Source organism: Podarcis erhardii (genome assembly GCF_964252035.2).
Source record: "Podarcis erhardii genome assembly, chromosome: 14".
NCBI lineage: Eukaryota > Metazoa > Chordata > Lepidosauria > Squamata > Lacertidae > Podarcis > Podarcis erhardii.
This window is the reverse complement of record NC_138503.1, coordinates 18,552,396-18,624,484: the sequence shown is the minus strand read 5'-3', so window position 1 is coordinate 18,624,484 and position 72,089 is coordinate 18,552,396. Positions and strand designations below refer to the sequence as shown.

The 72,089-nt window shown below is 44.0% G+C and overlaps 1 long non-coding RNA gene across 1 annotated transcript; it reads left to right on the top strand.

Annotated features, from left to right (window-relative positions):
* The first annotated feature begins 27,366 nt into the window (after nucleotides 1-27,366).
* LOC309328969 lies at nucleotides 27,367-71,305 on the top strand. The gene is made up of 2 exons (XR_014150968.1): nucleotides 27,367-27,605; nucleotides 70,279-71,305. It is a non-coding gene; the product is annotated as an uncharacterized lncRNA (long non-coding RNA).
* Nucleotides 71,306-72,089: the final 784 nt, after the last annotated feature.

Sequence of the window (72,089 nt, the reverse complement as noted above, 5' to 3'; positions counted from 1 at the left end):
GCAGCAGGGCTGCAATGTTTAACTGGCTGAAAATATTTTAAATCGATTCAGCACTTCACAAGGTGTCTGCTATTGAGCAGGCAACAGATGTGTGTGTGTGTAGAAAAACTTATAAAAACTGCACTTGGTGAGTATTAACTTAAAGGAGGCATTCTCTTCTGTGTGAGACAGGAGGCAGAATGCCTCTTCTGGAAAGGAAGCTACTGTGATGGGCATCAGAGAAAGTGATGCTTTTCATTGCAGATCTTTGAAGTTCCACAGTCCTAAGCAAACTCACTTAGGGTGTGAAATCCATTCTGGTCCATGGGTCTTCTTTCTGATGGTTAAGGGACAACCTAACTTAAGCCTTAGGTGCCAAAATATTGTGGGCTAACTCAGTTTTCTGCAAAATACATATTCTGTCTAACCCACATTCACACCTCCACATTCCCACCTTGCGCTGCAACTGAGTACATTAAAATGCCCATAACATTTCCCCCATTCAACTACATCACAAAAAGTTCCCCCGCCCCTTCTGCACACAGTCACACTGTTTAAATCCACAGGATCCATGCTTAATTTTAAACTGGTTTTGATACTGTATTTTTACAATGTAACCCAACCTGGGACCTAATGGTAAAGGGCAGGTAAGGAATCTAAAAAATAGCAACATTATCTGTGGGTTAAAAGCTGCCTGGTTTTTGTGCAGTGTGGCAGATACACACACACACACACACACACACACACACACACACACACACACCCCTGGTGCTTATTGAAAAACAGCTAACTGCAAACAGTTCTAGAGCTGAATCAGGCCCAACAAGCAAAATGCAGCTGAAACACATGGGATCTGCCACATTCCTATACATTCCCACTTCTTGGCACACTGAGATGATGTGAGATCTTATCCCCTCTCTCAGAGACAACTATATAATTCATGAATCAGCACAGACAGGAAACAAATTTCCGCACATTCCAAATCTGGCAACATTTCAGAGTTCAAAATCTGAATTTTTAAATTAAAAAATAAATCAATAGGTCAGATTTGGTTTTTGGACACCAGTTGTGAAAGATACTTTTTTCATTCATTCATTCATTTATTCATTCATTCATTCATTCATTCAGTTTAATGTGCTAGCCAAAGGCCATGACATGTCATTCCATTAAAATGTACCTAAATACAAACATGGTAATAATATAATAAACATCAGTAATATAAAATAAGAAAAATCAGAAGCACCATAAACTAGCTTAACTTCAGATTAAACCTCAGAGTCTCCAAAACAATTTACAGCAATTGTTATCTCTCTCTCTTTAGCCAGATAATTTTATAAGATACAATTTGTCAATAAGACATACAATTTCAAGGCGGCAATGTTAAAAGTCACAGCTTGGTAACATTCAATATATTTGCAGTAAGGGTGCGCCTGTATCCATCAGTGGCCCCTTGTTTCGTAAACAACCTCCCACAATCCAACAGCAACAAGAGGCACGAAAATGCAAAAATGCTGGAGGGTGATAAAATTTGGATATTATTCCCGTTTATGGAAACCATCGTGTAATTGCTTTACAGGGGAAACATACACGCATAATATTCAGACAATTCTTTTTTAAAAAATGATTTTCATTGATTTTTTATAGTCAACAAACAGCATAAATCAACAAGAAATGCAAGAGGACTCAGGAGGGACTCAAAGTGGACGAAGAATAGAAACAGAAACTATTCGTCAGATTGGAGTCTGCTAATATAATATGATGGAGACTGCAGAATGCAATGTAAAGTGACTCAGTGGAGGTTGCAGCAAATGCTCATCTTTGAGACTTGAGAAAATTGTGTACCTTGAGGAACAGCTAAGAAAGTTTGATGTAATAGGATAGCTCTTTCACACCTTGCAAATTATGCAGGGCAGACTCTGGAATTTACCTGCATGCAACACTCAGTCCCTCCATGCACACCGCAGCTTACTAATGTGCAGGACTCGGCTTTACTTGAAAATCCACCTTTAATCCACTCTAGTGATGTTTCCACGTGATGAGATTAAAAATTAAAACAATATCCTCAAGAAATTATTAATATCTCCTCCCACCCGTGCTCCACTGTTTGCAAAACACTGGAGGCAATGAATGGGCTTTGTTCCTTTCTTTTATCATTTTAGTTGCCACACCAAGCCATGATCTGGAGGCAATGATGCAGGAGTGTTGCTGAAGCAACAGAGGCTGGTCCTTTGGGGCAAATGGCCCACCAACCTCACTCTTGATTCCTCCAAGCTCACCTGCTTGTCTTCCAGCACATAACTGCCCATCAGCTGCCTCCTCCGTAAGTCTCAGTTTTGCCCTTGTAGATCTTAGAGGGGAGAAGAATGGGGACACAAGTAGAATTTATTGGCTCCACCTGCCATTGGCTCAGGCTTAACCTACTGTTGACCTCCCTGCCTTCTAACCTAATAAGCACCAGCCGCCATTGCCCAGGAACCCAGGAGAGCCTGTGTGGTGTAGTGGTTAAGAGCAGTAGACTCGTAATCTGGTGAACCGGGTTCGCTTCCCCGCTCCTCCACCTGCAGCTGCTGGGTGACCTTGGGCTAGTCACACTTCTTTGAAATCTCTCAGCCCCACTCACCTCACAGAGTGTTTGTTGTGGGGGAGGAAGGGAAAGGAGAATGTTAGCCACTTTGAGACTCCTTCGGGTAGTGATAAAGTGGGATATCAAATCCAAACTACTACTACTACTACTACTATTCTTCTTCTTCCTCTTCTTCCTCTTCTTCTTCTTCTTCTTCTTCTTTTTCTTCTTCGAAGCTCACTGGCAATGCCACGTTCCACAAACCCCTGTTTCTATCCCTGGCACCCCTGGTTAGAGCTGGGAGAATGCCCTCTCTGAAATCCCTGTGTTCCGTGGCCATCCAGTTGCTAAGCATGTCATTGTATGGCCGCCCCATCATATGGAAAGGCTAAGTTCAGTGTCTTGCATGCAGAAGGTCACAGCTTCAATCCCCCAGCATCTTCCAGGTAGTAATAATAATAAATAATAAATTTTATTTATATCCCGCCCTCCCCAGCCGAAGCTGGGCTCAGGGCGGCTAACAACAATCAAAATAATCCAACATTCTAAAAACATTCATTATAAAATTAATTAAAATCAAATTGATGGCAACCATTAAACAAAATTCTGTGCAGATTGCCAGAGGAGGGGGTCAGGCTGTGCCCTGACCAAAGGCCTGGTGGAACAGCTCTGTCTTGCAGGCCCTGCGGAAAGATGTCAGGTCCCGCAGGGCCCTAGTCTCTTGTGACAGAGCGTTCCACCAGATTGGAGCTGCAGCCGAGAAAGCCCTGGCTCTAGTTGAGGCCAGCCTAACCTCTCTGTGGCCTGGGATCTTCAGGATGTTTTTATTTGCAGACCGTAAATTTCTCTGTGGGACATACCAGGAGAGGCGGTCCCGTAGGTACGAGGGTACTAGGCCATATAGGGCTTTAAAGGTTAAAACCAGCACCTTAAACCTGATCCTGTACTCCACTGGGAGCCAGTGCAGCTGGTATAGTACCGGCTGAATATGATCTCGCAGCGAAGACCCCATAAGGAGTCTCGCCGCGGCATTGTGCACCCGCTGGAGTTTCTGGGTCAGTCTCAAGGGCAGCCCCACTTACAGCGAGTTACAATAATCCAGTCTGGAGGTGACCGTTGCGTGGATCACAGTGGCTAGGTCAGGGCGAGAGAGATAAGGAGCCAACTGCTTAGCTTGGCGGAGATGAAAAAATGCCGCCTTTGTTATAGCTGTAATCTGCGCCTCCATAGAGAGGGAGGTATCGAAGATTACACCCAAACTCTTAACGGACAATGCTGGCACTAATTGCACCCCCGTAAGAGATGGGAGTTGCCCCCTCAATCCCATATCGCCCCGTCCCAGCCAGAGGACCTCTGTCTTCGAAGGATTTAACTTCAACTGGCTCCCACGTAAACATCCAGCCACAGCTTCCAGACATCTGGTCAGTGTGTCTGGGGCTGAGTCAGGATGGCCATCCATCAACAGATAGAGTTGGGTGTCATCGGCATACTGATGGCAACCCAGCCCAAAACTCCGGACAAGCTGGGCGAGGGGGTGCATAAAGATGTTAAATAGCATCGGGGAGAGAATCGCACCCTGAGGCACTCCACACACCAAGGAGTGGCGCGATGACAATTCCCCCCCGAGCGCCACCCTCTGTCCCCGACCAGAGAGAAACAAGCGCAGCCATTGAAGGACTGTGCCCTAGATCCCCACGTCGGCAAGGCGGTGGTCCAGGAGTTCGTGATCGACCATGTCAAAGGCTGCTGACAGGTCTAGAAGAATCAGCAGCCCCGACCCGCCTCGATCCAGCTGCCTGCGGAGATCATCTGTTAGGGCGACCAGAGCCGTCTCGGTCCCATGACCAGTGCGGAAGCCGGACTGGAATGGATCCAGAGCCGATGTTTCATCCAGAAACCTACCAAGCTGTTCAGCAACTGCTCTCTCAATCACCTTACCCAGGAATGGAAGATTCGAAACCGGGCGGTAATTGGATAGATCTAAGGGATCTAATGATGTTTTCTTTAAGAGCGGACGCACCACTGCCTCCTTCAGTTCCCCTGGGAATATCCTGGTGCCAAGGGACAAATTGATGATATCACCCAGGGGGGTCCGCACCTCGTCTGGACACGCTCTAATCAGCCAAGAGGGGCACGGGTCAAGAGGACAGGTGGTGGGCTTTCCAGCTTGGAGGAGTCTGTCCACATCGGCTGGGGATATCTGGTCAAAGTGGTCCAATACTGGACCCGAGGACAGTCGAGGGGCCTCCAGTTCCTTTATTGTATCCAAATTGGCAGGGAGGTCATGGCGGAGCAACAGGACCTTCTCTGCAAAAAAGCTCGCAAATGCCTCACAGCTGTGTGTCAAATTGTTATTTAAATTTGGCTGTCCTTCAAGGGACGTTAAAGACCTAATTATACTAAATAATTGCGCCGGGCGAGAGCTAGCGGAGGCAATGGAGGCCGAGAAGTAGGACTTCTTAGTAGCCTTCACTGCCATCTCGTAGGTTTTCATAAAAACCCTATAAGATGTTCTTGAGGCTCCGTCACGGGCACCCCGCCATACTCGCTCTAGCCATCTGAGGTCCTGCTTCATTTTCCGAAGCTCCTCGGTAAACCAGGGAGCCCGGTTTCTGCGGGGTCGCAGAGGGCGCTTAGGTGCGATTTCATCGATGGCTGCTAGGAGCTGGATATTCCAGCCCTCAACAAGCTCAGTCAATGAGTCGCCAGGGGGAACAAGGTCCCGCAAGGCCTGACGGAATCTATCAGGGTCCATCAGCCTCTGCGGGCGAGCCCAAATTGGCTCGCCACCTAAGCAGGGTGGGGGGGGGGAATCAATCCTGGCTTTCAGAGCATAGTGATCAGACTATGGCACCTTCATCAAAGGAGACATGATCACATCTATACCGACGCCAAAGATCAAATCCAGCGTGTGGCCTGCTTGATGTGTGGGGCCCGAAACAAACTGGGAGAGCCCTAGTGTAGGGTTGGGAAAGGTTCTTCTCTGAAATTCTGGAGAGTCACTGCCAGCCAGTGCAGGCAATACTGAGCCAAGCTAAATGGGCCATTGATCTGACTGTGTATAAGGTAGGTTCTGACATTCCTATGCCACCTTCATTGTTTCAGCATGGAGGAAAGGTGGAATAGGAATAAAATAATCGTGAAGTCAATAGTAGAATTCCCATTAAGGGGTCAGAATTGCAGCCTTTGTCCTTTCAAAAAAAGACTCGTTTTTGACCCGTTGAAATTAATGAACATTAATATGGCTACTGTAGGTGGAATTTAGTTGGAGACGACTGTCCAGTTCTAGCCCACTTTACAGTGAACATTTTTTTTTAATAAAGAAAAACCAACAACGGTGCAGATTCCCCTCCAGCCCACCTCCCAGTCCATGTTTCGAAATGATCTCCCCACACATATCTGTTAATGAGCATTTGTGATGTTAGTCAGGAAGGTGAACTACTGAGAAGGAGCCAGCAGGGGGAGCAAAACACACTTCCCTACATTTTCCTTGCAAGATGTCTTCGAAATCGAATCATGTCACTTTGAATTCAAATGTTCAGAGCACTTGAGGTTGCAATATTGTTAAGAAAGATGAACTTCAAGAAAAACAACTTGAGGGTGTTAATTTATCTTTTAACTATTCTGCCCCCACCCCAGCACCTTATTATTAATGGGAAAGGATTGTTATTATTTGCAAAGGGTTGTTGTTAGCTAGGAATAAAAGAAGTAGCTCAGGACCTAGTGGTAGATTACCGGATCCTTAGTAGTAGTAGATCTGCAAAAGTTCCAAGCTCCCTGCTGTAAGTAAGTTGTTAGAATCTCTGATCTATCCTAATTCAGGGCCAAACTAGATGCAATGTTAACATTGCAATCCTGTACATATCCATTTAGAATTAAGCTCCATTCACTTTAAAGGAACTTAAGCATAAATAAGCATATATAGGATTGCAGCCTAAATGCGTATTTGCACTTAGCATACACGTTTAAAAATAATGAAATAGCTCCCATGCGGTCAGGAGGCTGATAATTATTGCGTCAGGCATGGAGAGAGAATTTAATCATTGCAGTCTTGAGGAAAATCTTTCCTCTGAAGCTGGTATTTGCATTGGCAGGAAACCCCCTCATTGGTGATCCAGATAATTATCAGCCTCTGCCCATAACAAACCTATCTGTATTTTAAAAATCATAGGTGTTAAATTCAAAGACATCTGATGTCCTGTTTTAATCTGGCCCTCAAATGCAAATTTATACTTGTATACCAGGTAAGCCAAGCGTAGGGCTTGTGGGTGCAAAAGGTAATTGCAATAATCACCTGAGTCCCTTGTCTGTGTCCCCTCTCTCTGAGAGGTTTAGAAGATGACAACACGAGAACAGGCCTTTTGTGGTAGCTTTCCATCTGTGGAATGCTTTCCCCAGAAAGGCTCACCTAGGGCCATCATTACAGGTCTTTACCTATGCCTTTGGCCCGTAAACCATCTATGGCCTTCTTGTGGGAATGTTGAGGAAGGTCGGAGAGAATATATTGATCAAATATTATCCCTCCTCACTCACGCTAGTGAACAAACAGCAGAGCACATTCCCTTGCAGATTGCTGGAAGAAAGTGGATGGATTCATTAGAATCATTCAAGTTGAGCAATCCAGTCTGGCTTGTCCTGTCTAGATTGTTCCCGCTAGGTTTCCTCTTTTCTTTCCCTCTTAAAAATAATAACACAACAATCTTCTTTAAAAGTAAGAGTACAGTTTACTTACATTCAGTTCACAGTTAGTATTCTGAAGGCAGGCTTTTTTCTTGTGGTTACAGTTACATTTGTAGAGAAAAGAAGTCTGAGCTAGGCCTCAGACTTTCTACCTTGTGGCTTCCATCCTCTGTAAGGATGAGCTATGTGCTGCTGGCTAAGAGCTAGAAATGAGGAAGATGGCAAAAGAGCAAAAAGAGGAAGATGGCTGCTTGGCTAGCCCTTTTGTAGGGTCTGCTAGAGTCACGCCCATCTACCTGGTCACACACAAGGGGGAGGATGTTCCAGGGCAGGTATGACAGGAAATCTTCCTTGTCTGGAGCTACATTCCCCTGTGTGTCCACTCTAGGCAACAGGAAATGTTGTGTTTGACTGCTTCAGTGATGATACATCCCACACTTTTAAATGTGCATGGGCAATTATTAGGATTTTTTTATTATGCTATGTAAATTATGTTTTCAGTGTTGTACACCACCCTGGGATCTTTGGATAAAGGCCAGTATATAAACTGAAATAACAACAACAACAACAACAACAACAACAACAACCCACCAGCTGAACCACCATTTCAATGGCTTTCACTCAAGCTGCCTCTGAATAGCAGTTACTGCAGAACATCAGTTGGTGCCCTTTGGGAGGAATGTAGGGATATAAGTTGAATATTTAAGATAAAGAAACAGTGGTAAAGGGGTTTTGCCCTCGCTTCATGCTTGTTTGTGCTCCAAGGCTGTTCAAGGCTTTTTGGCACCCGAGGCAAACCACAACATGGTGTCTTCCTCTCCACCAGGGAAGAACAACTGAATGAAGATCTACATCAAGATCAGGGGGGTGGGAAATAAAGGTCCACATGGGAATCTGCTGCCCCTGTGGATCTTGCTGCCTGAGGCAGTCATCTCACTTTGTCTCAAGGGTGGGCCAGTCCTGAAGGCTGGGTGTAACACATTGTGCTGCCAAGGACAGGATTCTACCTTCTGAAATCTCCTTGTCCTCCCTCCTCCTATTGTTGCCTTTTCATTCCTCCCTAACTTCTTGGGGCCATCCCTGCCAGTGAAAAATATTTTATCTCCATTGGACTTGCTCCCAGAAAAGCGACATAGGATCAGAGTCTTTCCAAAGTATGTGGCAGAGATACTTTCACTTTTAGAAAAATGAACTGGATTCTATGTATACCAAGTCAAGCACTGTGAAGACATTTATTGGTGTTTGTCTGCCATTTGCAAATTCTATTCCCATGGACATTTTTACCCAATATCCATTATGCTGCTAACCTATCATCATTATTATTATTATTTTAAAAAAACTGCACTGACCATGTAAAACATATTTAGCTAACTGCTGAGCTAAGTGTTTTGCTTAATTCAAGAGGTCTGATTTGTCTAGTGAGTTCAAGCACTCTGGCAGATATTGCCGCTCTTATTCCTACCTCTTTCTACTTGCTTATGCTACTGGAACATAAAGAAGCTGCCTTGTACTGACTCACCCCTTGGTCCATCTGGATCAGTACAGCCTACTCTGACGGGCAGTGACTCTCCAGGATTTCAGGCAGTGTTCTCTCTTGGCCCTACCTAGGGAGGCAGGGGTTCGAACCCAGGGCCCGAAGTGGGTTTAGGGTGGCACGACTGGTGCAATGGCATTGGGTGCTGTGCTGCAGGGGTACCCCATCAATGCTGTAGAATGGAGTGCGAGAGGTGGGAAGCACCAAATTTTAGCATCACACAGGTGCTGCTGAAATTTGCGAAGCCAAAATCTACCATTGCTGGAGCTTTCTGCACACATGGGGCTCTACCTCTAAGCTATTTGTTGTGGATAGTAGGAGAGGATATATTGTTTAAATATTATCCTTCCTCACTCATGCTAGTGAGCTAGTAGTAGAATACATCCCCCAGTATATTGCAGGAAGCCAGTTGGGAGATTTGTTTGAATCTCTTGACTTAAGAAATCCAATCTGGCTTTGTCCAGATTGGGCTTGTTCCTGGTAAATTCCCATTTTCCCCCTCAATTTTTTTTAATTGGTTTTCACAACATTATAAACAAACAAAGAAACAAAGAAACAAACAAAAACACATAAGACAAACAAATATAAATCATAGCCTTATTAAAAATTACACTTATTAACATTGCTAAGTGGCTTCCTCACTTCCCCTTGGTTGAATTTCATTGCATATCCTTTTAACGGTTTTCCAAATCACAGTTCTTATAAAATTTAACTTAAACATTAACATCCTTAGATCTTCACGTTATGAAATTAAACATAAAATCCTAAGCCAATTAAGTATCTGCAAGCTGTTTTCAGTTAATTTAACTTAACATATTTAACTAAGTAATCAAAAAATTTAATCCATTCTTCCTGATACTCCTCCTCCTTCTGGTCGCGGACTCTTCTGGTTAGGTCGGCTAGCTCCGAAAAATCTATCATCTTGGTAAATTCCCATTTTTTATCCCTCTTAAAAAGAATAAAGACACAACAGTCTTCTTTAAAAGTAATGATAAGAAGTTTACTCACATTCAGTTCACAGTAGATTCCCTGAAGGCAGGCTTTAGCTTGTCGTTACAAATAAGAGTTTGAGTTCATCCCATATGGGATTGAGCCCGTGTGTTGCTGGCTGAGAGCCAGCAGACAGCAAAATACATCAGTATCAGAAGAGAGCAGCAAAAGAGGAGGATGGCTGAGTGACTGGCCCTTTTACAGGGTCTCCCAGGGTCACACACAGGGGGAGGATCCTTCAGACCAGGTGGGACAGGAAGTCCTCCCAGCTAGAGTAACATCCCCCTGTGTGTCCACTCTGGGCAAACAGGAAGTGTTGTACTTGACTGCTTATGTTACAACCCACAGTTTTAGGGTGCCACGACTGGTGCAATGCCACTGGGTGCTGTGCTGCAGGGGCGCCCCATGAATACTGTAGAATGGAGTGTGAGAGGCGAGGAGCACCAAATTTTGGCATCCCACAGGGTGCCGCTGAAATTTGCGAACCCAAAGTCTGCTATCGCTGTAGCTTTCTGCATACATGGTTCTATACCACTGCGCTACTTGCCCTTCATTCTGGTAATTGAACTAGTCAACTAGTCATTTCTCTCTATTCTGTCTATGCAAACAGTCCTCTGCCGCACTCAAGTCCCAGGTGCAGTCCCCAGCCTCTCCAGGTAGGACTACAAAAGACTACAAAAGCCTGAGACCTTTGAGAGCCACTGCCAGTTAGTTTATACCAGGGGCTGGGAACATCTTCCAGGCTAAGGGATGCACTCCCTTCATGGACAATGTTCTGGGAGACAGAGGCAAAGGTGAGCATCTCTAGGGCAAAAAGGGGGCAGGGAGAGATGCAGAAGTGAGAGGAACAGCCTAGGTGACACTTGCCTCTATGTAGCAAGTGCATTCCAGCAAGGAAAAAGCCAAAAGTTTTGATGCCCACCCTCCGTGCCCAATCTTGTTGGGATGTGATTTTAGAGGCGAGGAGAGAATATACTGTATTTTCCCATGTATAAGACTAGGTTTAAAATTGAGGCTTGCCTTATACACGGGTAGTGCTGAGGGGTGTTCTCTTAATTTGGAGTCCGCCAAAATAGGGGGTGTCTTATACATGGAGGCGTCTTATAGACGGAAAAAATTATTAGCTATTATCCTTCCTTTCTCACATGTGTCAGTTCAGCAGAATGCCCTCCCTTTGCACCATTTTTGTGTGTATGATTTTTAATTAAATTAAATTTTCTGTTTTACAGTTTTACAGTTTAAAACACTGATTTAAACATCAGTGACTTTCCTTCTTCTCTTTCCATGGTTCATTTTGCATTTCATAAATCCCTGCATATTTTACAAAAACTATAACATTCAGTATTCCATTATTACATCCATCAAAACCTATTTACACTGTTGAATTTATCTTAATGCTGCCAGCGTTTTCAAGTGTACACAATTTCCCCCCATGTATTCAATAAACGTTTCCCACTCTTCTCTAAACGTATGTTCTTCTCTTAGTCTATATGTTAAGTCTGCAAACTACGCACTTTGAAAGGGAAGCTTAGATTAGCTAGTGTTATCCTTTTAGTTTAAGTAATCCAGGATGCTTTTTTTCCTCCTGCTTAAAACAATAACCACACAAACAGGTTTTAAAAAGATAAAAATAACAACTCCCTCCAAATACTCATTGAAGAGTAACAGATACAGTAGCTTTGTTGAGGCAGGTTTAAAATGGTAATTGAGTTACTAAAACATAATAAGCCTGGCTTAAAAATGGATTCTGAGCTTGGAGCATTTTTGTTCTATTGTAGCATTGTTGTGGGGGCCCCTGAAGCATGATGCCCAGTGCACTACCCTAAAATTGCCTCTGAAAGGAAAATTTGAGTCTGAATTTCTAACATTCATAATGCACTTGACTCTTCCAAAGACTCATGCAGACTTGCCTTTCTTGCATGGTAAGTCCAGCAGGGAGGCATCCTTGTGTTAATTATTCACAGATAAAGCTATTGCCACCTAAGAACATAAGAAAAAAGGTAAAGGTAAAGGACTCCTGGACGGTTAAGTCTAGCCAAGGTGACTGTGGAGTTTCATCTTGCTTTCAGGCCGAGAGAGCTAGCATTTGTCCACAGACAGTTTTCCAGGTCATGTGGCCAGCATGACTAAACCACTTCTGGTGCAACAGGACACTGTGACAGAAACCAGAGCACATGGAAATGCTGTTTACCTTCCCGCCCGAGTGGTACCTATTTATCTCTTGCACTGGTGTGCTTTCAAACTGCTAGGTTGGCAGGAGCTGGGACAGAGCAATGGGAGCTCACCCTGTTGCGGGGATTTGAACCGCCGACCTTCTGATCGGAAAGCCCAAGAGGCTCAGTGGTTTAGACCACAGTGCCACCCGCATCTCTTTAGAACATAAGAAGAGCCTGCTGGATCAGGCTAATGGCCCATCTAGCCCAACATCTTGTTCTCACAGTGGCCAATCGTCATCATCATCAAACCTTTTATTGGAATCACATACAAACATCCAAAACAAATCAATACAGAATTACCACTTCCCCAGTGGCACAAAACACTTGCTAAAAGAAAGGAGGCAGAGCAGTCTATCATCACATCTCTTGGTCTCCAGGAAGATCAGACGTCTGCAGTGTATTTTGACGACAAAAAACCAAATAGAGATATTTAGCCACTATAACTTGGTGAGCTCCTGATCATTCCCCAGTAATAGAAAATGTATGTCCTCCAACTCTGGTTTCCATTTGGGGATACAGAGTTGATCTAGAAATTGCTGTCAGAGATCAGCATATAGTTTAAAATTAAGAACCATATGTGTAAGGGTTTCCACCAGGTGGTCTTCACATGGGCAAGTTCTTTCTCCTTCCACCCTGCCTGAGAACCTTCCCCAAAGTAGGTCTGATATGTGAATTACCATATTTTTTGGTCTATAAGACTCACTTTTCCCCTCCTAAAAAGTAAGGGGAAATGTGTGTGCGTCTTATGGAGTGAATGCAGGCTGTGCAGCTATCCCAGAAGCCAGAACAGCAAGAGGGATTGCTGTTTTCACTGTGCAGCGATCCCTCTTGCTGTTCTGGCTTCTGAGATTCAGAATATTTTTTTCTTGTTTTCCTCCTCCAAAAACTAGGTGCGTGTTATAGTCTGGTGCGTCTTACAGAGCAAAAAATACAGTACCTCTTGTTATGAAAAAATGCATTATGGCCTGCATAGACATCTTACTGGCATTCACCGCCATTGCACGGTGCGTGGACCAGAGAAGCCTATGATGGAATGTAATTCCCAGATAGCTGAATTTGAATACCTGCTGAATGGGTTTTCCACCAAATACTCAGCTATAGCTCTTGCTCAGTGGCCAATCAGATGCCTGTGGGAAGTCCCAAAGCAAGACCTTGGCACAAGAGCCCTTCCTCCCCTTCTGTGGTTTCCAGCAACTGGTATTTCAAAGCATTACTGGCTCCAGCAGTGGAGATAGACCATTGATAGCCTTGGAATGTGATGACTTGGGAGCTGTAGGCACTTCAGCCTCAATGGCTGTATCCAGCCCTAGTCCTGGACTCATCAAAATTAATGGACACAGCTCTGTTCATTTCAGTGAGTTGACTCTGAGTGTAACTGAGTTGGACGCTGCCCCATGGGATTTCTTGAGATAACACTTACCAGGCGCGCTGCTTGCTACCAGCCTGGATCCAAACCTTTTATTTCTGCTTAACCTCTCCTTACGAGTAAGGAGCGCATAATCAGAAACAAATATCTCTTCCTGCCTTCCTAGGAACCCTGCACAGCACACAGGCCATCACGATTCACTTAGATGAGTTCATTTCCTTTCTTTCGCGTTTGATGAAAGTCAAGTCCCAAGCTCCAGGTAAAGGCAAAATAGTTATACAGCCCCCATAATTGTCTTTGTAGAGACGGCGAGTAAAAGTCTAATTCCCCATTGTTCCCCGCCTATGAATTATGCATAGCCAGCTAGGCCTTTCTGTATTAATCATTTTATTAAGGAAACCTATTCATTTGCTTTGTATGCTTAAAATATTTACCACTAAAAATGGCTGCTTGGGAAAGAATGATTGGTTGTCAGTAATTTGGGGAACTCATTGCTAAGTGGATATATTTCCTACTGTGAGAAATCCTGTAAGGTAGATAAAAGGCAGGTACTCATCTAAAGCTGGTCAGTGTTCAACAGAAGCCTTATGTACCCTTCTAGGGCTATTTTATCCCCATGGAAAGGTCATAGCTCAGTGGGTATAGCACCTAGTTTGCAAGCTGAAGGTTCCAAGTTCAATTCCTGGCATCTTCAGTTAAAAGGATGTCAAAGGCAGCCAGTGTGTTTAGTGATAATAATAATAATAATAATAATAATAATAATAAATTATTTGTACCCCACCCACCATCTGGCTGGGTTTCCCCAGCCACTCTGGGTGGCTTCCAACAAAGACAAAAAAATACACTAAAATGTCACACATTAAAAACTTCCCTGAACAGGGCTGCCTTCAGATGTCTTCTGAATGTCAGGTAGTTGTTTATCTCTTTGACATCTGATGGGAGGGTGCTCCACAGGGCGGGCACCACTACCAAGAAGGCCCTCTGCCTGGTTCCCTGTAGCTTTGCTTCTTGCATTGAGGGAACTGCCAGAAGGCCCTCAGAGCTGGACCTCATTAGAATGCTGGAATAGGACCTGGGAGACCAGAGATCAAACCTCCACTTAGCCATGATGCTTACTAGGTGACCTTGGGCCAGCCCTAGTCTCTCAGGCTAACCTACACTATGGAGTTGTTGTGAGAAAGAGCAGGAGCAGGAGGAGGAAGGGGTAGAGGAGGACTATATATGTCACTTTGAGCACCTTGGAGAAAAGGGGGGGGGTATAACTTCAATAAATAAATAAAAGTAGCATGCAGGGGATGGAGGAGAAATTCAGTTCAGATGATGATTTACCTACCCTTCACCTAAGGTCCCATTAAAGCTGAAGCTATCAAATTTTGCACTTCCTGAAACAGTATTTAAACCAAAACACTATCCCTTTGAAGTTCATACTTATCTGAATTAGGAAATGCAGTTCTCCAACATATGTTTGCAAAAATGCATGGTAGGGGATAGTGTGCATAAGAATAAATATATTCATGAAAACAATGTACAAACATGCATTATATTAGGGGAAGTTGTCTGCCAACTATGCACACTGGTTGAAACTGCATATACGAATGTGTTTAATTAGGAGAAATCAGCAAGAAATTGTGGATGCAATTTTGTGAGGATTTAAAAAACAACAACTGCAAATGGCTGTGGAAATTTAATTTAAGATTGGAAAAACAGGGGAAACAATATTGGCAAGTCCTTCCTTCTCTAGCAGCAAGATATCTGCCTGAGACCTTGCAAGAGCTGCTGCCAGTCAGAGAAAGCAATACTAGGCCAGGTGGACCAGTGGTCTGACTCGGGTCACATTCACACCATACATTTAAAGTGCAATGATAGCGCTTTAAACAGTCATGATTTCCTCCAAAGAATTATGGGTATTGTAGTTTGTTAAAGGTGCTGTGAGTTGTTGGGAGCCCCCTATTCCTCTCCCAGAGCTGCTGTACCTAGAGTTGTTTGTGGGAATGTTGTGGGTAGTAGGAGAGGATATATTGATTAAATATTATCCTTCCCCTCTCACGCTAGTGAGTTATATATAGCAGAGCTCATTCCCCTTTACACAGCAAGAAGCTAGTTGCAGATTCGTTTGAATATCTTTAATTAAGCAATCCAATCTGGCATGCCCAGTTTAGAGTATATTCCTGGGAAGACCCCTTTGATTCCCTCCAAAAAGAATAAAGACACAAGAGTCTTCCTTATAAGTAATGAAAAGTTTACTCACATTCAGTTCACAGTATGATCCCTGAAGGCAGGCTTTAGCTTGTAGTTACAGATACAGTGTAGCTTACATTGTTGTAAGGATGGGCCCATGTGCTGCTGGCAGAGAGCCAGCAGACAGCATCAGAGGCACCAGGAGCAGTGGCCAAAATGGAAGAGAGGAGCATCAAGAGAGAGATGGCTGCATGACTGGCCCCTTAGTAGGGTCTGCAAGGGTCACGCCCACCTGCCTGGTCACATGGAGGGGGGGGAGGATGCTCCAGACCAGGTGTAACAGGAAATTCTACCTTGGCTGGAGTAACACCCCGATCTGTGTCCACTCTAGGGAAACAAGGAATGTTGTATTAGACCTCTCCAAATGGATTACATCCCACATTGTTTAACCATCAATACTTCTTCACAGGAAACTCTGGGAATTGTAGCTCTGGGAGGGGAAATGGGGAGTCTTTAGTCCAAACGACTCTCAGCACCCTTAACAAACTACAGTCCGATCATAGCATCAGGGAATTGTAGAGTTGGAAGGGACCAGAAGTGTCTAGTCCAATCCCCTGCAATTCAGGAACCCTTTTGCCCAATGTGGGGCTTAAACCCACAACCCTGAGATCACATGCTCTACTGAGCTATCCCAGCTGATGTTGGACGGGAGCCATTCTTTGTGGGAAGCTGTGTACGATGCTGCTTTAGCTGTATAGTGCAGATGGAGCCTGAGGGAAACTGAAATGGAGAGATCCACTCATCCCTGTTCTCAACACGCCACCAAACCTGCTTAAAGAGCACCCCTTTCTTAAAGGATTCTCACCAGTAGTTTTCAGTAATCCTACGTGCAGAGGGGTTTTTGTGCAAGCGTATTAGTGGTGTTTTGTGTTTATTCATGGCTAGCCTTCTACTCCAACCTGCTGCTGTGCAGAAGCTGCCTGTTCAGGACCGATAGTGAGAAGAGCCAGCAGGATGCTCTGCCCCTGCCAAGTGATTGGCATGTTGCACCATGTGGGTGCCTCTTTTGCTCTCTGGCTCCTTCTAAGAGAGATTGCATTTGATCCTCCTTCCTCCTGGGCTTTGTGGGAGGTCCTGCTTGCCTCCCCCCAGAGATATAGACAAGCCATTCAAGCAAGGAGATATCTGGGCTCTGCCTGGCATCTTTCCTGTCCTTCTGAGGACCCATCGAAGCAGAGAAATGTTCCCAGAAGAAAACACAACTTATATCAGGCCTACCATCCCCTTTGACCAAGGAAAGGGCTCAGATTGCTCCTTCCACCCAGGACCAGTCCAAGCGTCACTCTGGCAGAAGTGCGCACTTCAAGTCTGTATCAGCCTTAGATTCATCCTGGGATTCCGTGAGCCCAGGGGTGGCAGCCTCAGGTCTGGGGGCCAAATGTGCCCCTCCAAGCCTCTCTATCTGATACAAGGTCTCTCTTTCTGAATCTGCTACACCTCCTTCTCAACCTTTCTGTGGTCCATACCCCTTGCAGGCTCTACTTTGCATCTTCCTTGAGTGTTTTGGACGGGCTGGGATGTGTCCTTGAATTCTCACAACACTGTTTCCTTGCTTGGATGGAGGACAGAAGTGTGTGTGTGTGTGTGTGTGTGTGTGTGTGTGTGTGAGAGAGAGAGAGAGAGAGAGAGAGAGAGAGAGAGAGAGAGAGAGAGACACTAGAGCAAGCCAGCAGTATATCACACAAAGTAAGTGGAGTTAACTCTTTATTAGAAAAAAAAAACAGGGTTTGCACCAGGGTTTCAGGTTCAATTAGCCCAACAACTCTTCTTTGGTAGGTCTTGCCCCATGAAGCAGTTGCACCTGTGGGATGCCAATTTCTCCTCCACCCTCTTCATGCCTCTCCTGGGGAGACCAAGAAGAGTGAGGAGATTGTCACAGCAGATATAAAACAGGCCGTGAAGCCCTTTTAGCAGAGTAGAAACACTTACGTTCTTTTGCAGCTTACTGAAAGCTAAGAATTAGACAGTTACGCTTTTTATCCCTGATTATTTGTGGTCTGCTGACCTTTCCCCATTCTGTCCCCATTGCTTAGGATGAACCACCCATTTTAGTAAAAACAAAACTGTTTACTTATATTTCAATCCAGGCAGCAAATACATCAACGTAGTATGCAGGTTCCTGCCAACCTAGCAGTTTGAAAGCACGTCAAAGTGCAAGTAGATAAATAGGTACCACTCCGGCGGGAAGGTAAACGGCATTTCCGTGTGCTGCTCTGGTTCGCCAGAAGCGGCTTAGTCATGCTGGCCACATGACCCGGAAGCTGTACGCCGGCTCCCTCGGCCAATAAAGAGAGATGAGTGCCGCAACCCCAGAGTCGGCCAAGACTGGACCTAATGGTCAGGGGGTCCCTTTACCCTTTAGTATGCAGGTGGAAATACTTCTTGGTCATGGAAATACAGAATGAGTATCCAAAATGGAGTCTGGGCTCTGAGGAGAGGCCAGGCATGTATGTCTGCTCACATTGGTGGCTAGAGAGAGAGAGAGAGAGAGAGAGAGCTCAGACAGGAAGGAAATACATGGGATTATCTCTTTTGTTAGAAATTCCCACCAAAACAGTAAAGTTATGCCTTCAGGGTTGATTCAGAAACTATGAGTCTGGCTATCATAGAATCATATAGTAAGAAGGGATCCTTGTGGGGTTTGAACCCATGACCTTGTGTTCAAGAGTCTCCTGCTCTAGTAATTGAACTATTCCATGTGTAGCAGGAAACCCATGCCTTTGTGATTTGGGCTGGAAATCCCACAATTAGATATGGACAGGACAAACTGGCAACACAGACCTTAAGAAATGAAAGGGAAGAGCAGTTAAGGGGACTTAAGGGGGACCACAAAGGTCTTTGTTATTCCCTTCCTGTGTTTTCCATTGCAGACTCTGGTCTCAGGAAGCTTAACATTGCTCTAGCTTCCAAACTCATACAAAGTTGCAGGGGAAGGTGAACATCATATGGTGCTAGCCTTCACTTGTTCCATCTCAAAACAAGGCAGCAAGTCTTCTGCAGTTTTCAGAGGGGAAGCCACCATATTCGCACAGCCCCATCAGTCTTTAGGAAAATGCAAGACACAAGAGAACCATTCTAGACATATTATAAAATGAACATGACTCAAGCCACTGTCTTCATTGGAAGATGAATTGCACGTAATATTTTTTTTATTTATTATTATTATTATTTACTAACAGTGGGAGATGGATTGCACCCAATGTGTAGTATTTTAGCTATACTTATATCCATCAGTGAATCTGCATTATCAGCAGGGGTGAAGGCACTGACAGTATACTTGAAATATGGATTTCAAATTACATTTTATTCAGAACAATGCTCACTGACATTACGGTACACCCAAAGGAACTTACTGATAGGTGTTGTGGCACACACCTATGGCTAGGAGATAATCATTCTTTCCCTTTGAAAATGGTATAACTTATTTATGAGTAAACCTGAATAGGACTGCATGTTATGGCTGTAGTCTTCCCCACTATAAAGCTGGCCATTGCAAACTTTAAGCTAAAGACTACAAAACAACAAACAGCAACAAGAACAAGAACAACTGGAGAGTAATATGAAGGGGAAGGAGAAGGAGTGATGATTAGAGGTTTCAGGAGAATGAAATCAAGATGTGCACTTGTGGCAAAAATAGCTTTGGGATAATTGGCTGATTTACTGGGATTGGAGAATTGTCTAGTCTGGAAGTGCCTAAAGGCGTAATTATGGAAACACTCTTCCCAAAAACCCAATTCATGGCAGCAAAAATATCATAACCGTCATCATTTTATTTGTATGCCACCTTTCCTCAAAAAGAACATTACAAATCTACTCCGCACGAGTTTTTCATTGGTTTTTGTGGATTTCACTTCTAACCAGGCAGAGGGCCTTCTCGGTAGTGGCACCCACCCCGTGGAACGCCCTCCCATCAGACATAAAAGAAATAAACAACTATCTGACTTTTAGAAGACATTTGAAGGCAGCCCTGTTTAGGGAAGTTTTTAATGTTTGATGTTTTACCGTGTTTTTAATATTTTGTTGGGAGCCGCCCAGAGTGGCTGGGGAAACCCAGCCAGATGGACGGGGTATAAAATAATAATAATAATAATAATAATAATAATAATAATAATAATAATATGATAGGATCTTCCAGGAAGCCCCTTCCCCACCTCCAAGTGGAAGCAAGAAACAACAACAACAAGATCTCTGTCTCCTAAACCATCTGTCTGGCTAGTGAGCATCTTTCCAATGAAGCGTTGTGCATTATATTTTCAGACAAAGTGGCAAAGAGGTTTGAAGTAGATGTCTTCTGATGGTTGCTTCTCAGTCTGTGCTTTAAGATTCTCAAGCAGTCCATGTACAAGGGCAGACTTTGCTCATCTTCCGTAATATGACAAGACCAAAACTTGGTGCCCCCAAATGGATCTTCTCAATGATGGGTCTCCTCAGTTTTGCACCCCTTGGCTTGGCACCCTGTGGGGGAGGACTGCCTGTACTGCCCTAAATCTTGCACTGCCATGCATCAGACAAGTTAAAAGGTGGCACCTGACTTCGGTATGGTGGCAATGAGGGATCTTCTACCCATAACAGACAGGATAATGACAGGAGCACTGCCTCTGTTCCACCTTCTCTTCCACCACCACCACCATCAAGGTTTTGCTCAAAGCTTTTTTGCTTTGCTGTCATCTAGGTCTCTGCTGTTTCCAGTGCCAGATTTATGTATAAGCTAAACAAGCTATAGCTTAGGGCCCCACTCTCTTGGGGGCCCCAAAAAATTTAAAGAAAAAAACTGGATGTGCATTTCCAAAATATATGATAAAAAATAAAATAAAACCTACATACTGCAACAGTGTTTTGTGTTGTATAGGCTCCTATAATGTAAGTAATGGGTTCTGCCTGATAGCCGGCTCCCTAAAATATCACTGGTTTGCTCATTTCTATATATAGGGTGCCTACATTCTGCATGTGCAAATGGCTTTAGATACCTATTAGGTCCATAAATTACCACATAGCATATAGGACCTATTCAACACAAAAAACAGCAACAATTTGTTGCTGACAAAGGACAGCTTGACATATAAAGGGCCTCATTACCTTCAGTAGGTTAGGGTCTCATCAAACCTAAATCTGGCCCTGACTGTTCCCATTGGCTAGGGAGCCCATGGATGTGCTCAAATATGTGTTTCCAAATACCTTTGCAAGCAAATGAACAAACCCAGTCTGGAGGAGTCCACAATCTAAACCCCAAGACCGGTGGTAGAATGGGGGTCAAGATGGACCTCTTCACCCAGGCCAAAATTTGCGTGGTTTTTGTGAATCCACCTCTATTGCCTAGTAAACGATCTGTGGTCCATTTTAAATTGTTTAAATATTGCATGCTTTAAATACATAGTGGTAACCTTTGTGGTGAATTTGTCTCATTTGTAAATAAATACGTAAGTGGATTGTTGCATCCTTCGCATTAAGGGCTTAACTGGGCGTTTTGCAGTCCAATCCCTATACCTTCTTATTTGGAAGCCTTGCATTGGATTACAGGCCAGTGCTAGCATTTTTTTGAATACGGAATACAGGCGTGGCAGCTGCTCCGGATTAACTAAAACAGCACAGAAAAATGCAGATCCTTCGTACGCAATTGGCAATGGATATATTTGACTTCCTTCTCCCCGCTCCTCGCCTTTGTCTACAACGGCCACAGTGGTTTTTCGGCCGGGAGTGGGGCGCAATCGGCCGGGAGTGGGGCGCAATCGAGGCCACTCTCACGCACCACCCGCACCCCGCAATGCCCAAAGCCTCGAAATCGCCCTTCCCGTATGCAAGTTGCGCTAGGCCTCGCTTCCTCCAGGGCGGTCCATCTACTGTAAAGAAATCGCCTCTCCCCTCGGCAAAAACGCGCCAGTCTATACAAAGTGCAATGACATATATAAACAAAATGTTAATTCCTATAAAGGCATAGCGAGCCAGCCGGGCGGAAAATTAAAGCTGACATTGAGTTTAATTAAACAAAACAACCAGCTTTGGATATCTGGGGAGCAGAGAGACGAGAGCGGTTGCAGAGGGTGGAAGAATCGGCAAAGCTTGCTAGAAACTGGTCAGGAGAAAAGACGAGTGTAATTATATGTTAAAAGGAGACCCTTCTCCATCCGCCTTGCGGTCTTCTTCCCTCGCTCCTTGGTGGTAGCCACCACCACAAAAACGAGGCCACAACAAAGATTTCCAGTGAGACCTACCAAAAATGACACCAAACCCTTCCAGAGCAAATCTGCACCGTTTGAAACCTTAGCGAGAGCTGCGGGCCTTTTCTTGCTGTTTTTCAACTTAGGCGATTCCCTTCCTGCTTTAAGGCAGACCGTCTGTTGCGATGTGGTGTGAATTCGACCCCTAGCCCGAGAAAACCCCATGGCTGGCTCTCACCTGGTCAGGTGTGTTCCCGAGCCTTCTTGTGTCCGCCTGCAAGGACCGTGGCAGAGTCCCAGAGGGCTCTGCAGAGAGATTTCAAAAAGAAAATGACATTTCCAGAGTGAAACTGGACGAAATGAAATGGACAAGGGCTCTTTGACATTTGCTTCCTCCTCCCTGAGAGACGCGTGTCTGGCGAGATCCAAGGATCGGCCAGGCTATTAATTCAAGGAGAGCCCAATACACAACATAAAGTGTGCGTGTTTTGTCAATTAAGGGCAGGATTCATGCTGTACATGCACCTCTTAGCTATCCCTGCTTGCTATTCCTGCCGTAAATGAAAGGCATTCCAGCGATCATCCTCGGAGGATCTGAAATTACTACAGTTTATGGGGTGGGGTCGCGGGGAGCTCTTGTATAATGCAGGAGGACCACCTAAAGCTGCGCACTGGTCAGTTCCATTGATTTGAGTGGGAAGTAATCAAGCACGTGTCTATTAAAATCAATTGGATTTCCGGGGGTCGGAATGGATCATGTCCCATTGCACCTCGGCTTGCAAGCATAGGACCACAAATCCAAGACTGTGTGTTTCAGGCTTGATACAGACGTGCGTGTATGATTGTAAGGACCTGTGCGTCTGAATGGGACACAGGCGGTCGAACTTGCATATCCCTCCTCTCAAACGCAGTGTTCCAACCCCCAATGTTAGTACACAGTCAAGGGGATATAACTCAATCGATGTCCACGCACGTGTGAACTAACACTTTGCGTTCAAGCGCTTGGCAAACCCAGGAGAATATACAAGTTCGTTTTTAAGTAGACGGGTCATTCGTGACCAAAACCAACAGAAAAGGCAACGTACCCCACGCACCGTTTTCTCAGTGTTTGTGATGCGGCATTTTTGAAGCCTATTTTGCAAATTAATACCAATGTGCAAATTTGCACATGCTTAGATATTTATAATGATAAAAATACCCCATGCATAAATTAAAGAGGGGTAAATGGGATGCTGTATATTTAATTATTCGTTTCGGATATGATTGTAAAATGCGATGCGTAAAAATGGCCCTAACTGGAATAAATGGCTATTTAGTCCTCTATCCTTGCTCCGCCAGAAGTCTGAAGGATGGATGTGGAAGTTTATAGGCAGCAACATTCTGCTTTTGTCTTTCCCCAGGATCTGCTATTCAATTTCCCTATAGGTCTGGACCTGTCTTCAGCAATTTGTCTAATCCTTAAAAAAAAAAAAAATCCACATATGTTGATAGTCATAATCACATCCTGTGCCAGGGAGTTCCATAAGCAACTTACGTTGTGTTCGCCTTTTATACTTGAAAGGACTTCATTGGGTGATTCCAGTCATCTGATACGATAAGAGGAACCATATCCCGCCCCGCAAAAATCACGGCCCGCCCTCCCCCTCTCCAAAAGATTCCTGCATTGCAGGGTTGGACTAGATGACGCTCGTGGTCCCTTCCAACTCTACAATTCTATGGTTTTAGGATACTTCTTAGCCATGTTCAAATATATAAAAGGATGTCACATAGAGGAGGGAGAAAGGTTGTTTTCTGCTGCTCCAGAGAAGCGGACACGGAGCAATGGTTCCAAACTACAAGAAAAAAGATTCCACCTAAACATTAGGAAGAACTTCCTGACAGTAAGAGCTGTTCGACAGTGGAATTTGCTGCCAAGGAGTGTGGTGGAGTCTCCTTCTTTGGAGGTCTTTAAGCAGAGGCTTGACAACCATATGTCAGGAGTGCTCTGATGCTGTTTCCTGCTTGGCAGGGGGTTGGACTCGATGGCCCTTGTGGTCTCTTCCAACTCTATGATTCTATGATTCTATGATTCTGTAAAGCTCCTGTGTCGGACAATGCACTTTAACTGAATCTCTTAGGGGCGCACGCAGGAACGCCTGCTCTTTCCCTCAATAAGTGTTCCTCTTGGTAAATCAGATGAATTGCTACTTGCTCTTTATCTTGATAGGGCTGGTGCCAATGCTGCCTTTATATGGTATATATGTGCTTTTTTGACAGGTCCTTTTGGTGTGTATGGTGGTCAGTTGACTAATAAATCCTGATGGACTGATCACATACGGACGTGTCTTCTGCAGGGTCAGAGTACCGCAGCTGAGCTTGGCTTACATAGGAAACTGCCTTGTATTGAGTCCATTGAGTCCATCGGTTCACCGAGGTCACTATTGTTTAAGTTTGTTTACATTGACTGGCAGTGGTTTTCCAAGTTTCAGACCAGGAACCCATCCCTACGTGGAGATGCCGGGAATTGAACCCAGGATCTTTTGCATGCAAAGCAGATGCTCTACCACTGAGCTATGGTGCTTCCCCGGATATTATCTGTCGCCCACAAGAAGTCCCCGCTCCCACAGTGAAAAACAGCATGGTTTTATATGTATTAGAAAAACGTATATACATACTTCCTACCCAAGGATTACACTTCAGACATAAACAGCAATGTTCGAAGCAAAACCTTACATTGCAAATTATAACCAGCCCTACACATTTCTATATATTTTGGTTGCAGCCAACGTTAGTCCTACTTGGAGTAGACCCACTGAAATTAATGGACATGGCTAACTTAAATCCTTCAATTTCTATAGTTCTACTATGAGCAGGACTCACACATGATAGAAACCTTTGGGATGTCCTGAAAAATCCTTACTTCCAATCATATGAGCGTATTATTCCTCTTTGGGTTCACAAACCATACTTTAAAACAGTGTCAGGAAATCATTTCTAAAAATTTACATGACTAAGGTAAAACATCTCTTGAAGGCAATGGAACCCTCCCAGAAGAATGAGATTACCTGCATGGGTCTGCATTGAATGCAACCCATGGGTTTTGATGGTCTGTGGCATGGGCGTGGCCAGGATTTTTGTTAGGGGCAGGCTTTTGGATTTGTATTGATTCTTGTTGATTTTTAATGATTTTGGGGGGCAGCTGTTCCTGCCCCCCCTCCATGGCTACGCCCATGGTCTGTGGTTGTATTCGAAAATGAGGTGTCCTGGTCGACACCAGTTACTCAAAACGTGTATTGGGAATGCCTCTCACCAATAGATACAGGTATCTATTCTTCTTCTTCTTCTTCTTCTTCTTCTTCTTCTTCTTCTTCTTCTTCTCCCCAACTAAAGTTATATTCTTGAGTAACAAGAGAGGTGCAGAGGTTTGTGTTTCCTCCATGGAGCGCTGTATTTTACACAAGTCTAAAAGGGGCGTCATTTCAACAGAGGTAGCCTGGACGAAACGCTCATAACAGCCCCCGAAAGTTCCCCTCTGTCCTGGGTGGTGCAATGATCCCTTCCCATCTCCCAGAAAAAAAAAAACAAAACAAAAAACAGACAAACAGAAGGCAGGAATGCCAGGTGACAAGCTGAATGGTGATTACATTAATCCAGTTTGTTATTAAGTACTTGAAAACAGTTACTTCCCTGGTATTGGAGGAAAGTAACACAGAAACTGTTCAGAGGCGTTATTAGTTTAGCAAAGGAGAAGGAAGGAGCGCGGATTTTCGGATGAGCTATTTCCCTTCGACAATTACTTAACTGTAGGGCTTGAAGGTTTAATGGGTAGATTAATCAACTCAGTTTTTTAGTTGATTAATGATGTGGGTCCAATTTTAATTGGAGATGGCAAATTTTCATAGAGGGGGTTGAGATTGAAGGGATCACTTTTAAGTTCGACGTCCTGATATACTGAAGCGTGCATGTCTTCTATTGAAATATTACTGTCTTGCAGCAGAGAATTGGGGCGGAGGGGGCACCAATATATAAATATGGCATTTCCTGGGGGGGGGGACCCACGTCTCTTTATGCTTCGGTCAATATCTCAAAACTTTGTCTAGATTTGAATATTTGGCTATATGAAAAATGCATTTCACTTCAGTCAGTCATTAACTGGTGGAAAGGCAGGTGCTTAATCAAGTATAAATTCGTTAATTGGTGGACAGCCATGAAGGAATTTATTCTAAATCACATTCCAACCAGTAATGTTCTCCTCCAGTAATGTAGCTTAGAGCACAATTCTATGCATGTCTACCACTGTAGTTTTATGCTGCAATCCTGTAGCCCATTTAGCTGAGAGTAAGCCCCATTGAACATAACATAGTGGGACTTACTTCAGGATTGCACTGCTCTAATATAGAAAACTGGCAGGCACGGGCGCGCGAGAGAAATTGGAATGTGCTAAAAGTAAAAAACAAAAAATCCCCCACTAATACTTAGACTGATTGAATTTCATCCGCCTATTTCTAAATTCTCCTGTCCTTCCGTTTCTGCATTATTTATAATTACATAATAAATTTTACATGGCGCTTTCATAGAGTAACATACCCGATGATCTTGCAATTAATTACACACGCTAAATTTAGGTCAGGGTGTGGATTATTACGCAGTTATACCGCCTAGTTATACGGAGTTGATTGAGCGGTGTATAAATCAATTCATACATCTACCAATATATATATATATATATATATATAAATTTGTATGTAGCAATACATTCCCGAATTCTGGAGAAATAGTATAATTGATATTGCGATTGTTACCAGAAATGTCGCAATTTTCGTTAGCAGAGAACTGATAAATTAGAGAAACAGATCCCCCCCGCCGCCCATGTTCCCAGAACAATCTGGTTATAAGGCAGGTTCTGTACTCACATCCTGGACTATTCAGTCTATCGCCTCTTTTTAAAAAAGCAAAGTATGTTTCCTTGGTTACCTCCATATTTTACAAAAATCGCTTCTCGGTGGAGACAGCCGCCTCCCCGCTACACACCCACCCCATCCTATGTAATCTCAGAGCAGCAAAGGAATAACTCTCACTTCCCTAAAAGTACGGAAACAAAACGAATTTCCATAGTAAAAATAAACACGGCATTCACATTATGAAAAATCTGAACATCTTCTATAGCGAAAGAAAAGATACTTCATTTAACAAGGATGAAAGACATCGACTTTTATGAATAAGAACATAATGGTCTTTTTTATTAATAAACAAAGAATAAGATCTCTTTAGAACGGTTGAATGACTCAATCAGAAGCTTAAAAAACTAGTACAAACTGTAAATAATTTTGACAGAGTTCTCTTTTTAAAAAAATGCAGTGTAGGGTCAAGAAAGTGGATCTGATTTTTAATTATTATTTTTTTAAAAAAGAGATAAATCTATCAGAAATGAAAAGGTAATGTGTCTGGATTTTTTGCGAAAACGTGAATCTAGTTTATATACTGTACAAGTTAGCGTGTAATCTACTGCAGCTTACTTCCGAGTAGGCAGGTCCGGGAAAATTAAGCACATGCCAAATATATCCCGTAGTGGATACTACTGGACATTTTTAAAGGGCTTAAGATAGGCTTAAACTGACATTTTCCTTTCTGTCCCCAAAAGTGTTTATTCTCTGCATATCTTTAAGCAGACACACCTGGTTTTCAAAATATAATCTTTACATAGTCCACCCCTATCCATCCGTCATATGGCGCTTGAAGAAATGCACTCCCCTCCCTTTACCACCAATTCGACAGGACAACGGAACTACCTTGGGTTGTTTCCCTTTGAAGGTGAAAAGGTCGCTGTCCAGAACCGATGGTGCTGAATGCCGAAATAGCCCAGGACCAGGTTTAGGAAGACAGAGCCCTCCCTTCGACTACAAAGGTAGAATAAAAAGATATTGTTCTGATTTGGGGAACAGAGTTTAATTAATGACACTGTGGACAACTAACCTGCTGAATATTTGGGGTGGGGTGGTGGGATGGGTAAAAGAGAGAGGGTCAGTGAAAGCAATGCCCAGCAGGATCCCATGCAAGTTTACTGGGAAACAAATCCCACAGAGTTCAATGATGCTCTCATCCAGTTTAATCCACATGGAATTGCAGCTCAATCATATTCATACTTACTTGGAAGTAAGCTCCACTGTGTGGAGGTCCCAGGTCACTGTTCTTAGGGACTCAAAGGCAGTAAACAGCTGGGAACAAGTATTATTAGTATCCCATTATATTACAAGTATCCCATTATATACTTGGTAACTACTACACTGTATATTTTAAAGCAGTTGCAGTTCTATTCTAGTAATTAAAGATAAGTGTTATTGTAGTTTTATTCTATTTAGTATCCCCTTTTTCCAGTGTTGGTTGATCTAGATCATTTAAACAACTTTGGGAGTAAAAACCTGCTACACTGCAATAATATTCTGAATCCTTAGAAGTCAATGGTCAGAATAATTTTTAAAAAAAGACGTTAATCTGACCCCATCAGTTGGGACAGAACCACAGCTCAGTGATTACATCTGCTTTGCATGTAGATGGTCCCAGATTCAATCCCATTTTTTCCCCAGACGAAATTGGGAAAGACTGAAACGCTAGTCAGTGTCATGACATCCCCGTGTCAACAAGAAGTACCTAAAAGGAAAAGTTAGAGTCTGCTTTTTTATTGCAACGGAAATAACAGGAAACGCGCACCAAGCCCTAGAATGAGTTAAAAGGACACCTTAAACATTAACATCGCAACTCAGAAGTAAGGGCTATTGAATTCCATTGATCTTACTGCCAGGTAAACAGGGTTCGGATTGCAGCCTAAATTTAGCTGAAAAATAGGAACCGGAATGGCATCTGTGCAGAGAATTTCTTGTGTCTGTGTTGCATTCGAGCTGGAAGCTGATGGATTTTACTGAATTCACTTCTGTTGCGGAAAAAATGATGAAAAGGGAATGGTGAGGAATGGAAACCGCATGCAAACCTTTGTGGAGATTTGGCTGGCAATCCTGCACACGGGTTGCTTTGATTCTATTGAAGTCAATGGGATTTAAGCAGCGTAACCTGCGTGCAGAATTGCACGATTTTTATGGATCAGTCGGAGGTTTCTAAAAAATATTTAGCAGCTGAATAGACAGCACGGTCCATCCACACATTTCAGTGAATCTAAAAATGTTTGGGCTCCCCCCCGCTCCTCGTGGGGGGATTCAGTCGCTCTGTTAGTGTGGGTGGCGGGGAATCAGTGGACCCAGTGCAAAGATTTTTGCTTAACTTGGAGAGAGCGATGGTCTCTTAGCAGGAATGGGCAAAATCGTTCCGGGTGGAACCGGAGAAAGTTCTCTAGGCTAGGAGAATGCATTATACTTAAACTGGGGAACCCCAGTGAATCCCTTGCAGTTCTAACCGCCCGGTCGGAAGGCCACTCACTTCCTATTGTATTCAGTACCTTAGGAGCCTAGGCGTTGTTCGTGGCAACCACCCTAACTAAGCAATTGGAGAGGAAGGAACAAGCGTCTTTTTCTAAGGATATCAGAATGGGGAGGGCTGGAGCAAGCAAGACACAAACAGCAGGCGTCTTGATCGTGAGGGAAACCTGCTCAGAGGAACACGGGGATTTGTCTTATGTCATGTCAGACCATTGACACATCTACCTCAGTAATGCCCACACTGGCTGGCAGCAGCATTTCCCGGGATTTCAGGCAAAGAAGGGTCTCTCTGAGCCCTACCTAAAGATGACAGGGATCGAACCCATGACCTTCTGTAGACAAAGCAGATGCAAATAAGTGGCATTTATTTCCCACCTTTTTCTCCAAGAAGGTCAAGGTGGTGTACATGGCTCTACCCCTCCCCATTTAATCCCCAAAACAACCCTGTGAGGTAGGATACCTGAGAAGCAGTGACTGGCCCAAGGTCACCTACTGAGCTTCATGGCTGAGTGGGGATTTGAACCCTAGTCTCCTAGATCCCATTCTGACGCTCTAACTACACTGGTTCAGTTAAAAGGAGCAGGTCTAAGAAAAGATATAGTATTAGGCTTTGCCTGAGAACCTGGATTCACATACTTTTGAGGTACATTCTTTCCCTCAAAGAATTCTGGGCACTGTAGTTTACCCCTCACAGAGTTAAAATTCCCAGCATCCCTTAACAAACTACAGTGCCCAGAATTCTTTGAGGCTGGAAATGTGCTCTGAATGTGCATGTGTGTGCACAGCTATTGCTCGACAGAAAGCAGACTCTTTTCTCCTTTCCTTACCCCAGCCTTGCTAACTTCCAGCTATATCTTTCTCATTGCTTGTTCTTATGGTGGGTTTATGTAAATGAGCTGCTGGTCGATCTTTTCCATTGAGAAAGCTCTCCGCAGAGTAAAATAGCAGGCTAAAGTAGTCCAGGTCTGGGCTGTTCCAATTCAGGGACTCCAGTTGGGGTGTGTGTGCCTTTTGAATGTTCATGAAATAAAACTCCCTACAAACAAGCATGTTAGAAAGAGAATGAAGTTAACTCTTTCTCTCCCATCTTCTTGCAGTTTTCTTTTTTGCATGCTAGGGATTGTGTGTGTGTGTGCATGTGTGTGCACGCATTTTAAAAGCTGAAGAAATGCAGGGTTGTTGTTGTTGTTGTTGTTGTTGTTGTTGTTAAAATGCCTGGAATGGTACAGTCCAGAATTCTACCACTACATTTGGCATAATTCCGGAGCCACTGTTTAGAAGGTGTTTCTGTGGCTGCGTTTGGGTTCTCTCACGTAGAGAAGTACACTGGATGTTTCATGTAAAATAAAGGCCTGGTCTACTCAGGACTGGCCCACCCACCCATGAGGCAAGCTGACATAACTGCCTTGGGTGGCAGGGCCCACAGGGGAAGCAGATCTGATCTCCAAGGAATGCATTGCCTGTGGCGCTGCAGGACCCTCCCTGGAGGCCAGAGATTTTGCCTCCTCTGCAGCCCCGTCCCCCGTGCTGCCGCCACAGTGGCCTCTCAGGGACTAAGAGGTGTTACCAGTCTCCTTCCACCCTTAGGGAGGAAATGGTGGGGGCTGCCCTCTGGGATCTCCTGGGCTCTGCACCCACCTCACATGAGAGGGTGGGTGGGATGCTATCCTCTTCCAGGGTTCTGAAATGCTTCTTTACAGACCTTTGTACAGATCTGAGATGAACATCGGCACCCTACTTCAGCATTGGCTAAACTTGTCATTTGCAAAAAAGAAAGAAAAAAGAAAGGGGGGAAGCTGAGAAAAGAAAGACTCAGAGCATTTGCAGTCTTGGTCTGTGAGCAGCAAAAACAAAGAGAGAAAGTGGCTGAGGTGGGGGGGGGGAGAGAGGGGGAAATTTTGGATGCTGCCCAACACCTATTAAGGAATTTGCAATCCATTGTAAGGGAAGCAGGACTGAATTCACTGTAGGCTTTTGTGAAGGCAGGAAGGAAAGAGGATGTACCAGTATGGAGGATAAGTACTGTGGAGGAATGAAAGTGTGTTTGTGTGTGGTATTGAAGAGTGTTCTCTATGAATGAAGAGAGGAGAGTAAGCGCAGATGTAGGTCCTTTATTGCACTTCAGATTTCACAAATTTCATGAGCTGACATGTTAGAAGTAAAAAGAAGAAAAACAGTGTCTTTGCTCCTCTAGATTCTCCTCTGTATATTTTGATGATGACGATACCTTGATCCACTAATATCCCCATGAATATACACTGGGCTGTTGATGTTGTTGATGGTGATAGGTATACGTCCTACTAATCCTTCCAGAAACTTAGTGTAGCATGCTGAGTTCCTCCTTCATCTGCACCCAATTTTTGCAACAACTCAGTGGGATAAATCAGACTCAACTGTAGTGTCTGGTTTAATGTCACCTGGTGAGCACGAGGACTGAATGTGAATTCGAACCTGGGTTTGAGTCTAGGAATGATAAGCCTGAGCCCCTTCAGATGTTGTTGGACCCCATCAACTGCCAAGGATTATGAAACGGGTAGTTGAACTACACCTGGAGGCCCACAGATTCCCCATTCCTGCCTCAGGTCCTCACAAGCATTCAGCCTTCTACATCTCAAAGGGAAAATGGCCTTAATAGCCTATGCTGACTTTGGTAAGGCATCACTGCAATATACACCACACTACACAGGTGCCTGGTTCTTGATATCTTCCTTCTTCTGTGGAAGGAGAGATCCCCCCCTCAGGCCTTGGGGGTCAAATGTGCCCTCCAGGCCTCTCTATATGCCCCTTGGGATTCTCCCAAGGCCACACCCCCTCTTTCCAGGCCACACCCCTCGCCTGTCCTACTTCATACCCTCCTTGAGCGTTTTTGCCAGTCTTTGAACTTTGATAATGCCTATTGGCTGTCTGGATGGAGAGCGGAGACAGGTGTGTGGCTATGTGTAGAAACTAGCCTATTGAACAAAGGTATGATTTACATTCATAGTTCTGACCGCTTTTGCCTCTGGCCCCACCCACCATTGGCACGTGGCCCCCAGAAGGTCGCCCAAATGGGAATGTGGTCCTCAATCTGAAAAAGGTTCTTTGTTGTGTAGGATCACCAAAACTGAGTGGAGATGGACGCAATAGTGGAGGATCAACATCTATTCCCCCAACTCTATCCAGAAAAAAAATATATTCTTATGAATTGGGGGGTGGAATTGGGACCCTTCTAACCCCTGGATCATGCAAGTGTTAAAATATAAGCCAGGTTAGCTTCCTGATTAGGTGATTGCTTGGGTGATGGACCATTAGGAGAACAAAGGGAAAGGGACTCTGTGTGAGATGGCAAATGGGTGGGGCCCCTCCCTCAATGCAGAGTTAGTTAGAAGGACAAAACTTGAGTTTGAAGTAGAGTTTTGGGGCTGCGATGGGGGGTATTGGGGTATATCCATAACCAGTTGGAGGTTTTCAGAGCCCTGGAACCTGTTGAAGTTTTTCTAGGGAACAAAAACTCCTATCCTTGGGTCCAATACACTACCAGGCCCCTTTGTAGCAGAGTACCACACAGCCTCCAAGCATGTTGGAGTTCCAAGTCAAGCATGGAGAGTAGAAATAAATCACAGGAAACATTCAAGTACAGACAGCTCTGATAGTTGTTGTTGTTTAGTCATTTAGTCGTGTCCGACTCTTTGTGACCCCATGGACCAGAGGATGCCAGGCACTCCTGTCTTCCACTGCCTCCCACAGTTTGGTCAAACTCGTGTTGGTAGCTTTGAGAACACTGTCCAACCACCTCGTCCTCTGCCGTCCCCTTCTCCTTGTGCCCCCAATCTTTCCCAACATCAGGGTCTTTTCCAGGGAGTCTTCTCTTCTCATGAAGTTGCCAAAGTATTGGAGCCTCAGCTTCAGGATCTGTCCTTCCAGTGAGCACTCAGGGCTGATTTCCTGAAGAATGGAGAGGTTTGATCTTCTTGCAGTCCATGGGACTCTCAAGAGTCTCCTCCAGCACCATAATTCAAAAGCATTAATTCTTTGGCGATTAGCCTTCTTTATAGTCCAGCTCTCACTTCCGTACATCACTACTGGGAAAACCATAGCTTTTACTATATGGACCTTTGTTGGCAAGGTGATGTCTCTGCTTTTTAAGATGCTGTCTAGGTTTGTCATTGCTTTTCTCCCAAGAAGCAGGCGTCTTTTAATTTTGTGGCTGCTGTCACCATCTGCAGTGATCATGGAGCCCAAGAAAGTAAAATCTCTCACTGCCTTCATTTCTTCCCTTTCTATTTGCCAGGAGGTGATGGGACCAGTGGCCATGATCTTCATTTTTTTGATGTTGAACTTCAGACCATATTTTGTGCTCTCCTCTCTCACCCTCATTAAAAGGTTCTTTAATTCTTCCTCACTTTCTGCCATCAAGGTTATGTCATCTGCATATCTGAGGTTGTTGATATCTGGGCCCAGCCTTAAAAGCTGCCAGACCCTCTCTCACATCTTCACAGTATGATAGTAGAGTCCAAACATTTCTCTCTGTTCAGTCCAAAAAGTGTGCATGTGTAGCAATATTCTTCAGAGTGTCCTTGCACCTGTTGTAAAGAAACCAGCTTCTCACTGCTTCTGGAAACTTCACATAGTTTAATATACACAGAATGTTCTTTCTGGGAATGATTAACCCTCGTTCCAACAATGTGAACTAGACTAGAGGAAAGGCAGTAAGCTGGAGAGTCAAGAGCACGATATTCGATCTCAGTTTGAATCCAAGGCTGAGGCTATGGGAAAAACATAGCCTCAGCTATGTTGTGGGTGTTGGTGCTGTGAACCCCTCCATCGTAGCCCCAGGTTGTATATATGTGTAAATAAACCATATATAATAAAGACACCACAGTCTCTGCCATGCCTCATTCCCAAAACACAAACCCTGAGTAAGTGCCTGGAACACCCGCAATCTCACTTCTTAGAGATTGGGTTGGTGCGCAACAATATGTTAGGGAGGGTAGGCTTTGCAGACATTGCTTCGTGCCTGAGAGGTATGGCAAGCAATTTGCCAGAGAAACTCATTTCGGGAGATGTGTTCAAAGTTAATTAAAGATGGCTAGCTCGGGGTCATTGCCTTGGTAACAATTAACAATTGGAAGGATGCCTCATTAGGGACAGTTTTAACAAAAAAATATTATTTTTGCATCAAGGAAGTTTCTTGTGCATGGAGAAAATATATTTTTCCTTACCCTCCCCTCTTTCTTTCTCTCCCCTCTTTCTTAATCATCCCAGAATACTTCATTGTGGTAAAGGAATATTAAGAGCGGAAACAGGGTTAAAAAGGGGAGATTGAAATAGTTAACAAAATTTACATACTGCTTGATTGTAAGAAAACCTCTAAACAAGGTACAAAAATATAAAATGAAGCGTTAAAGTTATCAATAAAAACAGTTAAAAATAGCTATTGTTGGAGTGTTAATGCTTTGAGACCTTCCATTTTATGCCTAGGTTGCAGATACAGTGGTACCTTGGTTCTCAAACACCTTGGTACTCAAACAACTTGGAACCCAAACACTGCAAACCGGAAGTAAGTGTCCTGGTTTGCAAACTTTTTTAGGAAGCTGAACGTGCTCTGTTTTGAGTGTTACGCTGATGATTTGAGTGTTACACTGAAGATTTGAGTGCCATACTTCTGTTTTGAGTGTTACACTGAGGTCTGTCTGTTTTTGCTATTTATTTTGTATTTTTGTTTTTGTGGCTCTTTTCGTTTTATTTTTGTGACTGTGTGGAACCCAGTTCAGCTATTGATTGATTGATTGATAGTGTGACTGCAGTACATTGTTTATTGCTTTCAGTTTATGGATCAATGGTCTTGTTAGATAGTAAAATTCATGTTAAATTGCTGTTTTAGGGGTTGTTTTTAAAAGTCTGGAACGGATTAATCCATCTTGCATTACTTTCCATGGGAAAGTGCGCCTGGGTTTTGGAACGCTTTGGTTTTGGAACGGACTTCCGGAACAGATTAAGTTTGAGGACCAAGGTACCACTGTACATGTAAATAAAACCATATATCCTAAAAACACCACCATCTCCACAGATCTTCATTCCAAGGAGACCGAACCCTGGGTAAGCATTGGAGTCTTTGGAGTTTCTCACCGCTCAGAAACTGAGGTGCATGTAACAACATTTTCTCATTACATGAGGAACTTTCTCACACTCTAAGACAGCCTCGCTGCTCTCAGAAGAATGAAAGGGAATCTGAAGGGTGGTAGGCAGCCAGAGATTCAGCCTGTGAGCTACCACCGTATACCAGGCCTCCCCAGTTGGTATACCTGGCTGTATTGGCCAAGCCACATCATGTGGGGTGTAGGTAAAGTCATGGCTTGGCCAAAAGTAGGGTTTTCTGGCACCACTGATCACCATCTCTGACCACTGGCCATGCTGGCTGGGGCTGTGATAGATGAAATTCCCGGTAGATCGATAAATGCTCTGCAAGCTAATAGGAGCTCACATATTACAGGCTGCCTTAGGCGCATCCTAGCTTTGATCTGCCTCCAGGCTGCCTCCCTTTCTCTCTCTCCTGCCAACCCTGCACCCCTCTCTCCTTCAAGTCTCTCAAAGAACCGGTCTGTCGGGCTGTAATTCCTCCTCTGACAGCAAAGGACGTCTTGATGGATGGAATATCCCTTCCTCTGATGAGGCTCAGCCGTTTACAGAGGCAACCAGTGTGAGGGAGTTGGCAGTAATAGCAATGTGCCAGGAAGTGTTTCTTTGCATGCACTCAGAGGAGACAAACGCTAGTCCAGGCATTCTAATTTTGTTCTACAAAAGCCTACAGTGAACAGAGTCCAGGCGCCACTATCAAGCCTTCCTGGCTTCCTCCAGAAGGCTCTTTTGCCAAGTCTTTGAGAGTAAGAGCATAGGTAGCAACCAAAGAGCTCAAGTGTGTCCAAGTCATTTAGGACTTCTTGGTGAGCACATATCCATGGTTGCAACGGTGTCGCCATGCTTTCACGCATGGGTTTCCCACAAGCATCTGGGTGGCCACTGAAAGAAGAGGATGCTGGACTTGATGGGACTTGAAGATCCAACAGGGCTCTTCCTATGTTCTTAATCTGCAATTTTTTAAAAGAAGAAAATCTGCACGAAAAGGTTGCATTAAAATACACATTTTATCATGAACACATTCTACCTCAGTGTATGCATTTCTGAATATATTTTATCCGGAATAGAATAAATAAAAATGTTCAGATGTAAGATCTGATAAAACAGATGTGTTTCCCCCCTTGTTTTTGATCTATAGAAAAAGAACATAAGAGCCCGTCAGTCTGGATAGCTCAGCTGGTTAGAGCATGGTGCTGCTAACGTCAGCGTTGCAGGTTTGATCCCTGTATGGGGCAGCTGCATATTCCTGCTATTGCAGGGGGTTGGACTAGATCAGGGGTCCCCAAACTAAGGCCCGCGGGACTTGTTTATTCGGCCCGCGGCAACCCTGCTGCCCGCTGCCACCGCCCACTCTTACCGGCGCTGCGCGGCTGCCCACTTCCGTGTTATAGCTTGTGCACATGCACAAGCATTATTTGCACATGCACAAGCGTTATTTCCGGTGCACACCAGGGTCGGAGGAAGCCCGTGCACATGTGCACAAGCTATTTCCGGTGCTCCTCCGACCCAGAAGCGTGCCAGAGATAGCATGTGCGCAGGCGTATGGGCATGCGCTCCTCCGCCCTCCGGCCCGCCACGCGATCGGTGCTGGAGACACCGGCCTGAGGCGCGGTACGTTTGCTGACCTCTGGACTAGATGATCCTCAGGATATGTTCCAACTCTCCCATTCTATGATTCTATGCTGGACCAGGCTAATGTCCTGCCTAGTCCAGCATCCTTTCCCCACAGCAGCCAGCCAGTTGCCTGTGGGAAACCAGGAAGTGGGACCTGAATACAAGAGCGCTCTCCCCTCCTGTGGTTTCCAGCGACTGGTGTTCAGAAGCATTGCTGCCTCTGACCATGGAGGCAGAGCACAGCTATTGTGGCCAGCCATTGAGGGCCTTCTCCTCCATGAAGCATAAGAACTGCAAGATCTAGAAGTGAAGCTTATGAGAATGAGCAGTCTAGGCTTAATGGCTCTGCCTTATCTAGAATAAGGTATGTATTCCGCCGCCCCCCTGCCCTCTCATCACAAAGCGACAGGAGCCCTTTCATGCGCTGACCGTGTGGGCAGGGGAAGGAGGGGCTGAGAACAAGGGATAAAGGGCCGGACAGTTTGTTCATCCCACAATGGAGCCCTTGACCGGCTGCAATGTGGTCTCCTTGTAACCCTCAGGAGAGGTGACCTTGGAGGGGCTGTGCTCATTGTGGACACTCCATAAAGATGTTATGAACTGGGAACGTGAAGAGGGGTGGGGTGGCGTGGGGGGTGAGTGCAATTTAAAACCAATTAGGAAGCTGTAAACTGCCCTGGCCCTTGCAGTTCATTAGGCAACCACAAAGGAACTTTAGTTTAGAGGTTGGAGTTCCTTTCAGAAATCGGGGGGGGGGGGAGAGAGAGAGAGAGAGAAAAAACTTTTAAAAATATGCAATTGGCTCGGGGAGCCAGGACCCAAAGGGAAAGGCAGAAGCAGCAAAGGAAACAAGTGCCTTAATCAGTACAAATTCCCTAATTTATTTATGTATTTATTTCTATTTCAAAGCGCTGCCATTCCTCATATACAGCCCTTTAGAAGCACAGCTATTCTCCTGATGCAAGAACCAGCCCATCCTGTGTTTATTTGCCTTTCAGAAAAGAAGCTCTCCCTGCCCCCACCCCCCAAAATAAGCCAAGGAATTTATACCTCCCAGTCTTCCAAGTTTCTCTTGCAGGGATTTTAACAGTAAGGCTTGTTTTTTTAAAAAAATATCTCTCGCCCCCCCCTTTTTCTTTAAAAGCAGAGAGAAATAGCCTCCCCTTCTAGCTGCAATTGCGAAATAACAAATGGTAGCATTTAGCACTTCTACAGCACCTTCCTTCTTCAAAGGCTGTGCAAATTGTTAACAAAACAGAATGCTCTGCTCTTTCTGTCTCTATGGAGTTTCGCAGGATCCTTGAGAAAGATACAGTATAGGCATAGAACGGGCAGGCGGCAGCAGTTTAGGTTAGCCAGGAAAGAAGTCTGGGCAATTAAAGGGTGGAGCTCCTTTGTTTCAGGGAGAGGTTTGGCAAGCACAGCTTCTCCTAACAAGGGAACCAGTGTGGTGTAGTGGTTAGAGCAGGGGTCAGCAACCTTTTTCAGCCATGGGCTGGTCCACCGTCCCTCAGACCTTGTGGTGGGCCGGACTATATTTTGAGGGGGGAAATGAACGAATTTCTATGCCCCACAAATAACCCAGAGATGCATTTTAAATAAAGGGACACATTCTACTCATGTAAAAATATGCTCATTCCCGGACCGTCCGTGGGCCAGATTGCGAAGGCGATTGGGCTGCAACAGGCCCCCTGGCCTTAGGTTGCCTACCCCTAGGTTAGAGTGTTGGAGTAGGATCTGGGAAAGGCTAGGGTTCAAATCCCACACTCAGCCACAAAGCTCACTGGCTGACCTTTCGCCAGTCACTGCCTCTCAGCCAAACCTCCCTGGCAGCAGTGGTGTGGCAGGGGTGGTTGCCCCAGGAGCAAAATGGTTAGGGGTGCAAAATTTCAAAACCCAGTACTGCCTCAAGACAGCTGTTCGCTTCCGTCTCTGGACTCCGTTGAAAACGGCTTCTCCATTCTAACCAGGAAGTGACCTCTCCAGACAATGGAACAACTCTTCTTTTCTTATCTCTGCAGCTGCGATCTCCTGGGTGGGACACTGTTAGGCAGTTGAATGTGCATACGTACTCTGTCTGTTTCCCTCCCCCGCCCCCATGGCCCCGGGCACTGGCAACCCATGCTATGTCACTGCCTGCCAGGGTTGTTGTGAATATAAAATGAAGAGGGGGAAGAACCGTGTTCCTGGAACCTAGTCCAACACTCTAACCACTACACCACACTGCCTCCCTTGTTAGAAGAAGCTGCACCTGCCAAACTTCTCCCTGTCCAGAAACACACAAGATGCTACACCCTAACTATGGAGGATGAACACTGTCAAGCAGAAACAGGGAAAGGAAATTAAAAATCAGACAAGAAAGAGAGCGAGAGATACTCCCTGCTGGAGTATGCTGTTCTTGCTTGGAGAAACAGCTTTCATTCTGTTTTGAATGGCATCAGACCAATCCTGATTAGTGGAGCTGTTGGTTTGTTTAATAGGGTCTGGACTGAGCATCATCCAGCTTTCCATGCCCTGGATTGCTGCCCATGCTCTGCAAAGGGAATATATCCAAGCTCATATTAAATGTACATCAGTGGTGACTCTAACCGTATGCACTCCAGCGATGTTGTCTTGGCAGTGCCTTCCATGCTCAATTCATAAGAAATCATCTGGGAGAGGGTTGTCTCTCTGTTAAATATCTTTCTGTCTGGTGTTCAGGTTTAGAACGCTCAAGCCCAGCCACTAATCACACTGGAAACAACAAATAGCATTATAAACATTACAACGATAGTTTTGATCAGAGGGCTGGAGATCAAGCTTATTTAAATGAGCAAGTGTTTTCAATTTGCATTTAAAGACTATTGGATCAAGCAGGCCCAGAATGAAGTAACAAGAGGCATCATTAAAATATGAGCTAGAACAAATGTAGGGAGGAGAGAATGGTTTTGAACTCAAAATTGTATCTGCAAATTAGACATTGGGGTGGGGGCTAAATGTAAAATATGCACATAAATTAGCACAGTGAACTATTATTTTTTAAAATCAAAATTTAGTGCAAATTTCAAACGCTATCCATATTTTCATAGCCACTCATTAATATTTGAATTTGACCATCTCAAATACTGAAAACAAATTGCACAGCATCACCAATGGATAAGGAAAGTGTAAAGGAAAAGGAAAGCTTTGAGGAAGGATGAGAAGTTCAACCATCAACTTGGTGGCCCTTTTCAGGTGTTCTACCTCAGTGAAGAGTGGCCTTCCTCAACCTGGGACCTTCCCTAGGTTTTGGGTTACAACTCTCCTCAGCTCCATCCAGTGGCCATCTTTGCTGGAGTTGATGGGAACTGCAGCCCTGAAAATCTGGGGGGGGGGGGGACAGCTGGTTGGTCAATGCTGGTATGGAGGAATCTCATACTACAGGGGCAAGTATGCGATCTCTACCACTACCCATTATTGACCACATTGCCCTCCATGAAGTGGAGGGAGACTTCCAGTTTTCCAGGGTACCAAAATGTGTGTTGGGAGGCTCCATGAGAACAGGAGAAACAGTCATAGCTTCCCTCCAAGGATTCTGGTAGCTGTAGTTTGTTAAGACACCAGAAAGCCCTTAGGAGACCTCTATTTAGGTTGGTGGAGAAGTAGTAGCAGCAGCAGAAGTTTCCGGTGAGATCTTGTGAGAGCTTGCCAGATCTCACTGTTTCCCCCACGGGCAATGCCACGTGACCCTGGTAAGGGAAGCAATGGGTGGTGGTGGCAGGGCCATGGTGGTGGCACCTTCCTGTTTTACCTCAGGCCATGAAACGAGATGCATCACCCCTGCCTCTATTTCCCACCCCTCAAGGAACTACAATTCCCAGAGATCCCTGTGAAAAAAGATTGATGGCTAAGCCAGTCATGGAAGGTGATGAGAATGACGGCAATGGGGGCGGGTGGACATGGCCTGCTCAGCCTCATGCCTTTCCCTTGCATGATTACTCTGCTGAGCATCCGAATGCCTGAATTGGGCTATTGAGTTTGAGACAATGATGAAGCATCCAAGCAAACAACAAAACCAGGGAGGCGGTTAGAGAGGCCAGATTGGAGCGAGAAGAGCAGTTCAAGGGGAGAAGCCTAGAGCTGGGCATCATCTGTGTCCCGGTGGTACTGAAAACCATGGGATTCGATGTCACCCAGCGATACTGGGTAGAGAGAGGAGAGGAGAGGAGAGGAGAGGAGAGGACAGATTCTTGAGAGACTCAACAGACAGAGGAAAAGCAGAGAGAGAATACCCAGCTATGAAAACACTGAAAGAATGATTAGATGGTTAGAAGGAAAGCCAGCTAAGTACAGAATCATGGAGGCATAGGCAGGGACAAAACTAGGCTTCATTTCACCTGGGTCAAAGGCCTAGTTTGGCTCCCCTCTGGAGGCAAAAACCTGGCTATCCCCCTATAGCTACAGCTCTGCCATAGGGCACGAAGGGAGTCCAAGTAGCATAGAGTGGTCAGCTATATCTGCATTCTAGGGGGCTGATCTAGATAACCCTTTAGGTCCCATCCAACTTTCTGAATGGAATGGACTGAATGGACTGAATGGAAGCCTTTCCATACATAGGAACACACACACACACACACACACACACAAAGGTAAAGGATCCTTGGACGGTAAGTCCAGTCAAAGGCAACTGTGAGGTTGTGGCACTCATCTCTCTTCAGGCTGAAGAAGCTGGCATTTGTCCACAGACAGCTTTCTGGGTCATGTGGCCAGCAGAACTACAATGCTTCTGGCACAACATGATACCATGACAGAAGCCAGAGTGGACAGAAACACCGTTTACCTTCCTGCCTGGGACAGAGCAAGGGGAGCTCACTCTGTTGTGGGGATTCAAACCGCTGACCTTCTGATCGGCAAGCCCAAGAGGCTCAGTGGTTTAGACCACAGCGCCACCTATGTCCATAGGAACATATGGAGTTGCCCTGTACCGAGTCAGACCATTGGTCCATCTAACTCAGCAGTTGTCTACACTGACTGGGTTGAAACAATTAGCGGAGCATTAAAGGTGGAGATTTCTAAAGGTGGATGAATCAGAGAGGTGTTTGTAAGGATGGGCGCATTTGTCAGTTTTGGTTTCTCTCTCGGTTTCTCGTGTTCCTAGTCTTAAGTTCAGTTTTGCACATTTTCCCATCAGCTTGCTTTTAAAAATTTTTTAGGAGTCCTCATGAGAATTCATTAGCATTATAGCACAAATTTCTCTCAATATACACATTTTTGTACGCCATTTTGCCTGATGTACACATTTTTGCAAAGCGTATTTCCCCTAATATTTAGATTTCTCCTAGTATAATGCATTTTCATATGCTGGTTTCACTGATATATGGATTATCATGCACACTTTTACCCCAGTATATGCATTGTGTACACATTGTTTGGCATTGCAAAATTTGGAGAAGTGTGAATTTGGAAGGATGGCTGCGTCTCGTTTTTTTGCTTATGGGTTTAATAAGTGTGAATGAGGGAGATTTGCCTTTTAATGCAAACAGAATTGTATTTCTCCCCCAACCTTGATGCTTAAAAATAATCTCTTCTTTCATGTTCAACCATAACCTATCTAGATGCCATGAATTGGCCTTTATGATACCTCCGTGCCTTGTAATACAAACCAGCTTCCTTAAAATTGGTAAACAATGGCCCAAACTGAACATTAATCTCAGGTAATTTTTGCATGTAGAAAGCATAATGTTATTTTTACACTCTGCCAGTGAGCAAAGGGTGGCTAGACTGGTTCTTTGGAAACAAGGAGCTTGCTAAAGACAGAGAGCATTTCTCAGCTGCAAAGCAAACACAATGTACTGAACACCCACAATGTGACAATAAATAATTTTAACGTCAATCAAAGTGGGAGCATTGTCGTTGAAATTAAATGGAAAAGGGAGGGAGGGAGGGGGAAGAGCTAGAGATAGGGGGTGTAAACCAAACAACCTGAAAAGATGCTAGGATATTTTAATGTGCTGATTGATAATGTTTTGCTTGGTTGTTTTTAAACAACTAATTTGCCTTAAATAAAAAACACCCAGAAACTTGATTGACTCTTCTAAAGATCCCCTTTACAAAGAGAAATGCATTTTTTTTGGGGGGGGGGGGGAATCAGAAAAGCAGAGTTTGCAGGATGGCAAGTGTGGAAGCATTGAGATGCTTTAAGAATAAAATAAAGCACATTAAACATGTTCAAATCAGGAGCCTCAGTTTTTGGAACACGCACACACATATAATTGTCAAAATATACACATGCAATAAATAAATAAATAAATATACCTTCTGTAAAAATAAAATAAATCCACCAACTCTCAAACATAAGAAAGAAAAGCAAAATGATATTCCCACACAGGATTGATAACAAATGAATAATCCAAACTAAAGAGAGGGAAACCATCATAATGATGTCCTAAACTTGGATATTATAGCATTCACTGGTGATGGTCAATGGCCACCCATTATTGGAGTACACAGTTGGCCAATCAGTGTAGACAGTATTAACCTAGATAGACCAATGGCCTGACTCAATATAAGGTCACTTCCTACGTTCTTTTTATGATGCTTGGAGTTGGCGGGTGAACAGGTAGTAACAGCCAGGAGAAGGATGAGCGGGGATGATGAGAGGACCCCTACTGCAATGCAGATCCTGACTGCTGCCTGCCAATGCTGACCCCTGATGCCAGCCCTGCCTGGAAAATCTACTACAGTCATACCTCTGGTTAAAGATGCTTCGGGTTGGACGATTTCGGATTGCACACTGCACCGAACCCAGAAGTACTGGAATGGATTATTTCCAGGTTTCGGCACTTGCACATGCGCAGAAACACTAAATCGTGCTTTGTGCATGTGCAGAAGCACTGAATCGCGACCCGTGCATGCACAGACATGGCGCTGTGGGTTGCGAATGTGCCTCCCGCACGGATCACGTTTACAACCCGAGCGTCCACTGTAATGCCATTTCAACTTGAGTAGCATCCATAATTTTCAAACACAGGGACATAGGAAGCTGTCTTATGCTGAACCAGACCATCGGTCCATCTAGTCCAGTATTGCCCACACTGACTGTAAGCAGCAGCTCTCCTGATAAGGGTTCTTCCCAGCCCTACCTGGAGGTGACGGGGATTGAACCAGGAACCTTCTGCATGGAAAGCAGAAGCTCTACCACTGAGCTACCGCCCTTCCACTGAGCCATAGCTCCCCTTCCTCTTAGCATTTCCTCTCTCTCTTTCCATCCTGCAGGCATCAGACTCTTATTTTTTTGCTCAATTGCACAGCTCGCAGATGAAATCTCTCTCTCTCTCGTTAACTGTGTGATGCACAGTCAGAGGAGTGGAAGAATTACATTGGGCTGAAAGTGGTGTTTACTTTTACAGGCTGCAAAAAATAGATTTGGAGAGGGGGAACGGGGGTAGGTGGGGGTGGGTAGGGAAAGTGAAAGCAGGAACTGAAACTATAATTAGAATAAACAGCATATAAATGGCCAGGTAACCATTGATTATACAGTGTCATCTCAGCCAGCATCTGTTAGTCAGGAAACAGCGAATGAACTTGTCTCGTCTCTGCACGGACTACCAGATTAAAATTCCTCATACCGTACACATGGCATTCTAAAGCGGTGGGCATTGACATAAGGGGTATTTGTTGTGTGCTAAACCACAGAGCCTAGGACTTACTGGTGGGGTGAGCTCCCGTTGCTCGGTCCCTGCTCCTGCCAACCAAGCAGTTTGAAAGCACGTCAAAGTGCAAGTAGATAAATAAGTACCACTCCGGCGGGAAGGTAAACGGTGTTTCCATGCGCTGCTCTGGTTCGCCAGAAGCGGCTTAGTCATACTGGCCACATGACCTGGAAGCTGTACGCCGGTTCCCTTGGCCAATAAAGCAAGATGAGCGCCGCAACCCCAGAGTCGGCCACGAGTGGACCTAATGGTCAGGGGTCCCTTTACCTTTACCTTTATGGAGTGACAACGGTCTGGAATGCTGGATGAGGTTTTAAGATGAATATTGTTAGGCCAGGGCTGTGTTTGTGCCCCATGTGCTCCTGTGTGGCGGCCGGTGCCCATTGGGGCTGGGAGGGCAAAAGGCGGGGAGACCAGCAGTTGGTGGATTCAGAGCCAATGACAGGCAGAGCCATCCCCTGATTGGTTGTAAGAAGGCAGGCAGGTGAGGGCAGGCTAAGGGCAAATTGAGATTAGTGGGGCAGTGCCAGAATTGCCCTAATCGAGTAATCACCATTGATGCCATGGGAACAGTCAAATGCAATGACTGCAGCATTTGGGTTTGGAACTTAGCCTCTGTTATCTATCTGCTTGCCTGTCTAACCACCCATTCTTTCAGGTTCCAAGTCCTTATGCTTTGAAAATATACTTGCATGTGGACAATGCCAGGTAAATCTCTGGAGCGAATGGGGCTTCATTCTTTCCCTCTAATTAACAGAAACACATGCAAAACAGGTTTGGGTTTTTTTTACTTCAAGGAAAACAGAATCAAGTCCCAAAGAAAAGAAATGGTACAATTATGGCTTATCACACTACTTAGTATTTATAATGGGCTTTGGAGAGTTGAGCATGCTCCATTTGCACAATCTTATTATGTGCCTTTAAAACAGCCCTGCAAGGCTGCTCCGCTTTGTTGCCATATTGCAGATGGGAAGCTGAGGCTGAAAGAGGTTTGCCCAAGGTTTCCTAGTGAATTCATAGCCGAGCCAATATTCAAAATGTCACCTTCTTGGTTTGTGGCTCGGTCTCATTTAGAGCTACAGGAGGCAGAATGTCTACATGGATCACAGATTTCACATTTTGCTGGTGCAGACTGTAGGTTACCATGGCACAGTATTTGTCCCCTCAGCACGAACTTCATCCTACATAGTTTGTTTTTAGTGAGCACTTTCAGAATAGCCGCCTCCCAATTTCCTTATTTGTTCCATCCCAAAGAGTCTTATGGGGAAGGTCCAATTCCTTTGGCAGGCATTTACATAAAAAGAAATGGCATTTCAGGGAGAGAAAAATAGATTGGGTGATTATGAGATGTTTCTAATGTTAGTCATATTCAGAATAGACCAATGCAAATTAATGGACATGACTCACTTAGGTCTATTTGTTTCAATACGTCTGCTCTGAGTTGGGTAGAACCAGTGCTTTTATTTTTAGGGTATGCAGGTGTATGCATACCCCTAAACATTTAGTGAATCTAAGTTTGGCCTGATTGAGGGGCAGACTTTCAATATGAGTAGGAAAATGAGAGTACCCCTAATCCTTTTTTTAAGAAAAAAAGCACTAAGTAGAATCTTATATTTCTCTGCCTCCTCTTCCAAATACAGTGGAAGCTTGGGTTGCAAACATGATCCGTGCAGGAGGCACGTTCGCAACCCGCAGTGCCGCATCTGTGCACGCGTGGGTTGCAATTTGGCGCTTCTGCGCATGTGCAAAGTGTGATTTAGTGGTTTGCACATGCGCGAGCGCCGAAACCCGGAAGAAACCTGTTCCGGTACTTCCGGGTTTGAAGCGTCTGTAACCTGAGGTATGACTGTAGGTATTCAGAAAAGAACCACCCTTTTACCATTATTATTGTTACTATTATTAATAATAATTTATTAGGAACAAAGGAAGCTGTCTTATACTGAATCAGGCTATTGGTCCATCTAGCTAAGTATTGTCTACTGGCAACGGCTTTCCAGGGTTTCAGGCACAGAGTTTTATCCCAGTCCTTCCTAGACATGCTGGGGATTGAACCTGCGACCTTCTGCATGCAATTGAGCTCTGCCCCTTCCTAGAAACACAGCGGACAATTATGCAAAAAACATGAAGAAGCCTTATATTAAAAATATAACGGGTGATATTCAACCAAGTTTTACTCTGAGCAGATCCATTGACATTAACAGACCTAACATAGTCATGTTCACTCTGAGTAAAACTTAGTCAACTACCACTCAGTATATTTACTGAAACACTATGCTTTACAGAGCATAACCACCATGGCTAGCAACTGTGTGTAGTGTGTGTGTGACAAAATAAGTTTTTTTTTTTAAAAAAATGGGCTCACAAACTTTTTATTTTTATTTTATTTTATTTTTTATTTTCTTTCTTTCTTTTTTTAAACAGTAATTTCAATTTATTTTACTTTGATTAAATTAAAAAAAAACATTGCTTTAGACACTTTGGGATATAATTTTTTGGACGACACGCTTGTGTATTAAAAATTAAGTCATTGTATAGAAACAACAAAAACTAAAATGTGGTTGTTCCCTCCCCATCTCTAACCTAGTGATGGTCAGAAGCAAATCTGTAAGCCTCCAGAAAAAAGGTGGTATCAACATTATTTCAATGCACAATAGAAGACAATCTTGGAACAGACTCCATCAGCTCTGCAGCCACTGCCAACCCCAACTGCAGCTCCTGGTGGTTTCCACAGTTCAGTTGTTTCCTGAGCTCTTCTGTTCTGAGCTGGTGGATGTTGCCACAGCAGTGGTGGGGACCAGTGCAGCTTCGTGTGCAATGCAATCAGTGTTGGTCTTCACAAAGGCAGCCCCTGCCTTTTAGTGAGGCCTACTAAGAAGTCCTGCTTTGGCAGCCAGAGCTTCATTCTGCTGAATGTGGTACAGTCATACCTCATGTTACGTTTGCTTCGTGTTACGTTCTTTCAGGTCACGTCCCACGGCAACTCGGAAGTACCGGAAAGGGTTACTTCTGGGTTTCGCCACTTGTGCATGCGCAGATGTGCAAAATGATGACATGCGCATGCGCAGAAGCAGCGAATTGCAACCCACGCGTGTGCAGGCGTGCCGCTGCGGGTTGCACTCTTTTCATGTTGCGAACGGGCCTCCAGAACGGATCCTGTTCGCAACCAGAGGTACCACTGTACTCCTGAAACCTCATAGATATCCTCTGGGTCATTTTCAAATACAGTGGTGCCCCGCAAGACGAATGCCTCGCAAGACGGAAAACTCGCTAGACGAAAGAGTTTTCCGTTTTGGAGGTGCTTCGCAAAATGAATCTCCTATGGGCTTGCTTCGCAAGACGAAAATGTCTTGCGAGTTCCTGCAGGTTTTCCCCCCTTTCCCCCCTTTTTCTAAGCCGCTAAGCCGCTTATCCGATAAGCCGATAAGCCGTTAAAAGCCACTAAAAGCCGCTAAAAGCCGCTAAACCGCTAATAGAGCTAATCCGCTAATCCATCAATGGGCTTGCTTCGCAAGACGAAAAAACCGCTAGACGAAGAGACTCGCGGAACGGATTCTTTTCGTCTTGCGAGGCACCACTGTACTTCTGTAAGCAGTGCTCTGAGCAAGTCAGTCTATTCTGGATTGACTTCTTGGCGGTGAAATCTTTCACACAATCCAGGAAGCAGGTTTCTGTCCATTTGTTATATGTCCCAAGAAATTCCTTGAACTGCTTGATCTGATCAGATTCTGATATTTGTCCAGCCATATTTTAGCGCTCAGATAACTGCCACATTAAACTCATGCTGGAGACGAATCAGCGCTGGAGGACTTTAGGATAGCTTTACCTTCCATCTCCTCACAAAACTTTTTAGGAGTGATGTGGTGGCTTAGACGCCTGCAGGTTCTGTGCTGCCTGAAACAGCAGCGTGGGACTTGCGTCTACCTACTGCCTCTCCCTCAGCCACCCTACAACTGAGGGGGAGGCAGTGGAAAAGCTCCAAGCATCGCAGAGGTTTGCCCCGTCCCCATGGGCATGGATTACCCCGCCCCCATGGGCAGCACACCCTGCCCCTAGCTGCAGGACACGCCCCCGCACCAGGCACCCAAGCGCCTAGCTACGCCACTGCCTCCATGAATTTGTTCCTGCCATCCAAGTGCAGACCCTCCAAGTGTCCTTATTTTCCAGGGACAGTCCTGGATTTACAGTTGTTGTCCCGGTTTCTGATTTGTACCCACAACGTCCCGCTTTCCCCTATTTTCATTGGAGAAATGTTGGAGGGTATGGAGTTATGCAGCTCCCGAGTCAAGGAGATAAGTAACTATACAACCTTTAGAAGACATCTGAAGGCAGCCCCATATAGGGGAGTTTTTAAAAATGTTTAATGTCCCACTCTTAGCATAGGAATGGTGTCTGAGTCTCAATCCTTCTCCCGAAACAGGCCCAAGCAAGTTGGTATGCATCTAGATTTATCTCTCTCTTTTTTTTAAGGGAGTGCTTTGCCACACTGCCATCTAGCGGTAGATTGCTGAGGTTAGTTTTTCAAAAGGAAGAAAATGGAGGCCTTAGAAACGCAGTACAGCTTCCTCTTAGACTACACCATCTTTCCTCACCTTGGTGCCTTCCAGATGTTGCTGTGCTGACTGGAGGTGATGGGAGTTTCAGTCCCAAAAATCTGGAGTGCACCAAGCTGGGCGAAGGTTGGACTGGACAGTATGCATGCACATTCAAACAGTGTGTTATTCCTGATGGGCAGAGGAATAACAGAGTCAAATCCAAAAGGAGAAGATGTTGTTGTTGTTAATGATGATGATGATGGTGGTGGTGGTATCTATTCAATGAAACATGCTAAAAATGTATCCTTTGTTTGCTTGCTTTTTTAAAAATTCCCAAACCGCTACAGCTTCCACTTCCTCTTTAAAAACAAACAAACTCTAGTTAATCATCGTTAGGGTTGTTGCCACCTGACCCAGGATACAAGTCTTGGAATGCTCTTTTCTCTTTTTAATCGCCCCTCAATCCATAGAAATTAGCCGGCAAACATTTTTACAACATGGAGAGAAGCATTATATAACCTGCTGGTGTTTGCAAACTGCTGTTAAGGCCACAAAAGCAGATTGGGGGGGGGGGGGTAGGGGAAGTTGGCAGCTTTATCCACCTCACATCCTTATTTAGCAAGAATAGGGTCGACTTTCTGATTCCTGACCCTGGCAAAATGCTGCTCCCATTTTGCACTGTGGGGGGTTCCCTACACACCATGACAGTTCCGCCCCTCAGTGCAGGCATGGAGAGCTCAATCCTTCTGTATATAATCTTTTCAGTGCCTGCTAAATACATTCCTCTTTCATCAATGTTTCTAAATGGAGATCTTCATTACAACTGGTCCCTGGTATTGGATTTGAATTGATTTTATGTATGTGCCAATAAATATGTGTGCGTATGTTTAGCAAGTGTTTTAATTCTTTTTATCAATGTATGCTTTTATTGTACTGTAAATTGCTTCAGGATGCCTCATGGAAAATAATTAATAATAATAATAATAATAATAATAATAATAATAATAATAATAATAATATGGACCTGGGCTGCAGTGGGGCACTGCCCCCCCCCCAGTCCTCACTCTAGGGTCCCAATCCAGACCTCTCTCTCCTGCCCTCCTATCTCCCATGCAAACACACACATAACACAGTAGCAAACCCTGTGCCAGATATAATGTGCAGCTTGGTTCACAAAGACTTTTAAAAATGGTCTTCAGAGACTGTCATATGTTTAACCAATTTCCTCCCGACATCAGGTTTTGTGATTTGTGAGCATAGCATCATTTCAGATATCAGGGGGTAAGGAAAGGTTTTCAGCCATGTTTCCAGACCTATTTCATGATATGTTAAATATTAAATTGCAAAGAAAGGACATCTATTTTAGGAACATAGAAAACTGCCTCATGTGGAGCCAGATGCATTGGCCTGTCTAGCTCAGTATTGTCTACTCTACACTGGCTGGCAGCGGATCTCCAGGTTTCCAGGCAAAGGACATTCTCTATCCTGCCTGGAGATGCCCTGGGATTGAACCCAGGACCTTCTGCACGCAAAGCTGGTGATCTGCCACTGAACTATAGCCCTTCCATTGGCTTAAGAGCATTTGCTGCATTTATAGGTTAATAGTGACAGGACTGTTATCAACACAGGTCGAATAGCAGTTGTCCTTGCTTTTCAGTACTTGTAGCTCTGGCAGCCAGGCCTGGTTAGGAGGGATGCCAAGTCTTTTGCAGCTCAGATCATGAGGTGTGAGGTGGTGGGGTAGCTGGCAAGTCTTCACATCAGTTCACCAGTTTGCATTTTAACGCATGCTCCTCTCAACATACACATTGTTACAAGCAATTCCCCCTAGCCCGATGCGTCGCTGAATTATTTATCTATTCATTTATATACCGCTTTCTGGCAACAACAAAAAAAAAAGTTTACAGTTCTAAAAATGAGTTGCACAAGCCTTAAAACATACACATCCATCATTACAATGCATAATAAAGCAATCTCATTAAAACATTAAAACAGAAGCATTAATCATTAAAATACGCTGTAAAACCTACCCCATTAAAAGAACGCTGTGATAAAAGGAGGAGGCTTGTATGTTATTTTCCACTATCAAGCATTTTTATGCTCACTCTCTCCCCTCCAATAGATGAAAATGTTGGACGTGTTTTCCGGCTGAAGAATCTCATTGCAAAATTCAGAGAGGTGCGAATTTTGAAGGCTAGCTGTATTTCATTTCCCGCATTGTTTTGGGACGTGTGAATGCTCGGAGGCAACAAGGCTTCTGAATACGAGTTGCAGGATGTTACAGTGCTCTTGTGGTCAGGTCCTGTTTGTGGTTGGCCCCTGTGAGAACAGGATACTGGATTAGATGGGCCTTTGGCCTGACCCAACAGGGCTTGTATTACCTTCTTAAGGTTTGCATCAACATGCGAACCAAACCGAATTCCTTCTCCCATCCCTAGGCAGAGCCTGGGTACTAAGGTGTGGCATTTTGAGGATCACAGAGTGGAACCTGGTGTTTTCCCTTGCTTATTTTTCATTATAGTTATCCCCCAGCCCCCAATCCTTTGTGATTTGAAGGGTGCCTTATTATATTGTACGCTTCCTCGGGCATTTTGTAAATGGAAAGGTGTGTGTGCATGAGAGAGAGAGAGAGACAGAGAATAAAACTGATTTGCATAAATAATCAGGTGGACCAGATGGAGGGTTGTGGCTGTTGATTCCTTCCTTTCTTTCCTCCTTGGTTGGCTAAACACAAAATGCCAGCCTTGCCACTTGCCTTCCACCCCGCCCCTCTCTAATCGCTGATCCAGAAAGTCAATGTTGTTAGAGGTATTCATGGAGGAGGCAGAGAGGAGCCTTCTGCAGCATCTCAGACAGGGTGGGCGTACCCCAGAGAGTAGGAAGCAACCCTTTGGTGTGAGAATAGGAGTGGGTTCCACCAGGGACACTTAGAGTGTCCCGGTCTTCAGCCACGATGTGACGGAGGGCACATATCACGGCAGCCGTTGGCTTGTGTGCGTTGACTCCCTTCGATACACACAATTCCATGCCGTATTAGCAACCTGTTTTCTCATGCCGTGACAGGGCAGTGTGTGTGCCTACACACACACACACACACACACACACACACACACACACACACCGCCCTAGTATATGCCTGCATTGTTGTGCTTGGTGGTTTTGAAGATTTCCCCTCACCAGAGTACAAGGAGGCTGGCTGACACAGTGAGCTCTTTGTCTGGCGGTGTTGCCCGCCTGTCATACAGCTCCAGTCATCCTCGTTTCCTAGCCATCTTTCACAGAACACAGAGACTTTGTGGGGAGCCGCCTCGGAATTTTAATGTGCCTGATTTTTCAAGCCGGAGACTCAAATAATAATATGCACAGCTTGTGTCCCTTTGCTGAGCCCATTCCCTTAATGCAACGGATAAACAAATAAACAGAACAATCTCCTCAACGCAGAATGGGGAAAGAATGAAAGGAATGGTATGGAGCACTCTCAACAAACAGAGGGGTTCCATATTCCCAAACTCTGGAACTCTCATTTCTCTTAGGACACATGCCCTCCCCCCTCCACCTCCTTGCCAGAAGCCTTCCTTAGTAGGAAATTGGTGTCTGGAACTATCGATTTCTGGTTCTCCCATTTTCCCGATCTTAAATTCAATTCTCCGCATTTCTGCAGCAATTTGTGATTTTTGTTTGTTTGTTTAATTCCTTATGAAAATTATTCAGGGTTTGAGTTAAAATTTCTCTTAATGTACACATTTTTCCTAAGCAAGTTTTGACTAATATTTACAGTTTCCCCAATACAATGGATTTTTGTATGTTGTTTTCATTAATATTTATGTATATGCACACATTACTCTTCTATATGCATTTTTGTACACACTGATGAGCTGGAGAAATACAATGAAAAAACTGGGGAATGTGTAGATTTGAAGGATGGCCGTGTTTCAGTTTGTGCAATGTTTCAGAAAGGGAGAATTTGGTAAGTTTGCTTTTAAATGAGAACTGAGTTGAATTTCTCCCCTGCCCCTTGGGGTTCCTATCACAGAAGCAGAGACAGCAACAAAACAGAGTGTCATGTTTCCTTGATAGAGCCAGAACTTGCTCAGTCTTTTGGTAGAAGGAAATTGAATCAAGGAGCTTTTAGATGGTTGCTATTTTCCAGTGGGATTAAATCTCATATTGGCAAATTCAGGTTGCACAATTAAAGTCATCTTGGCAATCTTGAGCTCATTAATGCTCAGTAAATCATCAGCATCTTCTAACCTTCCCACAACTACCGCTGGCTAAGAGGAAGGCACATTTGGCAAATCCTCGTCATGATCAGCTCCCACCCAGAAACCTATGTCCCCACTGTGGAAGGACGTATGGATCCAGAACTGGCCTCTACAGCTATGTACGGACTCACTGTTAAAACTGTGTTTATGGAAGACAATCTTATCCGGCTATGAGTGATTGCCTACAATGGCTGACAGTGGCTCTCCAGGATTTCAGTCCCAGTATTACCTAGTGATGCCTGGGAATGAACCTGGGACCTTCTGGCTGCAAAGTAGATGCTCTTCTACTGAACTTCAGCCCTTCCCCATATCATCAATGCATGTGGAACTCTACAGCAGAAGGAGAGAGAGAGGGAGGGAGGGAGGGAGAGAGAGAGAGAGAGAGAGAGAGAGAGAGAGAGAGAAAGACAGATAGATAGACAGATAGACAGACAGAGAGTGAGTCCTTGCCTCAAGTAACTTACAGTCTCAGATTTGACAGGGATAACTGAAAGAAGGGGCAGCATTGATAATTTACAGCACTGTCTAAATCACTGCCGGTTTAGCCATCCTACTAGTTACCGCATGTAATTAGTGGCATAATAAAAATACAAAATTAGGAATTATGATAAAGTATGAATTACAGCTTCACAAATTGCTCATTACAACATCATAAATGAGCAGACTGTGAACTTCAGTTATTACAAGTCAGGAACATTTTTCAACACCAAGCAAAGTTCACTAGGGTTCTCAAACAGTACACATTTTAATTCAAACATTCTTCAAAGAGATGAATGTGCCAAGCCGGTTTCACAGTTTTGCGAGCCCCACTGCAAATCTCTCTGGTTCTTGAAACGTGGTCATGGATCATCTCCTAAAATGGCCTGATGGTTTTTATAATCGTTTTCTGAAACGTGTAAAATTTTGCATTTTGTTCTAATCATTAGCCATTGTTGTTCCCCATGCGGCTAGCTCAGAGTTTGCTGGGAAATGGCACAAACATGGCTTTGAGTCAACCTGACACCTTGTAAACTCACAATCTACAGTTTTGTCTCCCAACCAAAATGATCAAGGGGAGGAAAGGTTGCAGCCTTTGATACTTTTCAGTTTGGAGAAAATGTAAGAGCGAGGTGACACAAGCTGAATCTAAATATATATATTTTAAAAAACTGTGAAAATGCTTTTTAAATAAAACGTTTAAAAATATATATTGAATATATATTGAATTTGCCATTAGCTCACCATCGCCATCTAGTGTCATATTTGTACAATGCACTTAAAATGCACTTAAAACATTATATTTGCAGCTATATAGCTGAGTCCACAATATAAGTTTCTGATGTGCAGGTCTTCCTGTTATATACCTGCTGAGAATGAAAAGGCATATGACCATCACCTGAATCTCATAGCTCTCCTGACAGGTGATTTGGTCTGCAGCCAGAGTGTGGAAATAAAGGAGGAAATTGCCCACCAGATGCCAGGCACTCTATTATTCAAATTAGGTCCCAGTGTTTTTCTTACAATACCCTTCTCAATGAATTAATCAATTTTAATCTAGCATGTAAATTCTCAAAACTTTCTTATTTGTTAATTTGAGCAACTACTGCTCTTACTTCATTACAAACAGTATTTCTACCTGCAACACACTTGAGCAAACCTGTTCCTCTTCCTTTCACAGATATTTTGTTGCCATTTGCAACTGTAGCTGCCATTGATGAGTTATCCTTTAACTCTTGGGGGGGGGGGAATTAGTATCAGATGTCATGTGCATAGAATCAATTAACCAACTAGAAGGGTTACTGTTAAAAGCACCAGTTTTCCTATAAGTTGATATTGCTGGATAGTTCTGATGAACTGCAAAAGCATTTTTAGTTTGCTTTCTGTTGCCACCCTGGAACTTTTCTTTATTAGTGCCGCTTTGTTTTGTATTATTCCTTGCAAATGAAGGGGGAAAAACTTTTCTGCTTGTATATGTTGATAATATAATTTTGGTTACTGAGAACAAACAAGATTGTACAAAAACAAGATTGGGTGCAGGCCTGGCCAGGACATAGGCGTCCTGACTGTGGCAAAGGTGACCTGTGTGCTTGCTTGCTTGCTTGCTTGCTTGCTTGATTAACAACTGTTGGGAACTTCAAGGTACCCGTTCTCCCTTCTTATGGTCTTTATATTGGACCTGGAGACTCCAATAGAAAGCATTCCATGTCAAGAAGAAGGGCAAGTGGGCACCCTATCAAATGACAGGGCAGGAGCTACACGGAGCAGGGCCTTTTCACTGGTGGTGCCCATTGTATGGCTCGCTCTTCCCAGACCTGCTCTCTTTTGGCCTGTATTTTGGAGCTTTATAATTTAGGAAGACTTTGGAAGAACTGGTTGACAAGTCTTATCAGTCGCTGATGTATGAGTGGATTTTATCTGCTACTGTTCTGGGCTCCTGGTGCACCAGGGTTTACACCAGCATAATAGAGTTAGCTAGGACGAAGGAAGGGATGCAGTTTGTGAGCTTTCTCTATTATCTGCACAGCAGGGGGTGTTCAGGGGCTGAGCTGAAGCGTTTCCTGCTGGTTACCTGCTTTCAGCAATAGGGGTTGCTGTTTGGTAGTGCCCGATTGGTTAGCTGTCAGATTCTAGAGCTTCCTATTGGTGGCTCTTAGGTAATTCCAAAAATACAGAGTCCATTAATAAAACCCAGTGTTCATTCATAAAGCAGTAATATAAATCTCAATTGCTACATATTGGGTGTGTATTTCAGCGATTGAACGTACAGGTTTATGGCCATGCTGTAGTGTAGTGCTTATGCAACTGTGAATAAAAGGTGGCTGGGCTCATCATCCCGGGGTTTGTGGGGGGGAGGTGACAAATCTGATTTCCAATAAGTGCCCCCCCTTATTTCCTTTAAAAAAAAAAGATATTTATTAAGATTTTATATAATAAAACAAGCATCACAATCAAACGAAAAAGAAAAAGACAATAAAAAACATAGAAAAAGTAAGGGAAAAAAAAGAAAATCTAGTTTTTTACTTATTATCTTTATAACCCTCTTTCCTGACTTCCTCGCATCTCCCTTTTCTGTGTTCCCCTTTACACAATCAAATTCAGCAATTCCTTACCCTCTTTCAAATCTTATTCAATATTATACATTTCGACCTATTATGTCTCCGGTTTTTCCTTTCTTTTTAAATCCATTTTTACACGTTCTTTATAACTTAATCCCTTGTATCATTTTGTTTAAATTTGACATAATATTACTCTGGTCTTTTCACCCTTTTCTTTTAAAACATTTTTGCGTATTCCTTTTAACTATGTCACTGATGCCATATTATCTTTATATCCAACATCATTTTAGCATTCAAACATTTTACAATGTTTTTGGAGATAGTCTTTGAACTTCTTCCAGTCCTCTTCCACCGACTCTTCTCCCAGGTCTCGGATTCTGCCAGTCATTTCTGCCAATTCCATATAGTCTATCACTTGCATCTGCCATTCTTCCAGGGTGGGCAAATCTTGTGTCTTCCAATACTTTGCGATGAGTATTCTTGCTGCTGTTGTTGCATACATAAAAAATGTTCTGTCCTTCTTTAGCACCAATTGGCCGACAATGCCCAGAAGAAAGGCCTCTGGTTTCTTAGGAAAGGTATATTTAAATACCTTTTTCAGTTCATTATAGATCATTTCCCAGAAAGCCTTGACCTTTGGGCACGTCCACCAAAGGTGAAAGAATGTTCCCTCAGCCCTTATTTCCATTACAAGTCCTTGAGTCTGTACTCTGAAGAGTGACACCAGGGACCTAGAAGGTGCAGGGCTTATCAGTCCAACCCCTGCACAATCTCATCAGGGCTGACCTAAGACACTTGGAGCAATTTGGCCAAATTGGACTCCATGGGCCGCTCCTAAGGCCCCCCCCCCCCCACACACACACCAGGGCACTCTAGATGGATTTTATTTATATCTATAAGATTTTGCAGACTTTGGCTGTGAACTGGGGCCCTACAAAAACAAAAACAAAAAAAAACCCCTCAAGTTTGGCCTCACTGCTTCAAGTTGAGCTAGCCCTGAGTCTCATAGTTGTTGGGCCTGAGTTGCCCTGCCCTTGCATGAAGTATTGGGTTTGCAATGTTGGGAGAGGGGAGACGGTGGCACTGGGGAGATGGCAGGCTGGTGAGGCCCCCTTGATTTAGAGGCCCAAGTTGCCCTGCCCTCGCATGAAGTCTTTGCAACCTCCCATTTTGCATCCAGGCCAGGCAGGGGTGTTAGGATCGTCCTACTCATGTGCAGGACCCTGGCAGAGACACATGCCCGACTGGCATGTTCTCTCCCTCCTGGTCGGTCGTTCAGGAACTTCAAAAGCTTTCTCCAGCCTGAACATCACAGCGACTGACACCAAGAGGCATCAGCACACTTAGGGATCCTGCAGAGTATTTGCAGTTTGCGTAACAGAACTCAGTAGCACAGCATTTTGGCTAATCTACTTTTATTTACATATAATACACTCGGAGCATTCTGACTTAGCTCCTTCCTCTTTCTCATCAGACAGCACAGAGAAAAAGAACAAAGGACAATAGTCCCACTGCACGGAACACAGTAACACCAAAACACCCTGTCTCCGTCACTTCCCACACTGTGGAATGAAAACATACACCGTCATGTGATAGACAACAATCCCATGACTGCAAACATGGAGCAAGAATCCTAACAAGGGGTTCCTGAGTATCTGCAAACAGCTTCCATGAATCTATGTGCACTTTCAGACAACATAATTGCAGTGGGCATCAACCACCACTGCTCTGTTTTAAAAAGCTGGAGGAGGGGGAAATAAAGGAATAACAAAGTCCCTTCTCCCACCTGCTACTTTCCACCCAGCCAGAAGAAGTACCAGCCCAGCAGGGCTTTGAATTTGGCAGTTTCGCCACCTTGGGTTCTTCCTCACCTCCTTTGGATAGCTCTTTGAGAGCAGTAGTTATGTAGTTAAGATGAGAATTTGTGCTTTTTCTTTTGGTATGTCTGAAATCATGCTGGACTTTCAGGACTTCCAGGTCACTTCCGCTTACATTGCACAGCCTGTCTTTTGCTTGATTCACAGAGAAATCAAGACGTTAATATTGCAGCTGCTTTGCCAGTTTATCTCACATGTAGCTCATTTTCACAGTGTTGGCACTTTGAAATGTGCAGGATGAGAGACCTGAAATTGATGCAAAACTTAGGGAAAGGTGAGAGCCCTGTTCAGGGAGGGAACACCCAGGGAACATACATTTAAAGTGTGCCGAGCACACGTTTAAATCCTAGGAACTGTATAGTTTGTCAAGGGTGCTGGGAACTGTAGCTCTTGGGAGGCAAACTACAGTTCCTGAGATTCTTTGGGGGAAACCATAAGCTTTACTTTTTTTCAAAAAAAATTAATTATTGGTTTTCCAAATTTAAAACAAACATATCAACAAACATAAAAAGAAAACATCAAAAAACAAGCAAACAAACAGACATATATTCTAACTGTAAGAATTCCACTTTTGTTTACATTGTTAGGTGACTTCCTCAAATCCCCCTGGCTGAGTTTCCATATAAATCATTGTAGCAGGTTTCCAAAACAAATTTCTCATAAAATTTACATAGTCCAATTAACATCTTTCTTTCTTTTCATTTTAACTTTTATCCATGATATTCTACAACGTCACATATTTAAATCCTAGGCCATTTTGGTGCTCGCAAGTAATTCTGTTTAAGTTATCTTAACATATTTAACTAAATAATCTTTAAATTTCTTCCATTCCTCTTGATACTCCTCTTCCTTCTGGTTGCGGACTCTTCCGGTCAGGTCAGCTAGCTCCGAAAAATCATCTTCATCTGCCATTCCTCCACTGTTGGTACTTCTTGTGTTTTCCAATTTTTGGCCAGCAAAATTCTAGCAGGAAACCATAAGCTTTACATGTGTGTTGGATATGCTTTAAATGTATGGTATGGTTGTGACCTCAGTGAAAAATGCTTTACCCGGACAGGAATGGACCCGGGGTTTCTACTAGAGGCTAGTATGGTATAAGAGTAATACTAGAAACAGTTAATATGTCATAAGCATAATAAGGAAGACAGCAGATTTTTCAGGACACGCAAAAAAAATTCTGGTGCACAAAAAAGAAAGAAAAATTGCCTCTTGAACAATAAGAAACAGGACATCAGCAAGGAAGATAGTACAGTTGCCTAAGAGAACATGAGGGGGAGGTATTGACACAAGGGGCACATTGCTAAAAATTAAATACATCCTTTCTTCACCTTGTGTTTACCAAGGAGGGCAGGGAAGAGATATCACAACCAGACAGGCATTTCCCTGGAGACGGTCTGAGGCTGAATGAAATCGGCAGACTGTTGGGAAAAGGGAGCAGGAAATTAGAACCTCTGTAGACCTAGGAGGAATGCACTTCCCAGAATCCTCCACAAAAAAGGCAGAGGGATAAAGGGCTCCTTGGTCAATTCATCCAAAAGCAGGAGGGTGCATGGCTAGGAGTGTAGAGGTTGGCTCATGGGCTAGATAGCCAACCTGGGAGCTTTCCTACCACTCAATTGCCACCATTCTGGTAAGCTTTGTATAAGCTTCTTAAATAAATGGAAACAGTGTGGCTTATGTCCCTTAGAATAGTGGCATGTGAACCAATAATATTAAAAGAATAACATGGCAGGGAAGCGACTGTGCAAACTCAATATATACATATGCATGGCACATGATCAGTGTGCATTTTGAGAGGCGCGGGAGCAAGCATTTGGATGAAAGGAGGTAAAATTCCAAATTATTGATTGGCCACTGTGAGTACAGGATACTGGACTGAATGGGCCACTGGCCTGACCCAGCCCATTTTGGGTAGTGTACAATGTTTGTTCCTATGTTTTGTTTGTTTGTATACCAATACAGTGGTATCTTGGTTTAAGAACAGCTTAGTTTATTAACAATTTAGATTAAGAACGCTGCAAACCTGGAAGTAGGTGTTTTGGTTTGTGAACTTTGCCTTGGAAGCAGAACATGTTCCGCTTCCTATTGAGTGTGTTCCCTTTGTAAATTGAGTCCCCCGCTGCTATGGGAAAGCACACCTTGGTTTAAGAACGCTTTGGTTTAAGAATGGACTTCCAGAACGGATTAAGTTTGTAAACCAAGGTACCACTGTAAATAGAATAAAATTCAATACTTTGGGAGGAAATAGCAACAGGCATTGAGGCAGATGTTCAGGACCCCACTTAGCAGAATGCGCCAGAAGCCCCCCTTAAGTGCCACAGTCCTGGCTTACCACATTTTAAAATAAGTGAGGGAATATACACATTACCATCTGAAGGAGAGAGGGAGTGCTGTAAGATAGGGTTCCCATATTTCAAAACATGAAAATTTAGACAAAAGTTGTTTGGGCCAAAGTTGTTAAGCTGTTTGACACTGTTTGTGATGCCTTGATCCTGGCTTTGTCCTGGAACTTCCAGACGTATGGCAACCCTATGTAAGACCATGAAGTCCGTACTATAAAATGCCCTTACTGTACCACTAGGAAAGCCAGACATTCCCTCATCATGGCTGGAGGTTAATGCTGCAGCTGAGAGGCCCCCCGTTGCACCCAGCTAGCCATCACTGAGTCCAATCCCCTTCTGCTTCCTAGTAGAAACAGATAAAAACCTACACACTGAGTCTAGGCAACTGAACTTGCCGGCAAACCCAGTATCCCCTTCCAACACAAAGCATGATTTTCTATTGCATTTTAATTGTTTCTCTTGGAGTTTGATTCAGTGGGCCTCTTAGGAAACCTCTCTTCTTCCTCTGAAAAAGAAGGACAAAAGTACAACAAATCACGTGAAATCAGTCTAAATCCTTCTATTCCTTCTATTCCTTAGCACAGTGGGGCTTGGTGGGGTGGGGGAGGGGTTGGTGGTTGGTGGTTGTATGATAACGACGGCTATTCTTTGCAAGGCTTTTTTTTTTTTTGTCAGTAGTGAGGTGAAAGACAGGCAACTCTCCCTCCAGCGAGACCGCAGGGTTTTGGCAAACAGTCACCACAAAAAGAGGGGACGCTCTGTCCTTCCAATATGGCAGGATGCCTTGGGGGTGACCGCAGGCTCCTATGGAAAGGGTGCCAATAACTCAAGAAAGGGTGCTTTGTTCTGCAGCTCAGAACACTTCCAGTGCCACCCTGGGATACCAATTCTCTCCCAAATCAACTCAGCAAAACATCTCGCCTTTATTTTATTTTATTTCCGTACATTCATAGCGCACCTTTCTTCCATCATGGAAACCTAGGGTGGAATATAACCTGGTTCCTGGGACACCTCCGATCTGGGCACCAACCAGAGCACCAGCCATCTTAGGACACATTCATAGTGTACCTTTAAGGCACTAGGACACCACTTTAAACAGTCGGGACTTTCCCCAAAGAATCCTGGGAATTGTGGTTTGGTAAGGGTGCTGAGTGTTTCTAGGAGACCCCTGTTCCACTCCCAGAGTTACACATTCCCAGAGTGGTTGAGCAGTCAAGCCCTCTTTCCCAGGGAATTCCGGCAGTGGTGGGCGGGGCAGGAAGCAAAAGTGGGCGGGACAACAAAAGTTAACTTTGCCTTTCACTTCCTTTCTTCACAGACTCCCCCCCCCTTTTATTCTCTCTGCAAGAAGCATGTTCAAAGTTACCTCACATGTGCCCACTCAACGGCTTCGATTGGTAGAATTGGCCCCACTACGAGGTGCCAAATAATACTTGTTCTGTATCTGTAAGAACTCAATTGTTTAGTGCAGCAGTGCCTACATTTTGAAACTCCCTGCCGATCGAAATCAAGCAAGCACCATCATTGTAAAAGCCCAACAAGATACTTATAAAGTTGAGCTGGTTTTAATCTGCTTTGCTATTTCTTTTTAAAAGAATTCTAAAAACATTTATTCAAACGTTACAATACAATGTATTTTCAATCGCTATATCCCCTCCACAGACACCTCTGTGATGATGGCAGTATTACAATACCCCACTCTTCTTCAATAAAAGATACCTTTGACACAATCTGGTCTCCCTCTTTTCCTCTGTTTTAGTATTTTGTATACTTGAAAGTATGGCCGTGATCCCCCCCCCTCTAGATTTTCTTGTTCTGTCTTTTCTGTAAACTTCTTTGAGGTCTTTAAAAAACACCAAACACACACCTTCAAGTGCTATATGAAGTTTATGAAATAAATAATTAATAAATAAAAGTTCAAATCTCACCTCAGCTAGACTTATAAGGCAGCCATAGGCAGGTACACTAAGCTGGGCCCCAACATTTGGGGGGGGGGGACGGACTGTCGTGTTTGCATGACATCACACACATGACTCCCTGCCCCTGTTGAACCACACCTGATGGGATGTGTGGGCACCTGCTCTGGTGATTGTGGCAGAGGGACACGGAGGGTGGAAATCACCCTCTAAGTCTCCCGCCCACATCCTGTGGGCCATTGCTTTGGCGATCGCAGTGAGGGGTGTGGAGGGCAAAAATCTCCCCCAAGCCTTCTGCTCCCACCCCAACCGGGCGTGCTAGTGCTCACCCAGGGGCAGTGGGGGGTGGCAGCCCCCTCAATATTGGGGCGACTCAGCCTTCTGTCTCAAAAGATTGAGGAGGTTGAAGTCCCTTCTGCCCCTTATATCCGCCGCCCCTGCTCATAGGCAAACCACGGTCTCCCAAACTATTCTTCTGCCTTTCAGACTCATTGTAGGGCTACTGAGGTAATGCAAAGTGCTTTGATCCCTGAATAAGAGCTGTATCAAAATGTAAAGTATCTGTATTAGTTGTAGCATTAAACATTGAACAGACTTGTCCAGTCTGAGTAAAAAAACCAAATCACAGACAAGTTTCTCTCTGTACAATTAAAATTAGCTTAACCAAGGTATTGTAATATTCTGTTTTGTTGTGGTGGTGGCAGTAGTGGTGGTTGTTACATTTACAGTGGTACCTCGGGTTAAGTACTTAATTCTTTCCAGAGGTCCGTTTTTAACCTGAAACTGTTCTTAACCTGAAGCACCACTTTAGCTAATGGGGCCTCCTGCTGCCGCCACGCTGCCACCATGCGATTTCTCTTCTCATCCTGAAGCAAAGTTCTTAACCCAAGGTACTATTTCTGGGTTAGAGGAGTCTGTAACCTGAAGCATATGTAACCTGAAGCGTATGTAACCCGACGTACTACTGTATACCCCACCTTTTTCTCGAAAGAGCTCAAGGTGGGGCACATGGTTCTTTTCCTCCCGCCTTATTTAATCCTCACAACAGCCCTGTGTGGTAGGTTAGGCTGAGAGGCAGTGATTGTCCCAAGGTCACACTCTGAGCTTCATGGTCGAAGGGGGGTTTGAACCCTGGTCTCCCAGGTTCTAGTCTGACACTCTACCATACTGGCACAATATGTGTAAGAAGGAAATGGCTATATTTAAGCTCTGATATATGAGTAGTTTCTGCTGTGGTTGTCACTAGTGCTGCCTGTTCCTGTTGTCAGCCATTGTCTTATGGTTGCTTTTATTGTCATTCATGATCCAAACTGTCTTGGAACTTTTAACTGAAGGACAGTATAGAGAAATGATAGGTCAGTGGTTGGGAACCCAGGGTCAAATGCAGCCCTCGAAGCCTCTCTATCCGGCCCCCAGAATTCTCCCCAGAGGCCACACAGGGTGGTTCTAGACACAGGAAAAAACACCACTATAAATAAATGAGAAATTAAATTGTTATAACAAAAGGAAAAAATGCTATGGAAAATCAATTAGAATATTATTATTTTTGACTCTCCAGCATCATCTGGTGTTTCATTCAACACGCTGTTTTTTTGACTAGTGTAACTGAGTCCTCAGTTCATACTAAGGCCACACTCTTCAGCCCTGCTTCTCGCCCCAAGTATTTATGCCTGGCTGGAATTTGTCCTCGAACTCTTGCAATGCCTCGATTGTCTGAATGCAGCTCAGCCCAGTTTTAGAGGATATACTGACCGGTCCTTTCATGTACAGGTCAGGGTTCAGGTCCCAACTGCTGTGGACTGTATGAGGCCACATTTATACACTCACTTTCTGAGGTATAATTAACTGTGAATTGTGAGGGCCACCCAACTTTGATGGAAGAATGTGTTATTATTGCCTGGCATTTATCCTCTAGTGATGGGAGAGGAGAAGAAAAAGGCCCTAATTATCCAAGGGCTCATTTCCTCACTTAAAAATCTCCAGAATCTGATTGGCTCCTCGATTCTCTTAAGCAAACCTAAGAGCCATGCAACCGACTCTGATACCTCAGCACAAGCGACTCAGCAAACAAGCGATCCCTTGATTCCATTCTTGCCCCCATCCTCCCTAATGTCATCATAAATATCCTGGCTGCCTTCTCAAGCTGGATAAATGTGGACGTTTTACCAGTCTCCTCCATTTTGCTCCTCCAAACCATGTCAGAAATATACTGTACGTGGGAGGAAAAAGAGCTGATCTGACAACCATTTTAAAACACAGCTCCATTTGGCAGATTTAAATGCTGTTTTAAATATAGGCTGCGATAGAACTTACAAAAATAGCACTGAAAAATATCCTGTCATGTTCCATATTGTGAGGAGCAGAAGAACCGGCCAGCAAAGCGAAATATTCAATTTTAAAGCGCACACACACACACACACACACACACACACACACACACACTGCCTTCCTCAGTGCACATTGAAGAGCCTTGTAGAAACCTAAATACTATGCGATGCCTGACCCCCCTTCGTACAAATGCCGTTCCCTGCTAGGGATAAGTGAGTCTGTTCATTTTGGTTTCTCTCAGTTTCTCATTTTTCCAGTCTGAAGTTCAGTTCCTGGCATTTCCACACCAGTTTGCATTTTAAAAAAACAACAGAAAACCTCATGAAAATTCACCAGCATTTTAGTGCAAATTTCTCCTAATATTCTTGCCCACAATTTTGCCCCCTAGACACCTTTTTGAAAAGCAATTTCCACAGATAAAACACATTTATGTGTTATTTTCACCAGTATATGTATGCACATTTTGCCGTCGTATATTCATTTTTGTATAGATTATCTTGCAAAATTCAGAGAAGTGCAAATTTCAAAGGATGGTGGTGTTCAGTCTGCCTATTTATGTATTTAATAAAATAATTTATTTAACAAAACATACCATTTCAAGAAGTGTGAATTAGTTAAGTTCCCCTTTAAATGTGAACTGAACGGAATTTTTCTCCCATCTGTGTTCCTTGCTTGGCAGTTTCTCTGTGTGAAATTCCATTGGAGACCATGTATACACTATCATATCCTCTGGTTATCTCCCGCTTGGACTACTGCAATGCTCTCTTTGTGGTGCTGCCTTTGAAGGTGACTCAGAAACTACAATTAATCCAGAATGCGGCTACCAGACTGGTGATTGGGAGTGGCTGCCAAGACCATACTGTATAACACCAGTCTTACATTGACTTACATTGGCTACAAGACCTACATTGGCTCCCGGTATGTTTCTAAGCATAATTCAAAATGTTGGGGTTGACCTTTAAAGCCCTAAATTTCCTGTACTTTTATGTATGCTGTTTTGCCTGATTTGCACATTCTTTTGCAAGCAACTTCCCCCTAACATAGCGCATACGTTATTTTCACCAAAATATGCATTTTTAACGCACACTTCCCCCTAATATACACATCTCTGTCCACATGGCTGCTTGGCAAACTACATTGTAAAATCCAGAGGAGCACAAGTTTTGAAGGATAACTGTGTTTCAATTCATGGATTGTTTAAAAAGGTAAAGGGACCCCTGACCTTTAGGTCCAGTTGTGGCCGACTCTGGGGTTGCGGTGCTCATCTTGCTTTATTGGCTGAGGGAGCCAGCGTACAGTTTCTGGGTCATGTGGCCAGCATGACTAAGCTGCTTCTGGCGAACCAGAGCAGTGCACAGAAACGCCGTTTACCTTCCCACTGGAGCGGTACCTATTTATCTACTTGCACTGGTGTGCTTTCAAACTGCTAGGTTGGCAGGAGCAGGGACCGAGCAACGGGAGCTTACCCCATCACGGGGATTCGAACCGCCAACCTTCTGATTGGCAAGTCCTAGGCTCAGTGGTTTAGACCACAGCGCCACCCGCACCCCATGCATTGTTTAGGGAAGAGCAAATCAGCAAAGTTTGCAGTGATATTAATGATATTAATAAAATGCAAATGGAACCATATTAATCCGCCATCCCATATCAGTTCTGTGGCTAAGTAAGGATTCGAACCCAGGTCTTCCCAGTCAAAGTGCACCACTTGATGTATTGCACCACACTGGCCCCAACTTTACCCATAATGTGCAGGGGGGTTTTCCCCACCAGCCCAAAAGGACGGTACATGTTGATAAGACAATGCCAGAAGTATCGATGCACATATTGGTGTTTTCTTTGGATCACAGCCTTCCTGAAAAACCCTTTTGCTTCCCTTGATGTTCCTCAGAGAGTCACTCAAAGAGGAATGTATGATTGCCTTTCTTTCCTTTCCTTTCTGCTTTAGGCAAAATATGATGGCAAATCTAATTAAAAAGCCAGCCCCTGGCTCCCTCGTCTCCCATATGCATTGTTTCTACCACCACATGGCCTCAGAAGTCAGCCATTAAACCAGCCCATGCAAAAAATAAATAAATCAGGGTTCCCCCCCATTAAACCAGGCTGTTTGTGGACTTTATATTTAAACTCATGTAAGCAGGTTCCCTCTTAAACCAAGGAGACAGCTGAAGGGGCCTTTCCCGAAACAACCAACCTGTGCCAGCCAATCGTATCGCAGGGTGCATCTGCTCCTTGGCGGTTAATCACCAGATGAGCAGAGAGATTTTGGCTTGAGGGGTGTTGAGGGATTTGCTTGTATGTTTTACACTTGGTTGCATAAATTAGTTGGCACAGACAACGGCCCCTTTTCATTCTGGGCTGTTGCGCATGCCCTGCTGCTACCTCAATGTCTTGGGTCCCAGGTTGTCTCTTGGCAAGAGGGGGGCGGTGCAGTGTTGGGGTGAGATAATGAATCGGGAGCTTTAACTAGGGTTGGCCGTGTGACCTACATTGCAGAGGAGCAGTCCTCTATTCCAAGCCCAGCATAAAGTGTTTTTTAAAAATGAAATTAAAACCCCCCAAAGGGAGACTCATTGCCTATCAACAGTTAGTGCCTGGGCATCAGCTACAATGCACCACTAGTTATACCCCCCCCCCAATGATAATGACCTCATTGCTTATTGACACCAGGCAGTTCCCTTCATAGTACAGTGGTACCTCGGGTTACAGATTCTTCAGGTTACAGACGCTTCAGGTTACAGACTCCGCTAACCCAGTAATATTACCTCGGTTAAGAACTTTGCTTCAGGATGAGAACAGAAATCAAGCAGCGGTGGCGCATCAGGAAGCCCCATTAGCTAGAGTAGTGCTTCAGGTTAAGAACAGATTCAGGTTAAGAACGGACCTCCAGAACGAATTAAGTACTTAACTGAGGTACCAATGTAACCTTTTATGCTCCCTCTGAAAACATTTCTGTTTAGGCAAGCCATACCCGAACATGTAGCAGCTGACATGTGCTTTCATCCGTTTCTAGCTAACAGTTGGTTTCAATTATATTTCGATTTTTTTTCTTAAATACCTTCTTTTAGCTTTGTTTTCTATTGACAATCTTAAAATTAGCGATGTTTTTCTGCAAACTACTTAGAGGTTCTATTTACAACCAAGTGGTATATAAATGTTGTTAAAACCGGGGCTTGTTTTCTGGGGTACTCAATGGTACTCAAGTACCGGCACCTTCCCCAACCAAAAAAGAAAAGCACTGGTTAAAATGCATTTTAAAATACATTTCTATTTAAATCACAGCAATTGTTGCTATTTATTGTGCATCTATACATGTAAATCATCACGTGCAAATCTTCTGCAACTATGTGCCTTATTTTGTCCTGCGGGGACACTCAGTGAATCCAGGCAACTTGTTGGTCCAATGAAGGAGTAGAAAATCCTATGGATCCACGTGCAGATGGGGGTGTAATTTTCATAAGGAATGCAGCTGGGGAGGGAAAGGGTTAAACCTCATGTTGCTACACACAGTAATCCTGATGAAAATTGGGAGGCCCTGTCCTTAGAACAGTGGTACCTCAGAAGTTAAACAGAATTTGTTCCCGTAGTCTGTCCGACTTCAAAAACATTCAGAAACCAAAGCACGGCTTCCGATTGGCTGCAAGAAGCTCCTGCAGCCAATTGGAAGCCTCGGAAGCCGCATCAGACGTCCGTGTTCCAAAGAACGTTTGCAAACCAGGACACTCACTTCCGGATTTGCAGTGTTTGGGAGCCAAAACGTTCAACTCGCAAGGCATTCGTCAACGACTATATTTAAATTTGAAAAAACACAGAGAGATGAAGCTACATGCTAAGGCATGGCTGAAGAACCCTTTCCAGGCCGAGGGCCACATTCCTTTCTAAGCAACCCTCTGGGGGCCACCTGACTTTCCAGGTCTCAGCTCTTGACTTTGTGAAATAATAGACAAATATACCTAAGATATATGTAGAATGCTTTTATTCACTCCCACCCCCGACACTTGGCATAAGAAAGGCACATTTTCATTAATCAGGTAATTATTAAAACTGTGGGGAAATGGCCAAATGGTTTTTATTATCCAAAAAGCAGGCCCTCCACACCCCTCTCTCTCTCTTTTAGTTGTTAAGCACTAGGGCTGGCCAGAGTCCAGGGCTGGCTCTCACAATGCATATACATCACTTGATTCCTAACATGTTATTACTGCTTGCTAGATGACTTGCAGTTGAACGCTTAAACCAATTCCCGGGCAAAGCATTGCATTTGAGGCAGCGCCAGGAGATATGAAAGTTCTAACCTGAGCCGTGCGAGACTTGCAACATCTGATTCACACATGCAAATTATCGCTTGATGCTGCAGTCAGCAAGCACGATGAGCCCCGCCTGTGTGAACTGCACGTTATACTTTCCCTGGTTATATCCATACTACATTACTACAATGTTCTCTACATGGGGCTGCCATTAAAGACAACTGAGAAATGTCACAATGCAGCTATTTTCTAATACCAGTTCTGTGCTATTTGCATTGGTAGCCTAATTGTTTATAGGACCAGCTTGCTCGGGTTAACCTTTAAAGCCCTGATTGGTTTGGAATCGAGTTATGTGAAACACCCTAGGGATGGATGGACCTGTCAATTTTGCTTCTCTCCATTTCTCATTCTCTCCCCCACCCCCCGGTCTTAAATTTGCCACATTTCTGTTAATTTCATATAATAAACACATTTATGTATGCAGTTTTGACTAATACACCTATTTTGCAAGTGGTTTCCCCCAATTTAATGTCTTTTTTTCAAGCTATTTTCACTAATATGTTCATTTTTGCAAACATCATTTGGCTGAGGTACTGCATTGCAAAATTCAGATAAACGTGAATTTTGAAAAATGACTTTGGTTCTTGCATTTTTCAGGAAATGCAAAACGGGGAGGTTTGCCTTGGAAATGTGAACTGAATCAAATTTCACCTCCATCCCTACTCTGCATAAATAAACCTGCCAGGCAATACAACCTGGTCTACTGTCAAGACCCATCAGACTGCAGAGGTCCAGAGAAAGGACTTTTCCAGTGGTAGATCCGTATCTATGCTCATATGACCTTGAAGCAGATGTTTTAAAACCTTCATAATCTGCTTGGCTTTCTACTGAATTTCATGGTTTTCTGCTTCTGTAACATTTTGGCTGCTTCTGCTTTTTAGTTATTTCCACTTTATTTGCTCCGTTTACAATTTCAGTGTGTGTTCAATATATTGTATTGCTTGGTTTCATGTATATTGTGTGTTCAATATATTGTATTGGGGTTTTTGAGAACAATCTTGTGAGGCTTTGCCCTTAAAGGCAGGATGTAATAACAAAGGCAACCAATGAAAAATAGAATAAAGTGGTCCATGAGCTCAGTTAGAAATCATGCTCCAAATAAATAAATAAATGCCAATAAGATCTGTAACTCTGTATTTCTTCTTTGATTTCTATAGGCAAATGGGCAGCGTTGGACCCAAGAAATTGCAGCGCTGCTTGTACCCCTCTGGCAGAAGTTGGGATGGGAAACTGCCTCCAATGAATGCTGTTGGAAGAGTCTTCAGATGGAGCTTGGAAAGTTCTAGTTCTAGCTCAAGCTCAGCGTGTCCAAAAGGAGTTGCTTCTTCTTCACATTCATCCTTTTACAAAATGGACTAGTTCAGTTTATATTCAGTTTGCTGTTCAATTCAGGTTCATCCAAGTGATCCTCAGTGATCCCACCATTCAGAATGCTTCAAGCAGCTGTGCTGAAGTATAGAAGAGAAAGGAAACATCAAAACACACACAGACACACCAGAATGTGATTTTTAAAAATCATTTATTTCCCCCAACCATTATGATCTTTCAGCTTAAAGGCTCAAAGAGGATAAAGAGGGTTTTTTTAAAAAATAATAATAATATGCATGAACTTGAAAATGAACTAGAAATTTTATTAAACTTATTTCATGTTCCATTCACCCAGCAATTATGGAAACTACAGGTGTAATATAGAGATTTTTGAACTAATTCAGTGAACTTAGGCCTCATCTGCACTATACATTTAAAGCAGTCATTTCAGGGATGCCAACTTGAATAAAATATTGTGGGTGCCCAGGTATGCCCTGCCCTGCATAATCAATCACATGATGCGGTGCACACACATTATTTGAATGGCAATGACCCATCAACTTTGGGAGCCCCCAGCCCCCTCACATATATTATTGGGGGACCTCAACCCCTAGGAGTTGGCTTCCATGAGCCACTTTAGCACTCATAGCTTTCCCCAAAGCATGCTGGGAATTGTAGTTTGTTAAGGGTGCTGAGAATTGTTAGGAGACCTGTAGCCCCTCATCGAGCTACAATACCCAGAGTTCCCTGAGAAGAGAGATTAATTATTAAAACTATTTCTGCACGGTTTACATGTTTCATTGTCTTATTCCTGTACAACTATTTATTTATCACTATAGCAATTTATCTCAGCAATAAAATTTGTTTGAATGGTGATGCAAGTCGTACCTTGGTTTTTGAACAGCTTAGTTCGCGAACGTTTTGGGCTCCCGAATGCCACAAATCCAGAAATGAGTGTTCCGGTTTGCGAACTATTTTTGGAACCTGGACATCTGAAGGGGCTTCCGATTGGCTGCAGGAGCTTCCTGCAGCCGATCAGAAGCTGCGTTTTGGTTTCCAAATGTTTTGGAAGTCGGACGGATTTCTGGAACGGATTCCATTCGACTTCCAAGGTACGACTGTATGGGATTTTAGATTCTGGACTTAATAGCCTTATGGGTCTCTATGTGGGTGTTTAGATGGCAATGCACATTACTGTACTTACTTCTTAACAGTTAGACCAGCTCTGCTGCATCTGTGGCCCTCCTTTTCATTCTATGGTGTGGGACCTTGGAGTCTGCCCTTAAGTCCTGACAGCGCCACTGGATTCAGGTTGTGATGTATTCGCCTGTGCATGGATTATTCTTCATCCAATTATATCATGATGTCCAAGAAGACCAAACAGATACAAAGTGGAAAAGAAACATTAAATAAAAATGCATTATTGGGCCGAATTACCAGCAATTTGTATATAATATTTGGATTAATTCTGTTACACAATTGCATGCACATATTCTGTTATTTTGAACTGCAAAATTTCAGTTGTTGTTTGTTGTTCCAGCATATGGTCCCTGAGTTCACCGACCTCCTTTTGTTGCTTTCACTATCCCATTTGAAAAACATAATCTGGGTGTCAGGACCACGAGACAAAGAAGGGACACTCTGCCCATCCCCGCCCCAT